Source organism: Gadus chalcogrammus, unplaced genomic scaffold (genome assembly GCF_026213295.1).
Source record: "Gadus chalcogrammus isolate NIFS_2021 unplaced genomic scaffold, NIFS_Gcha_1.0 GACHA128, whole genome shotgun sequence".
Classification (NCBI taxonomy): Eukaryota; Metazoa; Chordata; class Actinopteri; order Gadiformes; family Gadidae; genus Gadus; species Gadus chalcogrammus.
Genome location: NW_026613563.1, coordinates 5842 through 71518, shown reverse-complemented (window position 1 = coordinate 71518; position 65677 = coordinate 5842). Strand labels below are relative to the sequence as shown.

At 44.9% G+C, this 65677-nt stretch overlaps 2 protein-coding genes, 2 long non-coding RNA genes and 2 other non-coding genes across 17 annotated transcripts; 2 read left to right on the top strand and 4 right to left on the bottom strand.

Annotated features, from left to right (window-relative positions):
* The first annotated feature begins 8755 nt into the window (after positions 1–8755).
* On the top strand, positions 8756–28432 carry LOC130378970 (uncharacterized). 3 transcript variants are annotated; one of them, XM_056585558.1, is made up of 12 exons: positions 8756–8940; positions 12223–12261; positions 14979–15253; positions 15346–15465; positions 15587–15733; positions 15856–15903; positions 16027–16080; positions 16197–16247; positions 16341–16531; positions 16782–16941; positions 18473–18576; positions 27804–28432. In XM_056585558.1, exons 1-12 carry the CDS (start codon positions 8882–8884, stop codon positions 27843–27845), a joined length of 1290 nt encoding a protein of 429 aa, XP_056441533.1. In that variant the 5' UTR covers positions 8756–8881; the 3' UTR covers positions 27846–28432. The 3 variants fall into 3 exon arrangements, with proteins under 3 accessions (XP_056441533.1, XP_056441534.1, XP_056441532.1); XM_056585559.1 differs by lacking the exon at positions 27804–28432 and having other exon boundaries at positions 14979–15057; positions 15142–15253; positions 18473–19140; XM_056585557.1 differs by lacking the exon at positions 27804–28432 and having other exon boundaries at positions 18473–19140.
* LOC130378971 (uncharacterized) lies at positions 14153–19820 on the bottom strand. 7 transcript variants are annotated; one of them, XR_008895036.1, is made up of 5 exons: positions 19354–19820; positions 18938–19125; positions 17691–17764; positions 15334–16907; positions 14153–14832 (listed from the first exon to the last, which is right to left on the bottom strand). It is a non-coding gene; the product is annotated as an uncharacterized LOC130378971 (long non-coding RNA). The 7 variants fall into 7 exon arrangements; XR_008895035.1 differs by having other exon boundaries at positions 14153–14807; XR_008895031.1 differs by having other exon boundaries at positions 14153–16910.
* Positions 28433–32430: 3998 nt separating the features above from the next.
* On the bottom strand, positions 32431–50347 carry LOC130378968 (uncharacterized). Of its 4 annotated transcripts, XR_008895028.1 has the most exons (10): positions 49841–50339; positions 47259–47285; positions 46679–46762; positions 46171–46227; positions 36528–36554; positions 35948–36031; positions 35440–35496; positions 34761–34805; positions 34292–34466; positions 32431–33854 (listed from the first exon to the last, which is right to left on the bottom strand). XR_008895028.1 is itself a non-coding variant. In XM_056585555.1 (8 exons), the coding sequence occupies exons 1-8, from the start codon at positions 49891–49893 to the stop codon at positions 34799–34801; spliced, it is 396 nt and encodes a 131-aa protein (XP_056441530.1). In that variant the 5' UTR covers positions 49894–50347; the 3' UTR covers positions 34760–34798. The 4 variants fall into 4 exon arrangements, 3 of the variants coding, with proteins under 3 accessions (XP_056441529.1, XP_056441530.1, XP_056441531.1); XM_056585555.1 differs by lacking the exons at positions 32431–33854; positions 34292–34466 and having other exon boundaries at positions 34760–34805; positions 49841–50347; XM_056585556.1 differs by lacking the exons at positions 32431–33854; positions 34292–34466 and having other exon boundaries at positions 34760–34805; positions 49381–49934.
* Positions 35348–44975, top strand: LOC130378969 (uncharacterized). Its single transcript, XR_008895029.1, has 2 exons — positions 35348–42313; positions 42581–44975. It is a non-coding gene; the product is annotated as an uncharacterized LOC130378969 (long non-coding RNA).
* Positions 39816–39980, bottom strand: LOC130378972 (U1 spliceosomal RNA). The gene has a single exon (XR_008895037.1). It is a non-coding gene; the product is annotated as a U1 spliceosomal RNA (small nuclear RNA).
* LOC130378973 (U2 spliceosomal RNA) lies at positions 40929–41119 on the bottom strand. Its single transcript, XR_008895038.1, has one exon. It is a non-coding gene; the product is annotated as a U2 spliceosomal RNA (small nuclear RNA).
* Positions 50348–65677: the final 15330 nt, after the last annotated feature.

Here is a 65677-nt window from a genome sequence, read left to right as displayed (position 1 = left end):
CCAATCCCTAACTTTATGCCCGTAGGATCGTGTCTGGTCCTTTTGAACATCGTCTTGTTCGGTCGAGGCTTCGGGTCGGTGGTTCCACTCGGCCGTCGGCGCTCGGGAGTGATGGTGAGGGGACTTAACGAGGCCGAATTAAGGACGTGGTGGAGTCTAAGCTGCACAGTGCGCTGTGAAGGGTGTGCTCGTGGACTGGACGGACAGCGGAGGAGACTTGGTGTTATTAGAGGGGGCTTCAGATTGGGATTGCATGATGTAGTCAGGGTCCAGGGCCCCGGACCCCGGGGAGCTTACAGTCCCAGGATGTGTTGTGCTGTGTTTGGTGTCCAGTGTATGTTGTCAGGCTGAGTGGTGAAGGTGTCGTGGGGAGTTTCTAGTAGGGGACTGAGATCAGTGACTATGTAGCTGTTGAGTGGCGTAGGTTGGGAGTGGGAGTGGTTGGATGCAAGTGTCTGGATGGAGTGAGGGGGAACTCTGGAGAGAGGGTGGTGTATGGTGGTGTGTTGGTTGTTGCTCGGTCCTCTGAGACGGAGGTTCATCTGGTGAGAGGATTTCTGACTGACGTGGGCCTAAATAGAGTGATCTAGGGTGTGTGTGGGTGCTGGTTGGGGAGGCAGAGGGAGGGGGGAGGGGGGGGATCTGTGTGGCTGAGTGTGGGCTGTGGAGGTGTCGGTGAGGGGAAGGTCCAGGCTCGAGGTGGGGTGGTATGGGGACTGGTCGGTATGGGGGAGGGGGGGAGTAGGTTGAGGGGGTGTGGGTTGGTAATGAGTGGTGAGTGAGGGGCGGACGGTGTATGGAGTAGTGTGTGTTCTAGTTGATGTAAGGTGGTGGGTAATAGTCTGTGGCCCAATCTCTTGTGTGCCCGGTTGGTAGCGGTCTTAAGTGAGAGTGTGTTGGTGGGCTGGGGTGTTTGTGTGAGTTGGTCTATTGTGTGTGTGTAGTGTTCTTTTAGGATCTACATGTCATTGTGCATCCAGGTGTTGGTGTTGTCATTATTTCTTTGTGATGTGGTGTCTGTGGGTGATGGGTTTGATGAAGTGTGATCATTTGTGGACCTGTCGTAACATCCCCCTGGGGAGTTCCCGGTGGACACCGCTCTGTCCGCTGTGTCCCTGTGGTGCAGGGCCTGGAGTATTTTAAAATATACTTTGTCTTTTCCACGGGTGGGGCCATCTGGTGCAATGTACCGGGTGTGTGTTGGTGGTGGTGGGAGGAGTGGACGGGTGGATGGTGGAGGTGGTCTTTGTGGTCTGACTGGTTGTGTGTGTGGGTGTGTTGGTGTGGGTCTGGTGTGTTCTGTGGTTTGATATGTGTGTGTGGGTCTATTGTGGTGATGGTGGGTGTGTGGGGGTCTATACGGAAGGCTGGGGGGTCTATAACGGGATGTAGGTGTGGGAGGTAGCGTGTGTCTGTTGTGTGTGTGGTAGTGTGGCTGTGTGGTGTTGGTGCGATTGGTGTAGGTAGGCCTCCAGGGTGAATACATTTCAAAAAAGATAGATCTATTTCCAAAGGGTGAAGCTGTGAGGGGGCTCTGACCTGCTGACGGTGGCGGTGGTGGTCCCGTGGTGGGTAGCCGGAGAGGGTGGTGGTCCCGTGGTGGGTAGCCGGAGAGGGTGGTGGTCCCGTGGTGGGTAGCCGGAGAGGGTGGTGGTCCCGTGGTGGGTAGAGGCGACGGCAGGACGGTCCCTGGTAACTGCTGACGGTGACACAGCCAACGGGCCCATAGAAACACACTTCTATTGGAAAGGATGAAAAGTACATCAGAGTAAATAAAAGGGGGGGTCTGAGGACCCCGCCCGCACACACACGCATAGAAATATATACATATATATATATATATATATATATATATATATATATATATATATATATAAACATATGTGTTCTGTTACATGTATGTTTTCTCCTGTGTAATTCAGTCTTCAGTGTAATTCAGTCTATTGATGGTCCTGTGATGCCATCTACTGGCGAACTTTGGTATTTTTCTGGAATACGTTCTGATATGCATGCCTTGCACTCCATTACACTACATTCACTTGATCGGAAAGCATGGTACTCACACTCGTCTTCATAATTGCGTCTCCTCTGGTTTCAAGTTGGCCTTTGTAAGCATCGTTGGTACGTTATCTGTTTTGATATGTTAAGGGGGTTTGATGTATAATGAGATTAAGGAAACTTTGTAAACAAATTAGATGGATGGATATTCTTACGTTAGCAAGCTAACTTAGTAGCTAAGCTAATTTTACAGCATTCTGTTATTCTCATACTGAAATGCTGTACTTCGATTCCTCAGTTTTACCCTACTTCACCTCACCATAAAGAGGGAACTGCAACTTTTTGTCTGCGTGGTTTGATGGAGAGGAGTTTATACTATCTGTCAACCCTGGCAAGGCGTTGGGGGTAGAGGGCAAAACAAGAGACACACACACACACACACACACACACACACACACACACACACACACACACACACACACACACACACACACACACACACGCATCCAGACCCATCCATACACATCCTCTCATTAATAGTGAATCATGCGCATTCATACAAAATATAGGAATAAAAAGGAGCACACTGCAATCTCAGTAGAAGTCATGGGTGAAAAATAAAGGAACCCCAAAATTGCACACACATATGCATATATATATATATATATATATATATATATATATATATATATAAAAAACATGGTAAAAGCATAAAACATGGTAAAATCATGCAAGTATTAAAAACACACAGGGTAAAGATAAGTGCTGGGAGATAAGTGCAAAATAGATTAAATTAATTAATAAATAGGAATATAAATAAAGATAAATAAGACATAGTAAAACCATTCACACATCCATACCATCCTTTCACATAAAAGAAGCCTCCAATGAATAAGAGGGTAAGGGTTAGGGTTATGGTTAGCATAGCCCTAACCCCCGTCCCCGGAGCCCAATGGACGCTGTCCTGGGTCGTCTGGAGTTGAAGGAGAGACCGTTGTTTAAGGTGACCGCGTCGGGGGTCCACCTCCTCTATGCTGTCTCTCACAAAGCTGCTGAAGGCCTCAGTGCAGTGGAGCTGGTGAACGGATAGCTCGATGGAAACAGAGAGGAGAGGAATGACGAAACGGGCCTGAGGGACTTTAGCTCTGGCTGTTCCAACGAGTCGTCGATGTCTTTGATAACGGTGACGGCTTGTTCCCTAAGACTGTTGTTTATGTCTACCGAAAAACCACCGGTCTGATGCCAGGCCTGGGGGAGGGGAATCTAAGCAGGACCTGCAGTGAGGTGTCTGAGGGTCGCTCCCGGGAAACTGTGGGCCTGAACCTCCGACCGTTTAAATGTGGGGATAGGGGCGATGTTAGAATCCCCCATAATGATAAGAGGCTTCCTAATGGCCAGAGCCCACAGGGAGGCTTTCCCGTTAGGATAGGGGGGTACCAATGGTTTGGTGGGGGGGGGGCCTGGGTTGATCTACATTTGATGGTCTAGAACAAAAGGAAGGAGGTGGAGAGGGGGGGGGGGGGAGAGGCTGGGGTCAGTGGGGACCATTGGACTATGTCAGGTGAGCTAGGGATCAATACACGTTGGGTAATGGTTCTGCTGGGGGCGTGGTCGAGGGCAGGAATCCTGATATGGGTGAGTTACTATAAATGGGTTGGTGAGGACTGAGGTCCGCTGTGGTGGGTGGTGTTGGTGGAGGACCAGCAGTGGGTGTAGTCTAGTTGATATCTAGTGGTCTAGTGGACACTATTAACGCATTCATTAACTCGCATGCAACACGTTCCCTACTGATTCTAAAATGTTAAGCTTGCTGGTAGTTCTACCAGGAGGACTCAAATCACGCGCGGCTGGCCGCCAATCACCAATCACCAGCTACCAATCACCTGCCTACACCTGCTCTATAAAGAGTAGTCTAACATATGTCTTTGCTGCTCAGGTCTTCGTTCGACGCATGCTGCTGCTTTACTGTGCTTCTGATTATCTCGCATATCTCGTCGCTTAGTTGCTGCGTCGGTTAATACACACCAAGAGGTCATAACTTCGGATTCGTGCTGGTCGGCCTACTACTTCTGGTCCCGGCAAGCGAGCGCAGAAAGCCGTTCTTTTCGGTCCCCGGTATCCTCAACAACACCACCAACAAGTTCCCAACACGGACATCCGCCTGGTTCTACAAACCCTCGCCGAGTTGGTGCAAAGCATTGGCGCCAGGATGGACGCCGTCGAAACGCCATGCGGAACTCCCGGACGGGTCCAGGCCCCCAACCCGCTGTCGTCGGTCGCCACGGCGCCTTTCTACTTCCAGCAACCATCAGGCTCGGCTTCCTCCGCCTTCACAGGCTACGCACCTGGCACGTGCCCTGCTACCATGGCTACTGCAGTCCCCGCGTTAGCCCCCGCAGCGTATTTTCTCTCACAGCTCTACCAGTCCAGCTTCAGGATGCGGCTCCCTCGGTGCGGTTAGGGGGTTTCTTCCAAGGGCAATGGTTTGCTGAGGGATGGCTTTACCCTATCGTAGCAGCTAGCGTTCTGTGGGGCAAAGCATGGCGGCGTTAACGTATAACCATGTTTTGCGATAACAAAGCAGCGTCAAAACGGCTGGGAAGGTGGTCTTCCACAGCATACGGATTTTACATCGGTTGAATTCGTTGAGTTCGTTGCACACGTCGGTGTGGTACAACACAGAACTCTACGTTCGCAATCAAAGGTTCATAATTATCTTTATACCGTGCACTGTTCGGTTAACTCCTTGTGTCTGAGGTTTTTCCCTTCACTTTAACATGAATGAAGTTGATGGGTTTTAGGCACTGTGGCAACTGATTATTACTAAAAGGTTTCTATTGACGAAGGGCCTTTTAGATTGGTTCAGCTGCTGCTCACTAACTCTCACGTTCCTCTGCTCTCAATGCGATTCACATATCGTTCAATTTATTCAAAAGATCCAAAGACAAAGAACAGGTACATTATGGTATCATTTTATATTATTATTTATAGTCTTATTGTTAATAGCTTCAGTCGCGTTGGTATTTAATTTTTCATTTGCTCGTTTAGCTACGTATGACAGTTAACAATGTTGGTGTAGGCCTATTACAATTATTTACGCGTGTAGGCCACTCCAACTCACTCGATATTTCAAAAAGATTAGTGTGCTCTCTCAGAGCTGGGAGATTTCATCCTTATTTTAACATATTACTCGAGACGGTGTTTTCTCACAGTTCTACGGGTTCATGCGTTCTCGGGTTCATGCGTTCATGCGTACACGTCTCCTACTCAGACTTTTTCCCCTACACGGGGTATTTAATTTTTCATTTGCTTGTTTAGCCATGTATGTCAGTTAACAATTTTGGTGTATTACAATTATTTATGTGTGTTGGCCACTCCAACTCACTCGATAGTGTGCTCTCTCTGGGAGTTTTCATCCTTATTTTAACATATTACTCGAGTCAGTGTTTCTCACAGCGTTCTACGGGTTCATGTGTTCTACGGGTTCATGCGTTCTACGGGTTCATGCGTTCTACGGGTTCATGCGTTCTACGGGTTTATGCGTTTTACGGGTTTATGCGTTTTACGGGTTTATGCGTTCTTGGGTTTATGCGTAAATGCGTACACGTCTCCTACTCAGACTTTTTCCCCTACACGGGGCCTGACTTTCGCTGATGTCACCTTCTCTGCAAGGCATTTTTTCATCTAAAAGCGATAGCCTAGGAGCAGCTGTTACTATTATCATTTCAAGAATCAACAACTCTCTGTCCTTACGCTTCCATGTTCCTTTATCTCAAGCTTCGGCAACGCACGTCCCCGAATCACCTGTTTATTTGCGGCCTGCCAATGACTAAAGGGTGGTTCAGAGTCAATCTCGCGTCGGTGGTAGAAGGGTGCGGCCCACCATCTCCCCTCTACATTGGCCACTCCTTCCGGATTGGAGCGGCGACCACAGCCGCTGAACAAGGGTTGCCGGTCGCGTCTATCAAACGGCTGGGAAGGCGGTCTTCCACAGCTTACGAATCCTACATCCGGTCGAATTCATGGTTCTTCCTTCAAGCGCACACGATGCTCTAACGTCGGTTAAGGCAGGTTTATCACGTTTGCTACTACAGCTGTTTTTGGCGGCCTGTTTCCATTTTAGTTTTAGTCTTTGTGTCAAGGTGTCACTTTTGTTTTTATTAGTTTAGACACGTTCATACTCTTTCTAGTGATATGTGATAAGTATTTTAAGAAGCTGCATTTCCCTCACATAGCCACAAGGGGAGCAAGACCTTATTGAAGGCTGCTCCACCACAGAAGGAGCCGAAGCCTTTACGTCACCCCGGCCACGCCCACTAGGCCACGCCCACTTGACGTCCTCTCTAGCGGGTGGTTTCGAACTCGAGAGGCCAGAGATCAATAGGTAGACGGCAGAGAGCCACCCCGGGCCTAAGCCCGGGGGCTTGAAGTAGATCACGGTATTTTCCTCTCACACGCGTTAGATACAATTCCCTCCGTTAAGCTTCAGTTACCATACCGAAACATGCCGACTTTATAATAAATGAAGTCAGTTAAAAGCATCCCGGGATTGGACAACTTTCTTCAAGAATATGCAACATATTGAAATTCCGTTTAGGTATTATCAAAGATACAAGTGCGTAGATTTGTTAAATAAGGTAAACGGTCGAAAATTTATGTTGTTATGTCTTAAACAGTTGAAGTTCCGTTTGGACAAAACGTTATTACAGTTTATCGCCTAGTTTAGGTCAACGGAAATGAAGACATTTTAGCAGTCTTATTTTGTAAAACACTTTCAGTCTCGTTTGTATTCGCCAACAACATTGCACTACGTATTTAATTATAGTTATTGTCATATGACCAGCATTGTTTTCCTCACGCGATAAAGGTTTGTTGATGACGACATTTAGTCATAACTTTCGGTGTCAAAAGCAACACTATTTGCAACTACTGGTGGTGGTGGTTATCAGGTACTAAACTCATAAAGCAAAATTCGGCTATATAACTCAAGGTTAACCTGCAGCAACCCCGGCAAGTTCGACCACGTCGGTGGATCATCTAGAAAACACTCTTTGAGTTCGGTGTCACGTTGGTGGCATATCATGGAAAAAATAAAACTCAAGGTTCGCAGCGGCGACCCCGGTGAGTGCGTTGACCAAAGCGCAGCGGTAACAACTCGGGCACTCGTGACTATGACCACGTCGGCGGCACGTTATCTATAACTCATGGTTGACTGCAGTAACCCCGGTGAGTGCGTTGACCATGTCAACGCACAACTCGGGCACAACTCAGGCACTAGTCGTGAGTTCGTTGCACATGTCTGTGCGGTACAACACAGAACTCGACGTCCTACATCCGGTCGAATTCAAGGTTCTTTCTTCAAGCGCACACGATGCTCTCTAACGTCGGTTAAGACAGGTTTTACACGTTTGCAACCATAGCTGTTTTTGGTGGCCTCCCAGCTAACACACGACCATACGGCAACGTTGCCTATACGTTGCCATTTGGTCATGGCAACATTACCTCCTGGCAACGTTGTGGCAACATCGCCATGACGTTGCCTACAGGAAGTTGCCATAAAGTAAACAAATAACATTGCCGCGACGTAGTGGCTTGGTAATTTTGCTAACGTTGCCACTTGGTAGCGTGAGTGACGTTGCCACAACGTAGTGGTGTGGTCATTTGCTAACGTTGCCACTTGGTACTGTTAATAACGTTGCCGCGACGTAGTGGTGTGGTCATTTGCTAACGTTGCCACTTGGTAGCGTGAGTGACGTTGCCGCGACGTAGTGGTGTGGTCATTTGCTAACGTTGCCCATTTGTAGCGTGAGTGACGTTGCCACAACATAGTGGTGTGGTCATTTGTTAACGTTGCCGCTTGGTACTGTTAATAACGTTGCCGTGACGTAGTGGTGTGGTCATTTGCTAACGTTGCCACTTGGTAATGCAAGTAATGTCACGGCTACGTAGTGGTGTGGTCATTTACTTACCGTGATATCAAACTTCAGAATTACACTGGCTGTTTGTGTCCAACACAAATATTAGGTTAAATCAGAAAATGTCACCACTTTTATTGTCTATTTACTACTTAGTGATGACTCAATTCCCACAACAAATATTTGTGCTCAACTATGTTGACCATCCAGAACTACATAACAATTCTCATTTCCACAAACTCTGACCCTGTTGAAAAATAGAAATGAAATATATTCAGATACTGAATTGATGAATCATTTATTTCAAATGCATATACAGGGACCAAATCACGACAATTCTTTCTATTAACAAAACATTTGAAGTACAATTCATGCGTTTCACGGATTCAAGTGAACAAACCACATTGAAGGTTTACATTGGTCAACCAGGACTGAGCATAAAGGCCGTGGAGAGGCTGAGGTGGAGAGTATAGCTAAAGCAGTGACTGCTAATCAGAATCCAATCCAAACTAATATTAATGCTGTCTAGTGCAATTTTAAGTTACAAGAAAATAACAGCAGTGCCTGACCCACAGGATAAGACTGAACTGACAATCAACCTGAGTTTAATCTTAGTATTCGGTAACCAAGGCTGAAATAAGGTCATCAATGCAATTTGAAATTGTGCGAGTGAGAGTGGGGTTGGGCAATGATATAATCACGGGTGTTTTGTTGAGGCTGCAAACTCAAGGTTCTGATGTCGAGTGGCCCAGATAGCCACCCCACGATCACGAGTGCTGTGTTGCTTTGATACATTAATTAAACCTCAGACTAATAAACCTTAAACACCAAATCTGGTGTTTTTATCCTATTATTATACGAATTGCACCCCAGTTTTCGATCAAGCTGAAGTTGTCCTTAAGCTGCAGAGAGGCTGGCTCAACTGTCGCTGCCGAGTCAGGGTTGTGAAGATGTCCTGTTGATTCCGGATGTCTCTTAAATGGTGGATCCCAGCGTCTTCAGTTCGGTCCCTGGAAAAAGAAAAAAGGTACTAATTTAATACTTTCTGTTCAAACACACACACACACACACACACACACACACACACACAGCAGTTGAATAACATATCAAGCGAAATGAAAAAGTGTGTGAGGACAGCTATACAAGAACAATGGTGTCTAGTTTACTGAGTTTGACCAAATCGGTCTTGATTTTATGCCTGTAGCTCACAGCTGCACAAGATGTGAGAAGGGACCAAGTAATGGCCATGCTGCCCTCTGCAATACTTGGCAAAGAGGAGACCAAACATTGTTAATGCAAGCTTTCCTTTTCGATGTCTATGCTTACCTAAATCTTATTTTGCTTTAAAATATAAAAAAGAAAAAAGATTTTCGATGGCGCCATTTCCACACTTTCTTTTACAGTTTGTTGTTTTGTTGTAATTCTATTGTTATAATTTATGACACCATGAAATAAGAATCTCAATGTCAACGTTTTATTTTAATAATTGTATTTTTTTTTTTTGCATTTACACAGTACATTGCAATATGATGGTCTATTCTGTGTGGTTGAATTGAACTAAAATGAAATTGAATAACAGAATGCCTTAAAGGCTGATATCTAACATGTCTGAAATTAAAACTTTAATTTCATACTGGATCTTGCTATCAGTTCAAGCTTTTTCGTTCCCTGTTTTACAACCAATTAATCCACAGAAGGGCACACGTTGGTAGGGCTGTGCGATGAGGGATATTTTTTTCCACAATATACCATATATATCTCAATACTTTTAAATCTCATCTGAAGGACCCCATCATTTATTATATAGGCCTACTGTATTATAAACCCAAATAGGCCTACTTGGGTTTGTATATTATATCATCACACAACGTGACGCAAAAGGAACACTGGAACAGAAACAAGGTTGAAACGCTGGCTCAAATCCTCAGGTTCTGTCCCTTCCCGTTTACTCACTGTTGGTTGGTATGCCATAAAAACTAAGTGATGATTTTGTATTGCTGTTAGAACAGCCGTAGATTACACAACAAATTATGAGTTGTGCAAAAAGTACCGCTGGCAAGGGGGCCATACTGCCCCCGCGAATGTGATGGCGTTTATAGAACCAGGCATTAAAGGTCTCGTGCGATAAAGACAGTTAAACCCAGTACTTCCAAAGTTAGAGGTCTCGTGCAATAAAGACGGTTAAATACCCTGTACTTCCAAATTTGTCTTTGTGGGTTTTGAGACAGGAGAGAAAAGAGATAGAATACAGAAGAATACAGAAGAATTTCGAAAATATATTATTACTAGAATTATTAGGTAAGGTAAGTTAATTTGAAGTAGCTATTTATTTCCAATGTTTATATTTTTAATGTTAGTAGTATAGACCATTCTGATAACGATGACATTCGCTAAATCTTAAATTAGCTATAGTACTACCATGACAACGATACCCAGGCGTTAGCTGGGCGGTGCTAATAGCTAATGAACTAGCTAGTTATACACTAATGTTACTCAAATGATATGTGTTTGTAGGCAGAGGCAAATTACACTTAATACTCAAGTGTAGTAATTGTTTAAGTCAACACCACGAAGTATGATGAAGACAGCAAGAATAGTGTAAACTTTAGCAGGCTACTTAGCCAACTTAACAGGCCGATGGGGCTATCGGCATTGCTATAAAATGCCATTGTGAGCCAGCTGTAGCCTCTGTAACTTGATGTCACATTTATCCTGTCATTCAGGGTAAATTATGATTTAACGGGCTTTTAAGTTTTAAGATGGCATTAATTTGGCTTGCCTTTTGGATGTGCAATGACCACAACTTGCTAATATCGACGAAATCGGGCGGGAAACAACAAAGAGGCAGAGGCACTCGCCTATGTCGCGTGCAGTCGTAACGTTGCATTTATTTGTTTTAACTATAGGGCTGTTGCACGAGCTTGCAATGGTAGTGCTAGTACCACAAGGCGCGAAAAAACAGCTTTGTCTAAGCAAATGATATCTACATACCGTAGCTTTCCGTTCCTCGCCATGTCTTCTTTTACTCCGTCAAGCAGGGTGTTCTACCAATTTCTTCTATCATATTGTGCTTCCTGGTCTGTTCTGCGCATGCGCATGATTACGCTATTGATTCCGCGTTGTGGTATTGGTGTAAAATACACATACAGTACCCCTGAAATCTCCAATAAAGACGTTATAATAATACAGTATCAAATTATCATCCCCATATTCTTACAGTATACATGGGGTTAGTGGTGTACAATAACGTGATTCTGTAGTGGGAGCATCGTTTGATAGAGGCAGTTGGTCTACAGATGAAATACGCTAACATACGCTAACTGACACATAAGAATATGGGGAGCATAATTGTATGCTGTATTAAAATGTCTTTATTGGAGATTTCAGGGGTATAGTATGTATTTTACAATGTTACGCATGTCATGCGCATGCGCCGAAGTAGGTAGCGAAATCTAATAGGTAGCAGTTGGCAGAAGGTGTTGTACCAAACTGCAAGAAGTTCATAAGCATTTGGTTAGCTATGTGTCCCTCTCTCTGCAGACTAAATGCCACCAATGGTAATCTTAATTTACCTTATTGAGGATTTCAAGCGAAAACGACCACGTATCAGTAGGTCTGGGTCCCCACCGTGAAGTGTTGGCGGGAATAGGAGGAAATTAGCCTGGCAATCGTAGATTGCGCGTCGGTCTGGGGAGGCTGCCGTCAATTTCTTCAATCAGCACAAGAGGCGCGATCAACTGGCGTAGTTCAAATGGGTTAACCCCTAATCCTTACCATAAACTCCCGCAAACATCTAGGACTAATCGAAACACGATTTAAAGGAGAGCCCTTCTAGCCAATCAGAGGCGAGAATCCGGGACTTATCCTACGAAAAAAATATCATACCCAGTCTAGGAGGAAATATGAACGAGTACTCGATTGACGCTTGTGTGACGTCAAGTTCTAAAAAATGAAATAAAAATCGACCAGAGATCACTTGTTGTCAGTCAATTTTAAAGAAATCCACCAATCACTAATAGGCTAATAATAGTAATCCTGAACTAGAGATGCAATTTGCAATTGCAATACAAAGGTCATGCAAATCCAGAATATGGTGCCATTAAACCACCTGTGTTTAAACCCCAATGTTTTGTAGGACCTTTCAGTTTTGATTTAAGATGAATTTACAAATTCCCATCTTCTTCTTTACCTGCACAAAACCTAGGCCTAGTCCTGTACTGTTTCACACTGTATATGTATCATGAACTGTACTGTTTAAAAGTTTAACACAATTACATTAATTTCCTATGCATTTCTTTTTGCATCATAGATCATTCCCTCCAGTCCCCGTTGACCTCATTCTTGTCAGGTATGTGTATAAAGCCTTGTCAGCCTTGAAAAGCCAATTCAGAACAAAGATTCACAATGCAACGTAACAAAACCGTTGTAGATAGAAGTTGCAGCAGTGTGAATTGAACGTTGCAAGTCGTCATAAGACAGTTGGTTTTAGAACACTTTTACTTCAGTGCTGATGACGTCTTGCCACTCACGTCAGTCAAGGCCAGCAGAGGCTTCACGATATTATTAATAATAATAATAATACATTTAATTTAGAGGCGCCTTTCAAAACACCCAAGGTCACCTTACAGAGCATATAGTCATCATACATATTAAAAAAAAAAAAAAAGACATTGTGGAATAATAATAATAATATTAGGAGTAGGAGAAAATAATTATCCACTTTGCGTAAGGAACGCTACTGTTTGCAAAACATCAGTCGCGTAACAAGTATTCCAAGTATGCTGCAGCTTTATTGGTTAACGTGACCAGCAAGCTAGTTAGTAAAAACAAGTGGTATAGTAAAGGTGTCGTTATGGAAACGGTGGTGATGTTGATAGAAGTTGCATGGGTGTGAACCCTGTTGCATGTATTTTCATCGCTAATCTTTGGTCTGAAGCTCGCATTTGCATCACAAATCTTTGGTCTGAAGCCTGCTATAAGACAGTTTATGGCTAGATTGTATTGAAACCTCAATCACACGTTAAAATGTGAAACATTTTATTTAACAGGATGAGTGAGGAAAAACAGTTACGGGCAAGGCAGTACCTCCGTTCATGGAGATCTGCTAAACAAGTGATGAATAAGATAGCTGAAAGCACTGCCAGTGTTTGTGTCACAGAACACCATGTGGCTGATGCCAGCTTGTCCAGCAGTCCATCCGGTGTTCTTGCGCCTGTTGGTGACATGGACAACTCCTTGGACTTGGATGAGTCATTTGAGGATCGTTCTGCTTTGGAGGATGACCTCCATGACTGGATGGATGTTGATCCCTCTGATGATGAGGAGGAAGAGGTTTTTGGGGATGACCTGGAGGCGTCCGACCAGCGTCCGGCATCGCTCGCATCTGACCTCGCTAGCTGGGCTTGCCAGTTTCAGGTGAAACACAATGCTGTTGATGACCTTTTGAAAGTTTTGAGAGGTCACGGGCACACTGACCTGCCTTCCACCACCAGGACACTCCTGAAGACACCAAGGGAGGTCAGGATCACATCAAAGTCTGGTATGGAGTATGTCCATTTTCCTATCAAGGACAAATTGCAACAGACTCTATTGAGATACCCAGCAGACCAGGTCCCCGACTGTGTTGACCTTTCCTTCAACGTAGATGGGCTACCTCTGTTTAAGAGCTCAGGAAGAACAATGTGGCCCATCCTTTGTGCTGTCCATTTAAAACCAGTGTCAGTCTTCCCTATCACCCTTACTTGTGGAGGTTCGAAACCACAGAATCTGGAATTCCTGGAAGACATGGTGATGGATGTCAACAACCTCCTGTCCAGTGGCCTGCAACATAGGAACAAAACAATACAATTCAACATTCTATGTTTTGTGTGCGATGCTCCTGCAAAGGCCTTTGTGAAGAATGTTAAACTTTGCACAGGCTATTATGGGTGTGACCGGTGTGTGCAGAGGGGTGAGTGGTATGAGAAGGTTACTTACCAAGACACAGAGGTGGTGGCTCGTAGTGACGACTCCTTCCGCCAACAGACACAGGGCGAGCATCATCATGGCAGCACCCCGCTTTTGGATTTACCCATAAACATGATCAGTGCATTTCCCATCGATTACATGCACCAGGCATGCTTGGGTGTCATGAAGAGGCTTCTCTTCATGTGGTGCAGAGGAGTGAAGGGCCTGAAGATGTCAGCAACCCAAATAGAGGAGGTCAGCAGCAGGCTCACCAACCTCCGTCCACACATCCCTTCCAGCTTCGCTCGCAAACCGTGAGATCTTAAAGAGCTTGAGAGATGGAAGGCAACGGAACATAGGCAGTTTATGTTATATACAGGAAAGATTGTGCTGAAGGGGGTCCTTAAAGATGAATTTTTCAGCCACTTCATGACATTCAGTGTGGCAATGAACATACTTGTAAGTCCAGCATTGGTCGAGCAACACTGGAGATATGCTGCTGATCTCCTCCGATTCTTTGTTGAGAGAGGCCGAGAACTTTATGGTAACCAGTTTCTGGTCTACAACGTGCACTCAATGTTGCACATTGTGGAGGATGCCGTGACCTTTGGAGGATTGGACAATTGTAGCGCTTTTAAATTTGAAAATTGTCTCAAGAAAATAAAGAGGATGGTAAGGAGTGGAAGATGCCCCCTGTCACAAGTGGTGAAAAGGCTTGAGGAATGCGCTGGACAGTCAATGGAGCATGGTAGGCAGAGGTCCAATTCTTCTTTTATTTTGAATCGCCGCGAATGCTGCGAGGTCATAGAGGAGAGGGACGGAAGCCAGCTTTGCCGTGTATACCACCACCCAGAACCACTTTTCAGTGTCCCTTGTGACTCCACATTAATCGGAGTACTGAAGTACAAGAACAATGACACCGTTTTGAGATGGATCCAAAATGACAACCTGAAAAGAAAGGCAATCAAGATTCCTGTGGGGGAAAAAATCCTCTTCATGGCCATTCTTCATGACATTGCAGTATGTTGTATTTTGCTCAGTGTATTATCATTGCAATTTCTTGTACAGACACAATTATTCTTTACTGTATTAAATTAACCTCTCTGTTCTTGATTACAGAATGTATAGCATCGTCGAATTTTTGGGGGAAAGGACTGTTGGCATAGTGGCCAGTAATTGGATTATAAAAGAGGGAGATGTAAGTACATGCGAAAAACCTTTATGTCAATCATTTCAAAAATTCTATGCAAGTTCTGCAAAACTATTTTGTTTTCCATTTCAGAAGACATGCAGCTACTGGCCACTCCACAAGCCCACACAGAGGGCAAAGGACAAAGATTTGCCCGATCCTAAAACCTGGCTAAAAAGGCCAATAAAAATATTTTCCTCAACAGGTGTGTTAATGGGCGACAAATAACAAGTGGTGACATGCAACACATTTAAAAGAGTGTAATTTCTAATTGTTTTGGCCCACCTGACTGTTTAGATGATTGGGATCAGGCCGTCAGGAGGAACAAGAGGGCGGAGACAAAGTCCTGTGTGGAGACAGGAAATGAGGACACAGGGAGGCGCATCATAGTCAAACCCCAAAAATTTATTCACACCGGTATATCTGCACATCCTTGTGTACTGTATTAACTTAGTGTTAAAAGTGCAAGCAGCAATTCTAAACAATGTGTAAACATGTAACACTGTTATTTACTTTCGGCTAATATAATTCTGTTCAGGTGAAAAGAAAACAAAGAAACGAAATGGGAAAAAGGCAGGACAAGGTCCCTATTTCAGGACTTCCCTTCCTCCTCCACCCCAGATAGAATCCCCCATTCCACGGCGTAGCGCACTACAAATATCTTCACCCCCTGTGACTGATGACGGTAGAGTTTTGCAAGGGAATGATGGTTAAAAACAAATACAAATAATTGCATAGAAGTCAAGAAGACACTATGTTTCGAAACAAAAACACATAACCTAAATTCTTATCTTGTTCTTTCTGTAGATTACTCCCCTCCTTCACCGGCAAGAGACGTTTTTACAGAAAATGATGGTAAAGTTATGTATGGTAATGATGACGAATGATGATGACATAACAGTAATTCTATGAGCCAAGACAACAAAGAGTTTGAAACCAAAAAAAAAACATTGAATTATTATTTTGTACTTCCTGCAGATGATTCGATTGCGTCTTCATTTGAAACGCCATTGCCTATCTCTACTGGGGACGGTAAAGTGGCGGGTGGAGAGGGTGGTTAAAACCAAACTAGTAACTCTTATCAACAGGTTATGACAGTCATCTGTCTATACTAACCCTACACATTATGCTTTATACACATTACTTAGGTGACCGAAGAGAGAGAGAAACCATACCAATCTGGGCAAAGAATATCAACGGTAATACATGTATTGAACTGTATTGCACTGTATGCAAATGACACCAAATACTACTAAATACACTCCTCTGATCTCAACATATTTTTTTTACAGCGACATTGGAGGTTCTGCTCCGAAGGCTTGAGACTGTTGAGCAGAATCAGAGAGAGGCTCTATTATTGCTACGGGCAAATCGACATGGGGACCCTGGGGAAGCTAGTGTCGAGTTACTGCAGGCGCAAACTCAGGCCGAACTACAGGAACTCGAGGAGCACCTTAAAAATAGAGATTTCACAAAAAAAATGGTAAATGTACGAATAATGGTGAAGTGACTTTAGGCTATATTGTACACATGCCACCAAGTGTGCCACATGGCCCTGCCATTGAGCTTTTTTCATCTTTAGTTCCCTGTTGTTAGCTAAGTAGTTAGAGATGAGCAGTCCATCTTCAAATACCTTAATTTGGTTCGCCCCCCTCAAAAGAAAACACCACCAACACCACATGAAAAATACAATGCAAATACTTGCCTTAACCATGGTTGTTTGATTTCCTTAGATTTCCCATCTGAGCCTAGTTGGGGGGTCCAATCCTGGGGAGTGTGTGAGGAGGGTGTTGCGCTCTGTGGCCTCAAACTTTGTTTGGAGCAGCTACAGCCTTAGGGGAAAGAAGGGGAAGATGCCACTGCTTGGCACAGCAGTGGGCAGTACCATCAAACGTAAGTCTAAATATGTGCAAACAAATCTATTTAGCTGTTTCAGCTATTTTTCTACACCTTTTAGCTGATGTGATCCGTTTCTTCCAAAGACTCCTCATTTAGGGATGGGCATGATTAATCGACGATCGACTAATTGATCATTAAGAATTTCGTCGATGACGTACATTTTTCATCGATAAAACTAATGCTAAAAAATATCTTCACACGGTGTGTCTTTTTACAATTACCATTCGTATTGTTGTTCAGCAGAGAAATACAGACGGACCAATTGCGAACTACTGCAACTGCTGATGCCATCTCTCCAAGTTAAAAAGTAGCCGCACCCACCCCAAACTAATCGGAATAAGTGTATAGATGTCGATTATAGCCGACTACACCACCTATTCTATTCCACATGGAATTCTATTCCGATCAGAGAATTATATTTAGATTAGCCGCGTTTACATGGACACTTCTGATCCGATTCGATTTCTAATCGGAATATATATATTCCTATCATGCAATCCGAGTGTATTGTATATATGGCAGTTACAAAAGTGGTCAGTGTGGTCAATTTAATCGAATGCCCATCCCTATCCTCATTATCACTGACCTTGGTACCGTGACAAGCTGGCTGCTTTTTTGTCTTTGTATTGTAGGATGTGTTGTTAATGGAATGCTTTCAGTGCATCACATCTATTTATTCATATATTGAGTGTACTTTCTTCAACAGAAAGCCCTTTATCATTGGTATATTTTTTATGTATTACCTGCTGTTGTTGCTCAGGAGTTGAAGGGGACCAAAGACTTTCACCCTTGTGCTTTTGCTGAAATGCAACAGTACCTGATGGGGAATTAAAATAGTGCAAGTCATTTTGACATCATACATCTGTACACATCATGCAGTTACAATTGACAGAGGCATGCAGCTGGTACAGATAGAGGCTAAGTGTAAAGACTGTTCAGACATATCTCCTGTTGCATCACAACTATGTTATACAGTCCATGAGCCACAGGGGGTCTTCACTAACACTCGGACATCCCCCCTCTGACATTTTAATACAATTTAAAGTGAATTAGCTGACAGTGGAGTTGTTGTATAAGTCCTCGTGGCTACGGCAGAACAACACCGGTGTTGTTCTATCCATTACCAACCCCACTCTCACTCATGCTATATTGCATAATTGTCTGGATTCAGATGCAAGAAGTGCATAACTAATATACACGTGTATGAATTATACTGTCGTATTTTGGTTTGCATCATTGCAGAAAAAATTATTTAAAAAAAATTATATCTTTATTGTCCTCACAGTTGATCAGTTTTCTTTCTATTATACAGACCAAAATGTATTAGCTGTGTACTTAATCTGAATCCATACAATCCCATTCATTTTTAATGAATGAAATCACAAAGCAACAAGTTCCAACTTACTATCACACAAAAATATCCTCCAGAGATGAATAGATTTCAGGAAAAAACCTTTTTGAGAATGTGCCCCCTGAGTGTTGGTGACATGCCTAACTTTTGATCACAAATTCAATCTAATTACAGAGGCGATCATGAAATGGAAGCCGGGGCTGGAAGAGAAGGAGGTGGAGCTTCTGATGGCAGAGGTCTTGAAACATGCCCCCTCAGCCCACTCCAAAAGTTTGAAGGTGAGTTTAAACGAGAGAGGCATATGCAATCGATATCCCTCCAGATAAATTATTTGAACATGCTGACTATTAGGGAACAATTATCATATTTTTGTACGCCACCACAAAATGATATGCAGATCCATGTCCTACTCTTTAAGCTTGTTTACAAGACGTGGTTACAACTCTTCAAGCGAAACAAGGCTAACCTTTGAGGCGGCTCGACACCAACTCTGGGCGAAACACCTTTCTGCAACAAGCTAGAACTTGTTGCAGAGAAAACACAATAGCACCACCGTTTCCATACCAACACTGCTCGTTTTAACTAGTAGTTAGCCAGTCAACCAATGAAGCTTATAGAGAATATTTTTTGTATACTTACATGCCTCCCGCAGAAGTTGCAGACTGCAGCTTGCTGAGCAGGTTCTCCAATACACAAAACCACGTGAATAGGGGATGGCGGCCGGACACCTTATAGAGCAGATGTGACCTTGGGTACACTGCAGCTCTTCTGCTTCTTAATTGAACCCACGGAGACAGGTTGGGTTGAGCACTGGACTGGTTTATTAGCTGCAACATGGGACAACACACAACCAGTGTTCACACATATATATATATATATATATATATATATATATATATATATATTCAGCCATAGTCCGTTCGAACACAACGTAAGCTTGGTTGCTTCTGAACTTTCAAACACAAACTTCAAATGATCGTATAGTGGTATTTACAACAAAAAACATTAAGTGATCGTATAGTGGTATTTACAAACTAAACATTAAGTGAACATACCTGCAACATGGGACAACACACAACTATAAAAGAGGAGGCCCGCATTAGCGCGCACATGTCACATAAACCTCGTGCTCAAGAACTCCTCAAACATCACACACAAACCAACAAAACGCCTTACAACATGTAACATTAGATTTTACATGTTATGCTATATTTTAAACATCGTTCTTTACATGGTTTGCATTTATAAGTGAACTTTATTTACAAGCGGACAGAACGGCGACTTACCACAACGTAAGCTTGGTTGCTTCTGAACTTTCAAACACAAACTTCCGCCGTGGACCTTCAGAATAAAATATAAAATATTGGTTGGAGTCCCAAGTTTAACAGAATTTAACAAATAAAAGAAAGTAATTATTTACACTGTTACACAGGGATAACACGTTCACTAACAAATCTCCGTTGCAATACAAGGTTCGCTCAACAACTAAATCCCGAACAGATCTACCGGCAACTAAATATTCTAGAGCCTTTTGAGTTTTGACGAACACAACGCATGATGACGCTAATGATCCCCATTCCTGGTGTGGTATTGGTGTAAAATACACTGCAGGATTAATACATTGATCAACTACACGCTAAAAAGTTTAAATTAAATAACATAAGAACTGTTGGGAAAAATAACCTGCTGAGTACATCACATGTACATTATAAATATAGCTAACTCCTACCCCAGCCTGATCAGCACATCACATGGCAGTCACCTTACAATAGTCAACTCTTAAACGCCTGATGAGCACAACACATGGCAGTCACATTCAACTTTTAAACACATAACACACACATGATAACATAGTCAGGTCGAGGCCAGAGCTAAGGCCCCATTTCTCCGCCAGGCAAATGGTAAACACTCAGACAATGCACTGTTTCATCCTCAGAACGGGAGGGCCACAATCAGGAGACTCTTTGAGGCGCTCCCCCATCAGGAAGAACACGAGGAGATACACTAGGGCCTGAGAGCCAAGGTCACGCAAAGACACACAGAACCACATACGTCTCAAACGCACACACCTCACCAAGAGGAAGATACAGCATAAAACTGTATCACACAGACACTTCTTCCCCCTTCTTCTGAAGCAGACCTTCCACGGAGGCGAAGCTCTGGACGAACCATCAGCGCTGATTAGGGACTTAGACATATTCGATTTCTCACGCTTTATGACTCTGTATAACCGTTGCCACTTTACTTAATAAATCCAAGGTCCTCGTGCCGACAGACTTTATTACCTCTCCGTCTCATTTCATCTGGTCCAGTAACTAGACAGACCGTTTTTCCCAACAATTTGGTGACCCTCGACGTGATTTTTTCTGAATTGAACACGCAACTGGGAAACGAGAGACGGAGAGCGGCACGACCTCGGGACCCCGGAGCACCGGACCGATTCCTGCAGTCTCACCTCGCGTACGCCCAACAAAAGGTAGGCAGAACCTGTTGATAAAATCCAAATTCTGCATAGTTATATAGGAACCACATTAGGAGGTGAGACTGTGAGAGCGGTTCGCTACGGGATATCTCGTGGGGACGAATAGAGTTGCATTCCAGCATTGCCCCATAAACCCAATTGACCCTGAACGCGTGACACATCGAATATCGGCTCGTTGCATGGTGAAAGAATACCCTCGAGACCATAGGGCCTATAAGAATCGGTCATAGTGATACAAGACTACCGATGGCCGAATAATGTATGCCTGGGCCAAGAGTGGAGCCCAGAGGGATGCCTGGGCCGCGGGTGGAACCCAGAGGGAATGAGAAGGGCCTATAAGAATCGGTCATAGTGATACAAGACTACCGATGGCCGAATAATGTATGCCTGGGCCAAGAATGGAACCCGGAGGGATGCCTGGGCCGCGGGTGGAACCCAGAGGGAATGAGAAGGGCCTATAAGAATCGGTCATAGTGATACAAGACTACCGATGGCCGAATATTGTATGCCTGGGCCAAGAGTGGAGCCCAGAGGGATGCCTGGGCCGCGGGTGGAACCCAGAGGGAATGAGAAGAAAAAACTAGGGCCTATAAGAATCGGTCATAGTGATACAAGACTACCGATGGCCGAATAATGTATGCCTGGGCCAAGAGTGGAGCCCAGAGGGATGCCTGGGCCGCGGGTGGAACCCAGAGGGAATGAGAAGGGCCTATAAGAATCGGTCATAGTGATACAAGACTACCGATGGCCAGGTAATGAATGTGTATTAAATAATTCTATGTGGTAAGAAGGTTAGAGTCCCTTTGCAGAGGAAACCGTATGCCTGGGGCACGAGTGACACACAGAGAGACAGTGTGTGTATGCGTGAGAGAGGCTGTGTGTGTGTGTGTAAGAGGCCCAGAGAGATTGAGACGGAGAGACTGTGTGTGTGTGTGTGTGTGTGTGAGAGGCCCAGAGAGAGAGAAGAGAACGAGCGTATTTGTGGGCCGGCGAAATATAGAAATAAATCAATCAATGATAACCCGGCTATGTGTGCAACGCTTACCTGCTTTGTTATGCCCAACGCTATTTTGCCGTGTCTGATTAGTGTGGGTGCGGGACACAGAACGAGAGGTCCGTTGATATGTTTCTGTGTGTGCGTCTGCGGGAGACAGAACGAGAGGTCCGTTGATATGTTTCTGTGTGTGCGTTTGGAGGAGACAGAATGAGAAAGGTCTGTTTAGGTGTGTGTGTGAGAGGGAGCGAGAGAGATAGCAAGGAGAGATAGCAAGGAGAGCTAAAGTCGAAGGACGATCGAGAGGGACCATTTTCCCTCTAGACAGTTGGAGGTAGCGATAGAGTGCGTGTTTTTCTAACAATGAACGGTTGTTTCAGGACCACGAGAAGGGGCTCTGTATGGTTTTCAGGCCCAGAGTGTAATCCCCTTTCCCATATGTGTAGTCCTCCCATTTGAGGTCCCCGTCCACCATATTTGAAGTCCTCTACTCCACCTCATGTTGTAGTTCCCCTCCCTAAAATTGTATGGAAGTTAGAACCTGTGAGGGTGTTTTGGTTCGGCCTGACGAGGCCTGTACCAATTTCGGTGGTCAGCTTCTAGTTTTGTGTATATAGAAATTTGGAAAGGGGGAGCAGTATTAAGTTATATATAATAAAGTGAAAAGTTATTTGTGAATGAAGGGACAGAAGGATCTTTTTGTGTGTGAGAGATAGTTATTAGGCCTTGTTCCATGATGGAGAGTTGAGGATGTTGCATTCCAGGCTTATCTGTTAACGGTCCTAGCTGCTGCTTGACCCTGAGGGGAGTGAGGAAGGGTGAGAGAGAGAGAACACATTTCCCCCCCCATTTGTCGAGCTACACCATTCAGGCAGTACAGAGAGACACACTAACACACAGTACAGAGAAAGGAAATAGAGTGTGTTCAACTGAAAGCGTGTGGTGGCCATACGCCATAAAATACCACATATCCAAGGAATGCAGGTAGAGCTCTGTTGAGTTTTCAGGCTTTGATCAATTTGTAGTTCCCTGTCTGCCATGTTTGAAGTTCCTTGTAGTCTCTGTCCATAGGTTTCACCTGAACAACCCCTCTGCTGGCCGAGAAAAGGAACTACCCATGGTTTCTCTCACACCCAGCCCCCAGAGCACACTCGCTTTCAAGGCGTTATGGCCGCACCCAACGTGGGTGGGAGACACAGAGAGAGAGAGAGAAGCCACATTCCACCCTTATCTGTTGTCTTGCACCAAACAGCACCCCGTACTGAGGAGGGAGAGAGAGCGTGTTCTCCCGAAGGAGGGAGAGAGAAGCAGGGAGACACACAGTGGATATTCACATTATGGCTAATTTGTTTTAGTTTTAGTTTTGTTTTTTGTCTTCCTAGGACAACAGTTATCATTCATGATGACGAACATCGAAGTTCATGAGGAGGTTATAAGGACAATAACGTTGATACTTTAATAGGACAACAGTGATGCTAATCTAATGCAATTGGACTAAAGAAGGTGTTTCTATTAACTAAGTGATTCATATTATTTTCACACAGGAAAGAATAATTGAATAAATATGGATATGATAAAGATGAGGATAATAATTAAAAAAAATATATATACATAAAGTAAAAACGTAATCTTGATAAACTGTACAGGTAGGACTACACCTATTAAAATATGGGGTGTATCTCTTTGGTCAAGGATGACAGGTGGATTGATGCCACATCTGCTGGGAAGGGATCCTACATGCTATGTTGTCAATTTGGATTCGGAAGTAGTGGGTTTACCTTTCAAATGCCACTACTGCTGCTGCAACACTTTAATAATTTTAACTCTGATAAATGACTTTTTGTTTTATAGTTTCCCTGAGGAGTATTCATTACGCACACACATTTGGCTGCATAGGGCAGTTGGGGCTGAAGACTCTGTCTCCATCCCTCCACTTTGCGATCTATACCACCATATGGGTGGGGATTGATTGTATCCCAGGTATGGCATCCTGCAGCGAGCCAGTATGGAAGGCTGGTTAGCCAACGACGGGTAAGATCCCACCTTGACACCCGGGACGACCTAAGGCAGGCACAGTCACGATTACTTGGCAGAGTCGCTGTGGGCATTGGCTTACTTGATCATGAAGTCACGAGCTGCAACAATCATAGGAAGTGCCGGGTGGGGTGTAAGGTGGAGGAGGAACAGGGGTCAGATATGTCAGCTCTGGCAGCAGAGGTGGTCTTGGAACGGGGCATGTCGCGTTTTATTTTATTTTATTTTATTTTACCTTTGTGGTATAGAAGCCCACTAACGCATGTACGTTTTTCGGTTTAGTGCATGACTTTGGAACAGCGTGGTTTCAGGCGGCTGATGGTAAACCCACCCATATTGGGCTTTGGTTTTGGACATACTGGTTTCGATTTCCCTTCCCAAAAGATTGGCTTTAATTTGCTGATGGTTAAGGTTAGACGTTTCGACGTTGGTTGCACCAACGGCGTTCTTAGATTTGCTTATCATTTAATGTGCATGGTTTTGACCATTGCGCAAGGGGGGAGGTATTGAGGAGAATTAAAAAAAATAAAAATAATAATAATAATAATAATAATAATAATAATAATAATAATAATAATAATAATAATTAGAAAACAAGGTTTTTCTTCACCATACTTGCAAACAATGATTGACATCCAGCTAAATGAGTGTGAAATACAGTGTTCAACAGATGGGTAGAAGCAGTCCCATCAAAAGACCAAAGTGCGACTACAGTAATCAAGTTTCTGACTGGAGAAGTCAAGGCAAGGTTTGGACTTCCGTCAGAAATAAGCTCAGACAAAACGTTTATTCAGAGAACACTCAAACAAGTGATTCAACATTTGCATGTCAAATAAAGACTAGATTAAGCCCCAATCCTCAACCACAAGGTATGGTGGAAAGAGTGAATGGGACGCTCAAGACAAAAATTAACAACATTTGTGCAGGCACTAAATTGAATTGATGCACTACCACTGACACTAATGAGTTATCGCATGAAAACTAACAGAACGACGCATCTAACCCCGCATGAAATGCTTAAGGGTCGACCCATGCCTTCACTTAACATTCAAGGGTCCCAAAAGGGACTTCCATTAGAATAATTAGAAATAGGATTAAGGAAAATATGTTTGAACATCTAACTGTTGTACATAAGTTTGTAATTCCAGCAAGAGGAACACAAAGTTCCAGGGCCAGAGGAGGAGCCAGATGCAGACACGCCCGGAGCCGACCAACTACCCAAGGATGATGCAATCAGATTTCGGCAGGGTTTGAATCAGTCCTGTTTTGGTGGTCCACTATTAACAAAAATGTTGTTTGGATAAATAGTATATACTATAATCAGCAACGTTTTGTCAATTTTTCCACGGATAAGGTCAAGGGACTATATAGATATAGATATGCTATTGGCAGAGCAAGGAGGGGTGTGTGGGATGATAAAGACGACATGTTGTACTTTTATCCCCAATAACACAGCACCGGATGGGTCGGTGGCCAGGGTGCTGGCAGGGTTACAGTCCCTCAGATTAGATTTGGCAGAGAGAATTCCGGCATTAATGACCCCTTCACAGGATGGATGGAGAGCCCAATGAGCGATGGGCGCTACAGGTGCAGCAGGTGCCATCCAAGCTTACCTGGGGATCGAGAGTTTGGACGAGGGACCACCAGAGGGGCCCGACCTGATCCGGCTGGAGAACATGGAACAGACCCCTGCCCCACTGTCCAAGAGCCCCCACGCAATGCAGCGCACCAATACATGAAGATCATCCGGCCCCGGCGTCCTGTTTCCACCACTGTATGCTGAAACCCCACCACTCCCCCCCGCCTGTGACGTACTAGTAACCTCTCCAGGTGGGCTGCCCCATTCCCGTCCCCGCCAACGGCACCACCCCCCTCCCACCTGATGCACCCACGTCGCCCGGACCAGGGATCTGCGTTCCGGCACCAGGGGCTGCGGCCCGTTCCCTTAAGGCTTGAGGGCGCCCCTGGCTGTATTCGCTTCTGTACGCTTCACTGTTTTTAGCCGCTCCCATATCTATGCCCGCGTCTACGCAACCGACGCCGGGAACGCAAATGTTGTTGTTTATATCGCTGTCCCACTAGATGGAGCTCGGGGATACACACGGGCGAGATTCCAGGGGCCTTGATTGCCCGTTTATCAGATGAGGTCCTGAGCGCAGTTGAATAAAAGGGTCTAATGCTCAGGTGGCGCCTTGCGACCACCTGCCCGTGATGACGCTCAGGACCATTCCGTGGTTTCTTAGTTGTTCCCGTGCCCCGGGCCTACCCTGGATACCCCATGCGTGTGATTGCTTATTGTTACACGACCAGTTAACTCCTCCTCACATCCTTAGTGTGTGGTCATCTAGGGATGGGTTGAGGGGGATTGCCATTCGTTGTGTACCTCATATCTTTCTGATATTATTATTGTTATTTAGGGACACGTTTCATGGTTGCATTTCTTTCCTGTGATCATCAGTGTAGTGTTTGTGTGATTGTTGCATTTTGATATTGTTATTTTTTAATGTTAGTCTTATTGCTGCTTTTTGCTGATATTGTTTGTGTTTGGAGTTTGTTTTATTGTTGCAGTTTGTTGTTGTTATTATGGTTTGGTGTTAGTTTTGTTGTGTGGCCAGCTTTGTTGTTGATTATTGTTTTTTGGTATCGTTTGATATTTGTTTTTTGTATTATGGTTTGCTTGTGGTATGTTTTCGTGTATTATCTGCTGCCAGTATTGTTGGTATTGCTGCTCGCGATGTACGGCCGGGGTGGATGCCACCCCCTAGGTGGGGTGTGTATGGCATACCCATGTCTGAAGCATGGGTGGCGTTTCTCCCACGTGGTTCCCCATACACCCGGTCCAGCGAGTTGTTTTAGTCCCATGCTCATGGTTGTTTGTTTTTATGGTCATTTGCCTTCTTTCTGTTATTTCTAATGGTGTTATGATGGTAGTCCCGTGCTGGAGTCCTATCCCTCGTACCCCAAATGAGTAAAAGTCGTCTTGCGACGACTTGAGGGGGATATGTTGGGAAAAATAACCTGCTGAGTACATCACATGTACATTATAAATATAGCTAACTCCTACCCCAGCCTGATCAGCACATCACATGGCAGTCACCTTACAATAGTCAACTCTTAAACGCCTGATGAGCACAACACATGGCAGTCACATTCAACTTTTAAACACATAACACACACATGATAACATAGTCAGGTCGAGGCCAGAGCTAAGGCCCCATTTCTCCGCCAGGCAAATGGTAAACACTCAGACAATGCACTGTTTCATCCTCAGAACGGGAGGGCCACAATCAGGAGACTCTTTGAGGCGCTCCCCCATCAGGAAGAACACGAGGAGATACACTAGGGCCTGAGAGCCAAGGTCACGCAAAGACACACAGAACCACATACGTCTCAAACGCACACACCTCACCAAGAGGAAGATACAGCATAAAACTGTATCACACAGACACTTCTTCCCCCTTCTTCTGAAGCAGACCTTCCACGGAGGCGAAGCTCTGGACGAACCATCAGCGCTGATTAGGGACTTAGACATATTCGATTTCTCACGCTTTATGACTCTGTATAACCGTTGCCACTTTACTTAATAAATCCAAGGTCCTCGTGCCGACAGACTTTATTACCTCTCCGTCTCATTTCATCTGGTCCAGTAACTAGACAGACCGTTTTTCCCAACAGAACTATAAAATGCATTTCCTGCAGCTGTAGTGCAAAGTGAGTTGGCTTGACTTCGTGTTTCCAGGATGAATATTTACGTTGTTTAGGCGCAACGTCCGCAATGCCAGACCCCGTCTACCGTCTTCTTACTATTAGACATTATCCGGCAATGCTTAGCTTTCATAGCCACTTGGGCTGCTATCTAGAACGTGCTCACGCTCGAGTCTAGCGTAACCTCGGCATAACATATTTAAGTTTTGACTAAATGTACAATGACATTTGACTGAATGTAAAATGAATATAAATGCACTCACGTGTTCTCTTTTATTTGTTCTTCACAGGGTCGGATGGAACGGCAGGCGGAAGAACATCCCCAAAATTGAATTCAAAATTATTTGAAATAAAAATATAATAAATTGATATTTGTTAGTGTACTGTCTTGTCTTTTGAATAGGCTTGGGGTCCACATTAGCAACAGCCACCAGCCAAAATGTAGGTAAAATATTTATGTGGCTTGTAGATTTCAGACTAGATTTTGTGGGTTCTATAAAGGGCAAATGAGGACTGCACCATGCAGATCCGCCCTAACGTCCTTGCAACGTTATGGCAACCTTTTTGAAGAAGGTTGCATAAATGTCGCCAGTATGTATTTTGGTTGCCACGACGTCGCCAGGACGTGGCAGTTACGGACGAGCAACGTCGCCAAGAACGTCCTTGCAACGTTATGGCAACGTTATGGCAACCTTTTTGAAGAAGGTTGCATAAATGTCGCCAGTATGTATTTTGGTTGCCACGACGTCGCCAGGACGTGGCAGTTACGGACGAGCAACGTCGCCAAGATACATTGCGGCAACGTGATCGCGTCTTTCACCCGCACGTCGCGGCAACGTTGAAACTTACGTTGCGGCAACCTATGTTTGGTCATAAAGTTACGTAACCGCGACGTCGCGGCGACGTAACTGCGTTAGCTGGGCTGTTTCCTTTCTAGTGTTGGTCTAGTCTTGTGTCAAGCTGTCATTTTAGTTTTTATTAGTTTTAGTTACATTCATACTCTTTCCAGTGTTATCGTAATTCCATTTAGATATTATCAAAGTTACAAGTGCGTAGTTTTGTTAAATAAGGTAAATGGTTGAAAATTGATGTTATGTCTGGAACAGTTGAAGTTCCAGTTGAACAAAATAACGTTATAAGTCTTTATCGCCTAGTTTAGGTCAACGAAAATGAAGAGACATTTTAGCAGTCTTATTTTCGTAAAACACTTTTTAGTCTTGTTTTATTCGCCAACTATATTGTACTATGCATTTAATCACTGCTATTGTCACATGCCCAGCATCCACGTTGCGTCCAGTCTCGTTTTTCTCACGCGATAAAGGTTTGTTGATGACGACTCTTAGTCATAATTTTCATTGTCAAAAGCAACACTATTTGCAACTACCGGCGGTGGTGGTTATCAGGTACTAAATTCATAAAGCAAAATTCGGTTTCATAACTCAGGTTAACCTGCAGCAACCCCGGCGAGTGTGACCACGTCGGTGGATCATCTAGAAAACACTCTTGAGTTCGCTGTCACGTCAGTGGCGTACATAGGAAAATAAAACTCAAGGTTGCAGCGGCAACCCCGGTGAGTGCGTTGACCACGTCGGTGGTAACAACTCGGGCACTCGTGAGTATGACCACGTCGGTGGCACGTTATCTAATGCTCATGGTTTGACTGCAGTAACCCCGGTGAGTGCGTTGCTCACGTCGGTGGGAAAAACTCAAGCACTCGTGAGTTCGTTGCGCACGTCGGTGCGGTACAACACAGAACTCTACGTTCGTTGCAGCAACCCCGGTGAGTGCGTTGCCCACGTCGGTGGGAATAACTCAAGCACTCGTGAGTTCGTTGCGCACGTCGGTGCGGTACAACACAGAACTCCACGTTTGCTGCAGCAACCCCGGTAGTGCGTTGACCACGTCGGTGGGCACAACTCGGGCACATGCACCTTTAATTACCACGTCGGTGGCATAATATCAAACACTCAAGTGCAGGGCACTCGGAGTTCATTGAACACGTCGGTGTTAACACGGAAGTACACAATTTTTGCTGCAGCAACACCGGTGAGTGCGTGACCACGTCGGTGGCACAGCAAGGGCACTCGTGAGTTCATTGATCACGTCGGTGTTCAACATGGAAGTTCACAATATTTGCTGCAGCAACACCGGTGAGTGCGTGACCACGTCGGTGGCACATCAAGGGCACTCGTGAGTTCGTTGACCACATCGGTGGTTCAACGCGAAAGCACTCGGGTCACGCAGCGACCCCGGAGAGTGAATCGACCACGGCAGTTGGTACAGCACGAAAGCACTCGTGGCTCGCTGCGTAACAGCTGCAGAGTGCTCTAAATATTAATTGATCTCGCTGAGGTATTTTAAGTCAACTGCTTTTACGTGATTCATCGATCTCGCTGACGGTTTTAAGCTTATCGTTTTACGGTATGTATGATTGACTCTTAATATGTCGTATATTGGGTATGCCTTTTATCTTCCAGAAGCAGTATAGATCCTTGTCCACTTCTTCTACGCGGGTATGTATGGTCTCATTACCCCCTTTCGCTATTCTATTTTTGGGGTCGGCTCCGCCCCTGCCAGTCCCGGCAGGACATGCCGAGTTATCACCTATTTCCGGCGTAGGCCTACGTCCTCTCTTTTGGGGAAGGCTCCGCCCCTGCTAGTCCTGGCAGGATACGCCGAGTCCGCACGTCACCCTGGATCAGTGACGGGGCTCATGCCAAAGATTTACCATGCGAAATATTCCCATGTCGTTATTTAAATAAATCCTGTTCATACTTATCAGTGATCGAGTCTTTATGGGAGAAATGTTAAGCTTGCTGGTAGTTCTACCAGGAGGACTCAAATCACGCGCGGCTGGCCACCAATCACCAGCTACCAATCACCTGCCTACACCTGCTCTATAAAGAGTAGTCTAACATATGTCTTTGCTGCTCAGGTCTTCGTTCGACGCACCTCCATCCACCCCACCACCACCAGGTCGGCCTCAGTCTACTTGTCCAGGGGAAGGCTCCGCCCCTGCTAGTCCTGGCAGGATACGCCGAGTCTGCACGTCACCCTGGATCAGTGACGGGGCTCATGCCAAAGATTTACCATGCAAAATATTCCCATGTCGTTATTTAAATAAATCCTGTTCATACTTATCAGTGATCGAGTCTTTATGGGAGAATTGCCAGGACTGCTGTGATTGCAGAGCTGTTCCTCACCTTCCCGGATCGTTTCAAAGAGCTCAATAGAGAGCACGATGATAAGATAGCCGACTTCGCAGAGCGCTGCAGGAATGCTATTACAAAGGATATGGCAGAGGTCATAACTGAAAACAAAAAAAAGGGCAAGCTCCTCCCGATAATGTACAAATATACTTAATGGTTTGGGTTTTAGGTTCAAAGGGGCATGGGTTCTAGGTTCAAAGGGGCATGAGCAACACTGAAAGTTTGTTCAAATCAGTGAATATCTCCTCACAATCCCCTCAACAAAACATCTGGTGTTTATGGTTTTTTATCTATTTTGAGCAGCCGTTTAAAATATTATTTATTTTAATGTAACTGTTTTGTTCCCATACTTGTTCATTTAAGGACGGGAAAGTGCTTTTTTTTTTTAAGTGGTTCTTATTTCATTTTGGCCACAACTGTATACATTTTTTGTTTTGTGTCTTAATGTAAATAAAAGAGACTGTCTTGACTTATATTGCTTTTGTTTAGGTATTTCCTCATGTAATACCCAAATGCTTCATGTTACATTTATGAAGCTCTGACTACTGCACACTGTTGTGTGTAATTAAGTGTAATAACATTTACTGAAAAGTCCAAATTGTTTCACTTTGAGGTAAAGGGAATAATTCATGACAGTATAATAAAGGTCTCATGACAATCAATGTCAAAATTAGCCAGTGTAGTAACTTTTAATGACATATTATTGAAATGTCCAAATTGTTTCACTTTACTTGAGGCCAACAGAATCATTCATGAGCCTGTTGTAAAGGCATTAGACAGTGTAATGACGCTTCATGACATATTATTGAAATGTCCAAATTGTTTCACTTTACTTGAGGCCAACAGAATCATTCATGAGCCTGTTGTAAAGGCATTAGACAGTGTAATAACGCTTCATGACGTGTTATTGAACTGTCCAAATTGTTTCACTACTTGAGGCAAACAGAATCATTCATGACAGTACAATGAAGGTCTCATGACAGTCAATGTCAAAACATTCCGCATATGACAGTTTAATGTAATCTTACATGAATCGAAATAGTTTCTTTACATTTCATTATGAAGCCTACTATGACATGTTTATGACAGGTCATGTTATTGGTTAATGTCAAGTCGACATAACCAAGACATCGACAAGATATTTTGTCTTCGTTAATGTCAGGTTGTCATAACAAAGACATCGACAAGTTATTTTGTCTCAGCTTATGTCAGGTTGTCATAACAAAGACATCGACAAGTTATTTTGTCTCAGCTTATGTCAGGTTGTCATAACAAAGACAATCGACAAGTTATTTTGTCTCAGCTTATGTCAGGTTGTCATAACAAAGACATCTCATACAATGTCAATGTTGCATTAAACGTGACATAATTGACCGAATGACACTTTATGAACAGTCATAACTATTCATAATGTTCATGACAGGTGTCATGTCATGGTTATGACAGTGTAATGACAGTCTTATGACAGTCTTATGTATACACCTTCAAATAAAGTGTTACCAAAGTTTCACCAGACCTGCCTTCGCATGAAAAGGGTCCCAAAACAGTGGGTATGTCCCATCCGCCGAAAAGTGATCAATGCCCAAAGAAGAAAACCTTAGTGAGGAGACTGTGAAATGAGTTGTTTGTAGTAGCTGATACTGTACTGTTATTTATGAATAAACAGTTGTTAAACCAATATTGTTCTCTTCCCCATAATTTGTATTAAATATCTGTAGCAATCAGGGATATGAAACATGGGTGGGTCATTCATATAAAACACACCAGAACAAATATCTGTTTGGGTGGAACTCAAGTTAGAATGGGTGGATGTGCAGCTTGATCTGCAAAGAGAAACGATGTGATCGCATCAGAATAGCGAGTGATTAAAAATAATGTCACGACAAGCAAGCAAGAAGTGTGAGTCACAAAGGTTTATTTGCTGGTTGAGCACATCTGTAGCCAGTCACATCAGTTCAATTTACTGTAAATCCCCATCACTGGAAGGACACCACAGATTCAGACACATTTGTAAGTGCACAACACACGCTCACCATCTTGTCAAGGTAGGCCACATCATTTTCCCTGTCTATGTCCGTGAAACATATGGGGACAGTGCTTTGCAAGACTGTGTACTTTTGACGGAGAACTCCTATCACTCTTTCAATATGTATCCTAAGAGAGGCTAGACGTCTGGTGTTCTCCAAGTCAGCAGGATCTAACTGCTTCTATCCACGAGTAAATGCTGGAATTTTTAATTCAGCTTGGCATCTCTCAATGGACTCTTTAACCAGACAACCTCTGTCCGCTAAAACTACGTCCCCTGGGAGCAAATGAGATAAAAAGTGACTTTGTTCTGTGATAAACGTATCACTTGTGCGACCTCCCCATCCAGCGGAAATGAAACAAATGGAACCTCGAGGGCAAATTGCAATTAAATATTTCATTGTGTGGTGTGATTTGTATGATGAGTAACACTGAGCACTGGCTAGCAATCTACTGGGTTTCTCTAGAAATATTTCAAAACAATCTATAATGCAAACTGTCTTTTCAAAGCTACGGTTTCGAAATGCATATGGAAGAGATTTTCTTAAGTATTCTCTGTCAGGCCACAACACCAGACTTGGCACCAGTCTACAATGCATCACACTAATGCAGTGTTTGAAGAGCTTTGAAACAGTGGTTGAGTCAATGTCAAAATAAAAAGCCAAAAACTCAAAGGACAAGTTCATTCTAAGCTTAATTAAAGTTAACATGTACTGCTGAAAACATGTTAAACTAGATTTAAGTTGGAGAAAAGGAGCCACAATATGAAAAATTGTCATGAGAATGGAGAATGCTGATAAACCAGTGAGAGTATGAACCCTTTTATCATCGTTATGCAAGCTCATCTCATTCAGTGTAGTCCTATTCATTTTTTCCTTCAACAACATATTTTCAGTCCTCAGAGCTTGGCATTCTTGCTCAAGAGATTGGACGCGTTTACCACAGGTTTCAGTGGTGCATGGTGGGGTTGCTGGATCCTCCTCATGGAGAACAGGCTGGACATCGTTTCCAGGTTCTTCATGGGTAGATTCCTTCAAAGGCTCTGTGGTGGGACTTTGCTCTGCAGTAGGATCCTTGTTGCAGTCTTGGGGACAATCTGTTGATGCTCTGGTGAAAACAAAAGTAGTATAAACTGTCACTACTGATGACAGTTTGTCATTCTTTTGTCAGTCACTCTCTGTTTTCTGCAGTATACTAGCTTTCGTTAGTAAGAAAGTAAGTAAATTGTATTTGTATAGCACATTTACATCCAAAAGTGCTTTATAGTCGGTATATGATAAATAAACAATGTAATAAAATAAATGAATAGAAAGACAATGACAGGGATATTGACAATGACAGTGACAATCACATGCATAGTCAGTGGCTGCCAAATGCAAGTCGGTATAGGTGTGTGATGATTTCAGCCCAGTCACAGATGTTATGTTTTTTAGCTCATTGGGTGTTATTAAACCTACAATGAATTGTACAAAAAAAAATTGGTTTATAATTTTCCCAAGTCCATGGAAGTGGGGTTGACCAGGTTAAGGAACTTAAATATTCACCTGGGAGGGATGGCTTTCGCAGATAGCTTTGTCTGCTCCATCTTCTGTAGCTTTGCTCCCTGTCGTCTGTTGAAAACCTCCAGTCTCATTTTTCTTTTCCTCTTCTCTGGAGATGGAACGTAGTTGAAAAGAGATGGAACAAAGTCCGGACTCAAGGGATTATCACTCCTTCTCCCTACAAAATAAATAGAAACATTTCAGCGTCGAACTTGGGTTTGTTTACTACTACGTTAGCACTTGCTAGCTTAGCAGCATAAAAAACAGGACATTGTCAGCCCCACGAATTGCATGCTATAAATCAACTAGCTATGTGTGTGTGTGTGTGTGTGTGTGTGTGTGTGTGTGTGTGTGTGTGTGTGTGTGTGTGTGTGTGTGTGTGTGTGTGTGTGTGTGTGTGTGTGTGTGTGTGTGTGTGTGTGTGTGTGTGTGTGTGTGTGTGTGTGTGTGTGTGTGGTGAGGGGGTACTTACAGGGGGGCCGGGAAGTCCAGGTTGGCCTTTCATTCCCATCATTCCCTGGAGATAGAGGAAAGAAATCAAAGGTCAAACAACAGCAATGTCCAACACCAGTGGCTGTGCATGTTGTGGGCTGTGAGTAAGATATGCCGCTGAGGACAGAATGCTATACAACAGAAAGGGTTTTGTGTTATAAAACCACACTTACAGTAGTCCAGAAATGTGTGGAAGTATTTCTTTGACGATGAGTCCATTGACTGGACTGAAAGCTAAGGTGAGAATGCATGCCATAAAGTGGCATAAATCCCAGAACTCCATGGGAATAATCCATGGATTGGGAATGACAGTGAACACTGTAGCGGAAACCTATTTGACAGGTGTGCTCTGACATGGAAAGGTCTTCAGACTTCGATGGGTTCTTAGTGGTAGTTCTGTGTGGTGATGTGTATGTGTGAATACATAGTGTTATTGTTGGAGAGTTACCACAAAACTGCAGGTGTGTGTGTCTCAGAGTTTGTGCATGTGTGTGTGTGTGTGTGTGTGTGTGTGTGTGTGTGTGTGTGTGTGTGTGTGTGTGTGTGTGTGTGTGTGTGTGTGTGTGTGTGTGTGTGTGTGTGTGTGTGTGTGTGTGTGTGTGTGTGTGTGTGTGTGTGTGTGTGTGTGTGTGTGTGTGTGTGTGTGTGTGTGTGTTCACCATGGGGCCGGGACCAATATCAGCGCCTTTGTTGTGATCATACTGAGCAGCAAAGTTCTGTTGGAGTGAAAAATAAAAACCAGAATAAGAGACAAAATATACATATAAAAATTCATACAATACAATATACTTATTTTCTAAATCATAGGTTATTGTCTGTTCCATTGCTATAATTGTGCCAGAATTTGGGTCAGGTGAGTTTAAGGGCTTGATCGTTTATCAAACAGATGAACAGCAAATCAGCATCTTCCTGTAGCTTCTATACCTTACGGTTACAATAGGATATACCAGCCGGTTAACCTTATTTACTGAGAGGCCTTCATCAACATTCAGTTCCCCCACCTAGGAACACTTTAGAACCAACATCCATCTTCAGTTCCCCCACCCAGCAGCACTTTAGAACCAACATCCACCTTCAGTCCCCCACACAGTCACATTTTAGAACCAACATCCACCTTCAGTCCCCCCACCCAGCAGTTGACCAAGTCGGCCCCTATAGGATACTTACTCTGCCGAGGCCAGGGGGTCCTGGGGGCCCAGCAGGGCCGGGGTTGCCAGGTCTGCCGTCCCTCCCGTCAGGGCCCTGGGGTCCCTGTGGAGGAAGGCCTTGGGTTAGTCTCCGTTGATTACCACTGATTGACACACAGCCACCGTGTCTGCTGGGACGCTGCCAGAGTCCCAGCTCTGTTCGGCTGTGGAGCTCGGTTTGGTCTCAACTTGAATAAAAGCGTCATGTCCTTTTACTAAATTGTTTTATTATTGTTAATAAAGTTTAGAAAAGATAAATATGAATTTGTTCTGGATATGTGAGCCAAAGTCAGAAAAAAATAATATACAACAAATATTTGTAGTTCAGGTTATTTTCAGCCGTCGTGCAGCAGAGATTGGTCCATTATTATTTGTTATATTATCACGGCGGAGGGCTTTAGGCTGTGCCTGATGTAAACAAAGGGGTGTGGCCTATTCAAGTTGAAAGGTCAATCGGCGTCATCATATATCAACCCGATAAACTTCATGAAAGTTTCTATCCAGCAAACATGGCATTGTCATGCATCTTGTCATAATTAATGAGTTTGATAGTGGCTTACCCTTTCACCTCTTGGTCCTTTCGGGCCCTGAGGAATATAAGTAAACAATTGATGAGTCAGAGGCAGACATTATTTAAACAGTGAGGCAAGTTCACGTAAAAAAAGGAAGGTAGACTTAAACTTAACATATCTAAAATCTAAAACCTAAAAGAAGCTCGGCTACAATCGCTGGGGGATGAATAGGTGCATGTGGACAAACTGTGCATGTGAACTGCACAGCCAAAGCACCATTCAGGTGGGAACATATTTCAGTCCTCTTCATTGAACCTGGCCTTTGGCTAGAGCTGATGCCTACAATGTCTGCCCTGAGCTATGCTACGCATTATCACATACACCACACTCAAAGGGCTAAATGACACATCCAACCAGGGTTTGATTGCTCACTTTGAATCTTCCCTGAGTAGAAATAGAAGCTAAATAAATAGTGTTATTTATTTCTTTGTGTCATTTAACTGTGCTGGCTGTATCATGCACTGTTCAGCATTGCTGTTCATCTATCTCATTGCACATCAACCCATTAACATGCAGGGGATTTATGATGCTGTACATGTCCATGCAGAAGCACAGCCTCATAAAGCTGCTCCCAGATCACTGTGCACACTGTAGTATTAAACTGATCCGAAACCACAATCAGGGGCGTATCAAGCTTTCCAAAAGTGGGGGTGTTCTGGAATAGGCGAAGAAATAATCATTCCAAATAGCGATGATCAATTATATGAACTTTTACATACATCTAGGCCTACAAAATGGAAGAAATGCGAGCAGATACACTGTGTGTGTGTGTGTGTGTGTGTGTGTGTATGACTCATTGTGTGTTTGTTTGATACACGCACACACACACACACACACACACACACACACACACACACACACACACACACACACACACACACACACACACACACACACACACACACACACACACACACACACACACACACACACACTGTGTGATAAAGCTGAAAGGAGCTTCAGCAGCCTCTGAAGGCTGAAAACATGGATGCGAAGTACAATGACACAAACATGTCTCAACAGTGTAACCGTGTGTTATGTTCAAAAGCACAAGCTGGATCTGTTGGACAGGAAAATGATTGCAGAACAATTAGTTTGTCATAATGAGCAGAGACAAAACACATTTGTAAAGCCACTTGAGGCTGTTGCATGAATGTTCAATAACTGTAGCTCTAATGACATTTGGCTAGAGCGTTTGTTACTTGTATGTAGTGATGTTATTATGTAGTGACACACAGAGTGCAGGCTGTCAAACCAGTGGTCAAGTTCAACTTCAAATGTTCTCCATTTCATGCTGAGACCTATCTATGATCTATGTATAATGTTGGGCTTATGTGTTTATGGTGTGGTATTACTGATTATACAGTAGCCTAACTGAAAATAAAACGTGTCTGATCGAATGGAACGCACTTGCATGCTTCTAATGTTCTAAGAAAACAAGATGAACCCTTGACACACACTGTTGAGGACATTTCACGTTCAAGTGTGCTGAGAAAGCGAATCGCACAATTCTCCGGATTTTCGTGTATCACAGCATTCATTCACATTCATTAAACCAGTAGGCCTAAGTTGATTGCTGTGACACATACTTTGTGTATATTTTCAGTGATACACCTTGTAGATTGAAGTGCGTTTTCTCAAGGTTTGAAAATGACGAATCGCACGAGGATCTCTACTCTCCGTAAAGGCTACCTGTAGCCCTAGTCAAACCTGTGCATCCCAACCGCGGTAGCACTCGAAACAGATAGCCTATAGCTTGCAACTTGCAAGCACGTCAGTGTCTGCAGAGGGAGAGAAGTCAACTTACTTGTTTTCTCTTGAAAAAGCCGTCTATAGTCCCCTGTCTTTTTCTTTTAGTTTTCGGCATCATTGGCTATATTGCACGAAAAAATAAAACAGTTTTAAAACTAAAGTAGGCTTAGTTCCCGTCGGAAGAATGAATGGGATCTTATGCTAGGAGGTAACTAGCTCTTGAATAGAGAGCCATGAACCTTGCATCTATTAATGACAAATAATTAATCGCTTAATCGCTTTAATCGCTTAATATGCCTGAAAATGTTGCCTTCATTACAGGCAGTGAATGATGCTGATCTAAAACAGTGATTCAATTCTACCTTTTCATTGAAGGCGTCAAGTCAGTATGCAGCACGAACAGTTAGGCACAGCAATCTGTGAGAAACTGCTTGAATGACCGCGGTCACCGCGCTGAGTTCTCAGGCAGTCGGGTCTCGGGAGCACCGCTGCCAGCGCTTTCTGCAGGCTGCGCGAGCTGTTTAGTCTACGTAACGTCAATTGTAGCGCTGGGATTTACAGAGTGATCATTTGATACAGAGGGATGCAATCATAGCAACCATTTTAAATTGCATACAACAGGCGAACGTTTACTGTTTTTTATTAGAAAAGCTGATTTTTGTGAGGATTTGACGAACAAAAGTGGAGGGGATGGAATGGCCTTCCAATAGAAGTGAGGGGGATGCATCGTACTCATCCCCCGCGTCTGATACGCGCCTGACCACAATTATAGCCTATTAAATAATGACGCTAAGCTGCCAAGCTTTGTATTCTGTAACTTACCTGATATGAAGTGATCGCTGCACAAGCGGAATCCAACAGCCGGGGGGTCCCATTTTTCAGTCTTTTTTTGCTTGCTCCTGGCTCTTTTAATGGCGCTGATCCACTTAGCTCGCCTCTCCGCATCTTTAGGAATGCGGTAGAACGACGTACATTTATTTTTGCCTCGTTTATTTGTGCAACCTGGTGCACAACAGTTATCGACCATGTCTGCTCCACCACAAGAGCGCCAGTCTGCCGAATACTGCCAAAATGGTGGTGCCCACGTTTTCCCCGCCCCAACAACGTCAACACCCGGAACTCTATTGCAGCCAATGAGCTCGAGTTGACCCTGCTTAGCCTCCGAGATCAGACGAGATCGCGCGTGCTCAGGGTGGTATGGCCGTAAGCAATTATTGTCTTGTCCATACTAACTTTTATACAGGAGGAACCCATAATGAGTGGGAGCGCTGCTGTGGCCAGAGACGGGACTTGTACAGAAACAATAATTTGATCCATAATGAATGAAAGAAATGAATGAATGAATGAATGACTACGTTATTCCAGACTCAGAGTTCCACATCTGAATGTAATGCATTACACTGCTTGGGCGTGATCGTTTGCGTGATCTTTTGAATAAACGTAGCGTTGCAAAACGTGGGATGGACGGCATTAGTCAGCGCGATGAAGCCATTCATAGCTATTATTTCTTTAGAACAACATGATCAGGGGAGAGCGCGAACGCAGTCCCCCACTACCAGAAATTATGCAATCGAGATTCCCACATTTGGGGAATTCGCACGGGTCAGCAACAGCCTCAGTGCAATGGCTGAGCCTCGCTATGGGTGAACCACCTTCTTGATCGTGGTATCTCCCTTGCCAGGTAAGTATGAGTTGTACACGTTCAGGTGGGCTGAACGATGCCCACGCTTGTTCCCGTGGAGAACGGTTGCAAAGCATTCGGAGATGTCTAGACTTTAATAAACACTGTAGACCACCGGTCACACGATGACAGGCGAATCTGAAATCAGCGTGATGGAAGCATAACGAAAGGAAACCTGGAGATCCGAGTTATCGACCCGCCACAGAAAGAATCCTTTTTTCTTTCTTAAACAACAGAATATCGTTGGAATAATTGTAAACAGTGCGTTTATGAATTGTAAATGACACTTTATTGTCTACAGGCGGACGGGTGTACTCTCAGGTAGTGATGTTATGGTTTGCGTCGAGGCATCGGGGCGTGTGTCGAGTACCTCGGCTCCTCCCCCAGCGAAGCTCCGTATCACATAGGCGAAATGACGTGGCGCGTGACGTTCGAGGCTTCATCTCGGGCTGTTGCGCGATATGGGTTCACAATTGGCACATTTTTACAAAAAGAAGACCCTACCCAGTTCCAAGATCACTTTTATGGCTATGTAATTAATCACACTCATTCTCAGTCATCATGCAGTTCTATTATTACAATTATTAGTAGGCTACTGAGACAATCTATTTTGCCCGGGATGACTTAAAATCTAGGTCAAATGATTTGTTCTCTACCATGAGCTCGGGAGATATTTATGAACGGCAAACTCACACGTATCACTGAAATGACTTTAATTCTTAAACGTTGTGATGTTGTAGGCTACGAAGCAAACATCACATCATCACAGGAAACTCTTTCTTTCATCATAATTTAATTCACCACTAGGTGTCCCTAGCGTACTAATTTGAAGCTTCGAGGTCGAACCACTTTGATGGTTCATCTGGCTGCGAGGCTTTGACGTTTCATGAGGCATCATCTCGGCACCACTACTCTCTGGACTCAGGAGGAGTTTAGTTTTGTTTTTCACAGTGAGAGAGGGGTGCACCGGTCCTGGAGGTACTGCAATACCAGGTCGATGCGTGGAGTGGACGGAGCAAGCCCCTTTTCCATCTCCCAGTTCCAAAAATCAATTTAATATATGGTCCCCGGGTAGGGGACGTATCAGATATTAAACTGATAAGAACAGATACTACACTTGATCTTAGCCAAAAGGCCGAGAAGCGATGCCTCCACAGGCTCAGACCAAGAGGCCAGCTTCCCAGACACGTCGCTCCACTTGGCGGTTTAACAGACAACGACAAAACAAAAAAAAGACCAAGCACCCTGTGTGCGTGTTTGTGTGTATGTGAAAGCTGAAGAAATAAACCGAGGTCGCTACATCTCTTTGCTGCTGCCTGCTGGCAGTCTCACTAGGCCGTCTGCATGTTTCACAAATAGAGTGTGGAGCAGTGGAGGCTTCTATAAGACTACAGGTGAAGCAGTGCTTCACCAAAAAAATGTTAAAAAATAAATAAACCAAAAATCTTACAACAATCCCATTTTCAGTGCTTTGAAACAGAAATACTCACGAAGACGAGCTGTTTTCCTGAAATCAATTATGTGAGTCACAACAGCGCCACTATTCCCATTGACTTCAATGTAAATCGAGTGAACCCCAGGCGGCTCGTGTTTATTTTCCGTTTCAATTGATCCTTATGGCAGATAAGTCCCACCCGTGAACCAGTGACCGATAGGGTAGAATTTTGCACTTCAGTCACTTGACACAACACTCTGGCCAGTCACCGCCTTCATTGGACAGCTATCGTGAACTGACTACGAGTGAAAGCAGAGGGCAGACCAAAACCTACTGTGAAAACCACACAGCTCGTTGGTGCTACGGTAAGGAGCATTTTAAATTGCTCCATGTATGACAAGGTAAACTGGCTAACAGGGAGTTGGCTGAAAAAACGCCTTTACTGTTGGCCCCGTGTCATGTTTAAAGCATGCAATTGTGGTGTAGAACAAAATAAAAAGAAAACAAAGTGCTTGCATGATATCGAGTTCCTGAACCCACGTGACCACCGGTGTTCGGAACGCCATTTTGTCAGTAAAATCAAGCGCCGCCCTTAAAGAGCTTCCTTAAAATGACCCGGCGCCGAAGCTTTCAAGCCATCGGAGTACTCATCTCACTTTAATTCGCATGACATCGAGCTCTATAGGCAAAAATTAAATAGGTTAAATATTACCGACCCATACAATGGCCCCGGGGTGCTTTTCAAAAGCATCTCCGCTGAAGAAGACGTCCCAGATCTGCAGTATCCGGATAGATATAACTACCTTCAGAGCAGCCACAAAGACAGACGTCAGAAAGCCTGCAGTGTCTCTAATAAGACAAATATGCTACCCAAAAGTCCCATAGTTTCACCAGTGAGGCTACCAGGTATTCATGAGCATAGAAGGATTAGGGTAAAACAGGGCATGCAGTGTGTAACTGCTCCTGTGTGTAAAATGGTCATTTCCAGATGGTGTACAATCAAATGAATGTGAAGTAGGTACAATAACAGGGAGGGTAAATCCAGGAAGTACTATTCTTAAAAAGCAGGAGTGTTAAACCAAGTAGGTAGTATCCTTTTGAAAGAGCAGGGCGGTACCAATGTGGGGTGGCATTACTATTGTCCAAAACTAATGTTATTGTTGTTTTCTTCAGTTGGGGATGTCAACACGAGGACTTGGCAAGGAAATACTATGAAATGCGTCATCGCCTCTCACACACGAATGTCATGGTAGGAACAGCTGGATTCAGGATTTCACCCCTGCATTGGGGCCTCACCTGATGGATACGTTTCCTGTAGCTGCTGTGGTTCAGGTGTCATAGAAATTAAGTGCCCATTTTCTGCAAAGGACCTTTCTGTTAATTAGGCAGTAAAGTGTTTTTCTGCACAGAAACCAGCACCAGCAGCAGCAGCATTTGCTGATCATAGTCAACAACAGTGGTGCTACTGCCCTGAGCCAGAAGCAGGGAACATGGTGGTCTGTGCGTCAGGTTTTTGTTCAGTTAAAAAGTTTCACCAGACCTGCCTTCGCATGAAAAGGGTCCCAAAACAGTGGGTATGTCCCATCTGCCGAAAAGTGATCAATGCCCAAAGAAGAAAACCTTAGTGAGGAGACTGTGAAATGAGTTGTTTGTAGTAGCTGATACTGTACTGTTATTTATGAATAAACAGTTGTTAAACCAATATTGTTCTCTTCCCCATAATTTGTATTAGATATCTGTAGCAATCAGGGATATGAAACATGGGTGGGTCATTCATATAAAACACACCAGAACAAATATCTGTTTGGGTGGAACTCAAGTTAGAATGGGTGGATGTGCAGCTTGATCTGCAAAGAGAAACGATGTGATCGCATCAGAATAGCGAGTGATTAAAAATAATGTCACGACAAGCAAGCAAGAAGTGTGAGTCACAAAGGTTTATTTGCTGGTTGAGCACATCTGTAGCCAGTCACATCAGTTCAATTTACTGTAAATCCCCATCACTGGAAGGACACCACAGATTCAGACACATTTGTAAGTGCACAACACACGCTCACCATCTTGTCAAGGTAGGCCACATCATTTTCCCTGTCTATGTCCGTGAAACATATGGGGACAGTGCTTTGCAAGACTGTGTACTTTTGACGGAGAACTCCTATCACTCTTTCAATATGTATCCTAAGAGAGGCTAGACGTCTGGTGTTCTCCAAGTCAGCAGGATCTAACTGCTTCTATCCACGAGTAAATGCTGGAATTTTTAATTCAGCTTGGCATCTCTCAATGGACTCTTTAACCAGACAACCTCTGTCCGCTAAAACTACGTCCCCTGGGAGCAAATGAGATAAAAAGTGACTTTGTTCTGTGATAAACGTATCACTTGTGCGACCTCCCCATCCAGCGGAAATGAAACAAATGGAACCTCGAGGGCAAATTGCAATTAAATATTTCATTGTGTGGTGTGATTTGTATGATGAGTAACACTGAGCACTGGCTAGCAATCTACTGGGTTTCTCTAGAAATATTTCAAAACAATCTATAATGCAAACTGTCTTTTCAAAGCTACGGTTTCGAAATGCATATGGAAGAGATTTTCTTAAGTATTCTCTGTCAGGCCACAACACCAGACTTGGCACCAGTCTACAATGCATCACACTAATGCAGTGTTTGAAGAGCTTTGAAACAGTGGTTGAGTCAATGTCAAAATAAAAAGCCAAAAACTCAAAGGACAAGTTCATTCTAAGCTTAATTAAAGTTAACATGTACTGCTGAAAACATGTTAAACTAGATTTAAGTTGGAGAAAAGGAGCCACAATATGAAAAATTGTCATGAGAATGGAGAATGCTGATAAACCAGTGAGAGTATGAACCCTTTTATCATCGTTATGCAAGCTCATCTCATTCAGTGTAGTCCTATTCATTTTTTCCTTCAACAACATATTTTCAGTCCTCAGAGCTTGGCATTCTTGCTCAAGAGATTGGACGCGTTTACCACAGGTTTCAGTGGTGCATGGTGGGGTTGCTGGATCCTCCTCATGGAGAACAGGCTGGACATCGTTTCCAGGTTCTTCATGGGTAGATTCCTTCAAAGGCTCTGTGGTGGGACTTTGCTCTGCAGTAGGATCCTTGTTGCAGTCTTGGGGACAATCTGTTGATGCTCTGGTGAAAACAAAAGTAGTATAAACTGTCACTACTGATGACAGTTTGTCATTCTTTTGTCAGTCACTCTCTGTTTTCTGCAGTATACTAGCTTTCGTTAGTAAGAAAGTAAGTAAATTGTATTTGTATAGCACATTTACATCCAAAAGTGCTTTATAGTCGGTATATGATAAATAAACAATGTAATAAAATAAATGAATAGAAAGACAATGACAGGGATATTGACAATGACAGTGACAATCACATGCATAGTCAGTGGCTGCCAAATGCAAGTCGGTATAGGTGTGTGATGATTTCAGCCCAGTCACAGATGTTATGTTTTTTAGCTCATTGGGTGTTATTAAACCTACAATGAATTGTACAAAAAAAAATTGGTTTATAATTTTCCCAAGTCCATGGAAGTGGGGTTGACCAGGTTAAGGAACTTAAATATTCACCTGGGAGGGATGGCTTTCGCAGATAGCTTTGTCTGCTCCATCTTCTGTAGCTTTGCTCCCTGTCGTCTGTTGAAAACCTCCAGTCTCATTTTTCTTTTCCTCTTCTCTGGAGATGGAACGTAGTTGAAAAGAGATGGAACAAAGTCCGGACTCAAGGGATTATCACTCCTTCTCCCTACAAAATAAATAGAAACATTTCAGCGTCGAACTTGGGTTTGTTTACTACTACGTTAGCACTTGCTAGCTTAGCAGCATAAAAAACAGGACATTGTCAGCCCCACGAATTGCATGCTATAAATCAACTAGCTATGTGTGTGTGTGTGTGTGTGTGTGTGTGTGTGTGTGTGTGTGTGTGTGTGTGTGTGTGTGTGTGTGTGTGTGTGTGTGTGTGTGTGTGTGTGTGTGTGTGTGTGTGTGTGTGTGTGTGTGTGTGTGTGTGTGTGTGTGTGTGTGTGTGTGTGGTGAGGGGGTACTTACAGGGGGGCCGGGAAGTCCAGGTTGGCCTTTCATTCCCATCATTCCCTGGAGATAGAGGAAAGAAATCAAAGGTCAAACAACAGCAATGTCCAACACCAGTGGCTGTGCATGTTGTGGGCTGTGAGTAAGATATGCCGCTGAGGACAGAATGCTATACAACAGAAAGGGTTTTGTGTTATAAAACCACACTTACAGTAGTCCAGAAATGTGTGGAAGTATTTCTTTGACGATGAGTCCATTGACTGGACTGAAAGCTAAGGTGAGAATGCATGCCATAAAGTGGCATAAATCCCAGAACTCCATGGGAATAATCCATGGATTGGGAATGACAGTGAACACTGTAGCGGAAACCTATTTGACAGGTGTGCTCTGACATGGAAAGGTCTTCAGACTTCGATGGGTTCTTAGTGGTAGTTCTGTGTGGTGATGTGTATGTGTGAATACATAGTGTTATTGTTGGAGAGTTACCACAAAACTGCAGGTGTGTGTGTCTCAGAGTTTGTGCATGTGTGTGTGTGTGTGTGTGTGTGTGTGTGTGTGTGTGTGTGTGTGTGTGTGTGTGTGTGTGTGTGTGTGTGTGTGTGTGTGTGTGTGTGTGTGTGTGTGTGTGTGTGTGTGTGTGTGTGTGTGTGTGTGTGTGTGTGTGTGTGTGTGTGTGTGTGTGTGTGTGTGTGTGTGTGTGTGTGTGTTCACCATGGGGCCGGGACCAATATCAGCGCCTTTGTTGTGATCATACTGAGCAGCAAAGTTCTGTTGGAGTGAAAAATAAAAACCAGAATAAGAGACAAAATATACATATAAAAATTCATACAATACAATATACTTATTTTCTAAATCATAGGTTATTGTCTGTTCCATTGCTATAATTGTGCCAGAATTTGGGTCAGGTGAGTTTAAGGGCTTGATCGTTTATCAAACAGATGAACAGCAAATCAGCATCTTCCTGTAGCTTCTATACCTTACGGTTACAATAGGATATACCAGCCGGTTAACCTTATTTACTGAGAGGCCTTCATCAACATTCAGTTCCCCCACCTAGGAACACTTTAGAACCAACATCCATCTTCAGTTCCCCCACCCAGCAGCACTTTAGAACCAACATCCACCTTCAGTCCCCCACACAGTCACATTTTAGAACCAACATCCACCTTCAGTCCCCCCACCCAGCAGTTGACCAAGTCGGCCCCTATAGGATACTTACTCTGCCGAGGCCAGGGGGTCCTGGGGGCCCAGCAGGGCCGGGGTTGCCAGGTCTGCCGTCCCTCCCGTCAGGGCCCTGGGGTCCCTGTGGAGGAAGGCCTTGGGTTAGTCTCCGTTGATTACCACTGATTGACACACAGCCACCGTGTCTGCTGGGACGCTGCCAGAGTCCCAGCTCTGTTCGGCTGTGGAGCTCGGTTTGGTCTCAACTTGAATAAAAGCGTCATGTCCTTTTACTAAATTGTTTTATTATTGTTAATAAAGTTTAGAAAAGATAAATATGAATTTGTTCTGGATATGTGAGCCAAAGTCAGAAAAAAATAATATACAACAAATATTTGTAGTTCAGGTTATTTTCAGCCGTCGTGCAGCAGAGATTGGTCCATTATTATTTGTTATATTATCACGGCGGAGGGCTTTAGGCTGTGCCTGATGTAAACAAAGGGGTGTGGCCTATTCAAGTTGAAAGGTCAATCGGCGTCATCATATATCAACCCGATAAACTTCATGAAAGTTTCTATCCAGCAAACATGGCATTGTCATGCATCTTGTCATAATTAATGAGTTTGATAGTGGCTTACCCTTTCACCTCTTGGTCCTTTCGGGCCCTGAGGAATATAAGTAAACAATTGATGAGTCAGAGGCAGACATTATTTAAACAGTGAGGCAAGTTCACGTAAAAAAAGGAAGGTAGACTTAAACTTAACATATCTAAAATCTAAAACCTAAAAGAAGCTCGGCTACAATCGCTGGGGGATGAATAGGTGCATGTGGACAAACTGTGCATGTGAACTGCACAGCCAAAGCACCATTCAGGTGGGAACATATTTCAGTCCTCTTCATTGAACCTGGCCTTTGGCTAGAGCTGATGCCTACAATGTCTGCCCTGAGCTATGCTACGCATTATCACATACACCACACTCAAAGGGCTAAATGACACATCCAACCAGGGTTTGATTGCTCACTTTGAATCTTCCCTGAGTAGAAATAGAAGCTAAATAAATAGTGTTATTTATTTCTTTGTGTCATTTAACTGTGCTGGCTGTATCATGCACTGTTCAGCATTGCTGTTCATCTATCTCATTGCACATCAACCCATTAACATGCAGGGGATTTATGATGCTGTACATGTCCATGCAGAAGCACAGCCTCATAAAGCTGCTCCCAGATCACTGTGCACACTGTAGTATTAAACTGATCCGAAACCACAATCAGGGGCGTATCAAGCTTTCCAAAAGTGGGGGTGTTCTGGAATAGGCGAAGAAATAATCATTCCAAATAGCGATGATCAATTATATGAACTTTTACATACATCTAGGCCTACAAAATGGAAGAAATGCGAGCAGATACACTGTGTGTGTGTGTGTGTGTGTGTGTATGACTCATTGTGTGTTTGTTTGATACACGCACACACACACACACACACACACACACACACACACACACACACACACACACACACACACACACACACACACACACACACACACACACACACACACACACACACACACACACACACACTGTGTGATAAAGCTGAAAGGAGCTTCAGCAGCCTCTGAAGGCTGAAAACATGGATGCGAAGTACAATGACACAAACATGTCTCAACAGTGTAACCGTGTGTTATGTTCAAAAGCACAAGCTGGATCTGTTGGACAGGAAAATGATTGCAGAACAATTAGTTTGTCATAATGAGCAGAGACAAAACACATTTGTAAAGCCACTTGAGGCTGTTGCATGAATGTTCAATAACTGTAGCTCTAATGACATTTGGCTAGAGCGTTTGTTACTTGTATGTAGTGATGTTATTATGTAGTGACACACAGAGTGCAGGCTGTCAAACCAGTGGTCAAGTTCAACTTCAAATGTTCTCCATTTCATGCTGAGACCTATCTATGATCTATGTATAATGTTGGGCTTATGTGTTTATGGTGTGGTATTACTGATTATACAGTAGCCTAACTGAAAATAAAACGTGTCTGATCGAATGGAACGCACTTGCATGCTTCTAATGTTCTAAGAAAACAAGATGAACCCTTGACACACACTGTTGAGGACATTTCACGTTCAAGTGTGCTGAGAAAGCGAATCGCACAATTCTCCGGATTTTCGTGTATCACAGCATTCATTCACATTCATTAAACCAGTAGGCCTAAGTTGATTGCTGTGACACATACTTTGTGTATATTTTCAGTGATACACCTTGTAGATTGAAGTGCGTTTTCTCAAGGTTTGAAAATGACGAATCGCACGAGGATCTCTACTCTCCGTAAAGGCTACCTGTAGCCCTAGTCAAACCTGTGCATCCCAACCGCGGTAGCACTCGAAACAGATAGCCTATAGCTTGCAACTTGCAAGCACGTCAGTGTCTGCAGAGGGAGAGAAGTCAACTTACTTGTTTTCTCTTGAAAAAGCCGTCTATAGTCCCCTGTCTTTTTCTTTTAGTTTTCGGCATCATTGGCTATATTGCACGAAAAAATAAAACAGTTTTAAAACTAAAGTAGGCTTAGTTCCCGTCGGAAGAATGAATGGGATCTTATGCTAGGAGGTAACTAGCTCTTGAATAGAGAGCCATGAACCTTGCATCTATTAATGACAAATAATTAATCGCTTAATCGCTTTAATCGCTTAATATGCCTGAAAATGTTGCCTTCATTACAGGCAGTGAATGATGCTGATCTAAAACAGTGATTCAATTCTACCTTTTCATTGAAGGCGTCAAGTCAGTATGCAGCACGAACAGTTAGGCACAGCAATCTGTGAGAAACTGCTTGAATGACCGCGGTCACCGCGCTGAGCTCTCAGGCAGTCGGGTCTCGGGAGCACCGCTGCCAGCGCTTTCTGCAGGCTGCGCGAGCTGTTTAGTCTACGTAACGTCAATTGTAGCGCTGGGATTTACAGAGTGATCATTTGATACAGAGGGATGCAATCATAGCAACCATTTTAAATTGCATACAACAGGCGAACGTTTACTGTTTTTTATTAGAAAAGCTGATTTTTGTGAGGATTTGACGAACAAAAGTGGAGGGGATGGAATGGCCTTCCAATAGAAGTGAGGGGGATGCATCGTACTCATCCCCCGCGTCTGATACGCGCCTGACCACAATTATAGCCTATTAAATAATGACGCTAAGCTGCCAAGCTTTGTATTCTGTAACTTACCTGATATGAAGTGATCGCTGCACAAGCGGAATCCAACAGCCGGGGGGTCCCATTTTTCAGTCTTTTTTTGCTTGCTCCTGGCTCTTTTAATGGCGCTGATCCACTTAGCTCGCCTCTCCGCATCTTTAGGAATGCGGTAGAACGACGTACATTTATTTTTGCCTCGTTTATTTGTGCAACCTGGTGCACAACAGTTATCGACCATGTCTGCTCCACCACAAGAGCGCCAGTCTGCCGAATACTGCCAAAATGGTGGTGCCCACGTTTTCCCCGCCCCAACAACGTCAACACCCGGAACTCTATTGCAGCCAATGAGCTCGAGTTGACCCTGCTTAGCCTCCGAGATCAGACGAGATCGCGCGTGCTCAGGGTGGTATGGCCGTAAGCAATTATTGTCTTGTCCATACTAACTTTTATACAGGAGGAACCCATAATGAGTGGGAGCGCTGCTGTGGCCAGAGACGGGACTTGTACAGAAACAATAATTTGATCCATAATGAATGAAAGAAATGAATGAATGAATGATAACTCCCTCTAATAGCATTCGGTAGACACCAATGGTTTCCTGAAGTGTTTTTCTTGTATGCTTTTTTTACTCCAACTCACCGTGAAAACTCTGATGACTACTACAGTACAACAGAACTCAAGGCATTAGTTACATAAAATCATAAATTACACGGCACACAAAAAGCCAAACAAGCAAAACACAAACAGGGAAACAACAAGAAACCATACCCTGTGGCTGCATGCTATTTACAGGGACTTTGAAATCGATTTCTTTTTCGGCGCTGCGTATACAAGCGGTTCACCTTCTCTCATGCCGCCATCTCAAACTGGAACACCAAATGACCAAAAATCAGCCTAAATTACAACACACACACACACCACCCCACAACACAACGTTGACGGTATTCACAAACTATTTAAATACAATTGAAACCTGAAATAACGACACATACAATTTTGAATCTAATATAAACAAAAACGCTTCTTATGTCTATAATATGAACGTATAATTATAAGACAGAACCCTTTGATGCTGCCGTACAATCCCTACACATCACACAACCCAGTTATGGGGATTTCTCTAATAATTAAATATTTTTGTCAAACTTTAATATACAACTGAAATAGTCTGCGTTTTCCATTTAAACCGCTTTTGTGCCACCATTCCTCATGAAATGTCAAGCAAACATTAACACTCTAGTCTGCCTCAAGCAGTAGTAACAACCTTATGTATTGGTCTCTCAAGAAACACAGTTTTAACTGTGGGTTTCCCCTTTTTGTCCAATGTGGTGTTGCTAACCAACAATCTTAGCTTTCTGACTTTACTGTCTAACCCTGGATAGACTTCTGTGACACGGGCTAACTTCCACTCATTGCGTGGTGCCAGATCATCTTGTAGAAGGACAATGTCGTTGACCTTTGAGTCTCTTCTCTTTTTTTGCCATTTTTGTCTTGGTTGCAAGCTCAATAGGTATTCTTTCTTCCAACGAACCCAAAACTCATTGGCCAAATACTGGACTCGACGCCACCTCTTCTGAAGATAAAGATCTTCTTTGATAAATTGACCGGGTGGGGGTAGAATAACAGTTGGCTTCATGGTAAGGATATGGTTTGGGGTTAAAGGTTCGGGTCCAGATGGGTCATTCAAATGTTCAGTAGTAAGAGGTCTGCTGTTAATGATGGCCATAACCTCATACAGGAAGGTCCTTAGGGAGGCGCTATCAAGCCTTTTTGACGACTGGTCGAGAATAACTGTCAGAACACTTCTTACACTTCTTATTTGCCTCTCCTAGGCGCCACCCATATGACTTGCTGCTGGGGGATTCATAAGAAATTCACACCCTAGATCCTTGACCTTCTGTGTCCATTCCTTTCACGAGTCCTGCAAACTCTCTTCTTGCACCGACAAAATTGGTTCCTTGGTCACATCTTAGCTGGCGAACATTCCCTCTGATGGCAATGAATGCTCTTATGCATTAATGATGCGTCAGTCGTCAGTCATCAATGACCTCTATGTGTATAGCTCTTGAACATAGACAGGTGAGTAAAAGACCATACCTTTTGAGCTCTTTACGTCCTTCCTTAACATAGATCGGTCCAAAACAACGTCAACAACCGGAACTCTATTGCAGCCATTGCAGCCAATGAGCTCGAGTTGAAAAAGAAAATAGCTTACAGCACGTGGTTTCACTCAGGTAAATTGTATCCCCTTCACCGTTTGCTAGTTGATAATTAGACCTTTTTTTAAGGTTTGTATTAAGCTGTTTCGATTTTGTAGAAAGAGAAAAGATTTCGACCGTGTCATAACACGGTCGTTGTGTATAAAGGGAAGACGTAGAGGTTACGTTTTTAGCTGCTGGGTAGACTTCAGTCAACCTATCGCCGTTTTGTCTGCGAGCAACCATATTACTCGTGGGTGGTCTCCTTTTAATCGTGGTAATCTACGCTTTCCAACGGTGTATGGCATGACTATATGTACCCAGGGTTCGTTGAAATAATAAGCTGATTAATGTGTGTTTTGTAACGATAGCTAGGCGCGGCTAACGACACTGTTTACAATAGTAAGGGCTGTCGCATACCTGCAAACTTGTTGCTTTTCGGCGACAATCAACGTTTTCTTGGACAATTTGATGTGGATATGTGTTAATATGGGTAAATGTGACTGTTTAGACAACCGCTGATGCGAGAGTAAGTGTAACATAAAGCAATTTGGCGACCGTGTTAATCTCTTGTTGCATGGGATGCGCTGCATACCTGGAAACAGTAGCTGATTTCTAACAACATAGATAACAATCTGGCGAGCGTGTTGTCCACCTAGGCTAATACACCAACAGCACATTTCTGTATAATAAAGGGCTACATATTGTCAATCTAAATGATCTGCTTGTTGTACTCATTTATTCATGTTTTACTGTACCAGATGGAACATGGAGGAGCCTACACATCAGTGCACCGTGTGCGACAAGACATTCAGTGAAAAGTCCAACCTGGTGAGTCATCTGAAGATCCATGCCATCGCCAGGGAGACCTTTACCTGTGATGTCTGCGGGAAGAGCTTGGCCACTAAACCATCGCTGGTCAGCCATCAACAGCTACACCAGTACCCCAACATCATTTTGTACCGGCAAGGAGAGGCCAGGCTGTACTGTACAGAGGCAGCAAGGTCTGTGGCAGAGGCCCGCAGCAGCACTGTTGTTGACCTAAATGGCTGGATCTCAAGACAGCAGAGGCGGCTGCCAAGAGGTCGGGGGCTGAGCTGTGGAAAGGTCAGCTGGTCCTCACGTTCGGGTAGTACGCCGGTCAGACCTTCAGGTGGCTTGTGGAGAATGATGTCGGCTGGCTGGTGTGGCTGCTGTTCCAGTAATGCCAGCAGGGAGAGCAGAACGAGCTGCTGAATTGGCAGAAGGAGCGACTGCTCCTTCGGCCACAAGGTGACTCCTCACCTGAAAGTGCTGTCGGACGCACCGTTCCCGGAGGCTCCTGCGCTGCCAACATCCCTCCCTCCGCCAGACCGGCCTCAGGTCCAGTACCGGCTCATCCATCACGAGGCTGGAAAGAGACGTGGTGAGAAGCGGAGGTGAAGTTGTCATAAGCACTTTCTTTCACCTGTTGGCTGTGGAAAGCAAATAGCACACACGTCATATCAATACTGATAACATGTGTATTTTATGTTTCCAGATTATTTGTTGATGAGCCCCTGTGACTCCAGCGAACCGGCCCGTTCAGCCCACTGGGTTGTCGTCCTCCACCCGGCTGAAGCCTGCTGCGCTCACCCCCATTCTGCCGAGGCCTCTCTGCGCCCACCCACCTCCAGCCGAGGCCACCCGCTGCGTTGACCTACGGCCCACCCCCTGTGTCGGCAGCACCCATACTGCTGGTCCTCCCGCACAGCCACAGGCCCCCTCCGTCCTGTTTCGTGGGCCATCCTGCAGCCAGAGCCTTGTCCCTCCTGCACCAAGCAGTGAAGAGCATTCATGCCTAACAAGTCCTCAAGGCCATGTGGGGCTTGCCACATGCCAAACTGTGGTGGACAGTGGAAGAGGTACAACCCTTTCAAGGACAAAGTGGCTGGAAGCATGCAGAAAATGTTTTCCTACTGTCCATCCACTAGGAAGTCCACTACCCCTGGCTTTTACAATGTGGTGTATGACAACTTTGAACACTTTAAGAGTGTCGTGGATGCAGAGTTGGAAAGGAGGACTGTGTGTGTGGTGTGTGTGTGTGTGTGTGTGTGTGTGTGTGTGTGTGTGTGTGTGTGTGTGTGTGTGTGTGTGTGTGTGTGTGTGAATAACTTACCTCTGTGATGCCACTGTTGCAGCCATATACAAATATCATCAGCATTTACAGTTTCATTGAACATCCTGACGATTTACGGTTTAATGGAATCGTCATTTAGTCTCTCCACTTCAAATGCTGAGAATGGTCTTTTTACCGTGTCGTAGCGTGTCAAAATTCTTTGAGGGTTGTTGCGGCTGCGAAGCTAACATCGAATCCTTTGTTTAAAGGCAGAGTAAGAATACAATTCAAGTCGTTTCCGGTAACTTCAGGATTCCTTGGATGTGCTTCCCTTGAAAAATCAAGCCGGGACATCTGAATTAAAATTCCATTGATTGACTTAAATTTAAAACGTACACTGTGGTGCCTCCTCATGCCGGAAGGTGGGGTTAACCGACATGATGGAGACACCACACTCTTAAAAATTCAAGATGTTAAAGCAATTAAAACAGTGATGTAAACAAGGTAATACAGGCAACAATAAAATGCACTTTACCGTTTTAAACAAACTGGACAATGGTCTTCTTGGTAAAGTGTATCAGCAACTGGTATTTGACCCCAACTTACCATAAAGATGGATGCAATATCCTCCTAACCTGCTATATAATGCCACTAAATAGGCAATATATAGACAGACAACGGAGGGGATCACTGTCTTAGCCAAAAGGCCGAGAGAAGCGGGTCAATCTTTTTAACCTTAATCAGTTCCAATCTAACACAATCAGTTTACATACCCTTTAGTGGTTGTTCATGTTCAGATAATCTGTGTTTTTGTCATGCATGTTGTTTGTCTGTGTCAGCTTCATGTGTTTGTGATGTTTGTATGTATTTGTCTGCTTCAGTTTTAACAAAAGTTTGCTAAAGAAAAACACAAAAAACACAAAAGGGAGGAACAGCTTGAGCCTTTATTTGTTGATTGGTCACCTGAGTCTTGGATAATCATGTTCATTATTGCACTTTAGCCTGTACAAGCCAATTGTTGAGTTGTATCTTAAGTACAAGTGTGTGTTCTTCAATTGTTGAGATTTTTGCATTATTATTAATGTTATTTATATGTGCCTTTCCTTTTGATGTGTGCATGTCATGTCAGCTCCATGTTTAATGAAAATGTTTGCAAATGGTAGTACATGTTTGTCTCTCGTCTCATGCTCTCGTGTTCTCGCCTGTAGATCTGTACCTTGTTGTGGTGGGCGAGCTTTTAATTAAACAGATCTTGTTTACTTGTGTTTTATATGCATTGCCTTTTCAATTAAACCCATTCGGGTGAAAAATAAAGTTGTAAAAGAAATTGAGTCTCTGTGTGCTTGGCTTTCACAAGGGGTGGGGTAGTGGAAAGAAAAAACACACCAAAGAAATTAGAAGTCCTTGTGTCTTCTCTCCCGCAACCAGAGGTGTGAATACACCCCCACTTTGCTGGCTGCACTCCCTGTGTGGTCAAAATAATGAGTTCTGTGAATGGCTCTGTCATCCAGACAAAGTGAGTGCACTGAATACATTCTTATTATTTTTCTTAATTCAGCCCAAAAATGTAACAATTAAACACTTTTCCACTTGATAATATGAATCTCATCAGCTACATCAACTCAAAGTATGAAAATAAACAAAACATTCAGCAGACTAGCGGATTTTGATAATCTAGGCCTTGCACATAATATTTCTGGAAATAAGGATCCATAATGAATGAATAATAAAATTCAAGTGGAAGCCCATCTTCCCCGGCGACTTTCCCCCCTTAAAACTCGACAAAGATTGTGAAGTTCCAAAAGGTTAAAATCACGGGTTAAAAATGCACTTTCACCTATCTTTAAATCTATGTTGCTTATGATGTTGTTTTTTGCTTCATTTTCTGTTTGTTTTTCGCTGTACAGATCTCTATAAAAACCTTCTATTTCCTCCATTATTCTTTGTTACTATTGGTTTGTTCCCCATTTGTTTTTTTGAGTTTAAAAATACCCTCCCCAATGTTAATGATTTCTTAAAAAGTATCTAGTGCATTTTTCTCCTTCTTCCATGTGTCGTTCTTTGCTTCTGACTTAATTCCTTTGCTTTTTGATTTCCGATAAAATCAACATTTGTTTTTTTAAATAATCTAATTTCTTGGTTTAAAATCAAAACCTTGTTGTGTTAATTTAAAATACCGTTGTAGTCTTTTCTGCAGCCCCACCATGCATCTATTTTCCTTGTTTTTTTGTTTTTCACCTGCCTTTTTAAAAAAAGTCTGTGTCTTTCCCTTCACCATTCCCACCAAAGTGCACGTGTTTCGTACAAGTCTTGGAGGGTCTGCCATTGACTGAATGCTCCCTGTACTGGCTGGCCAAATCCTTATCTTCTAGCAGGGAGCAATTCAGTTTCCACAGACCACTACCTTTAGTCACACCTGAAGAGAGTGAAAGGGTGCAGGATAGCATAGCGTGATCTGAGAAGAAAACAGGGGTTAATCTAGCATCGGTTGGCGGGCAGTCTCTGGTAAAATATAGTCAATGCGAGAGGCTCTGGAACCGTCACTACTGAACCAGGTGAAGCCCTCCTCTCTTGGATGCACGACTTTTAAACAGTCTTTAGTTTAAAATCCCTGCATAATCCCTGCAATAAAACCGACGTCTTGTCCACTTTAAAATCATCCCCTGCCCCTCTCCTATCACTTCTATTTAAAATACAATTAAAATCTCCCCCTAAAACTAATGGCGTTCGGCCTAGCATGTGGGGCTGCAAGTTTTCTAAACAGGTCATGTCTGTCATTTTTGTTGTTAAAACCATAGATGTTTAAGAGATTAAAATCCCTTCCCATAAAAGTCAAGTGTGCTAAAAGTGCCCTTCCGTCTCTCACCACAGTGCTGCCCTTCACCAGAATTGAGGGGTTCTTGATTAAAATGGCCACGCCGTCATTTCTGTTCTCATTTGAACCGCTCCATAGAGATTTGTGTGGCCATTTCTCCTCCATATCCTGTAGTTTTTAAAAAGGGCAATGCACATTCTTGTAGTAAAAACACATCTGACTTAAATTATTTAGAAAGGATAAAATCGTCTAGCTCTAACTCTTGATTTCACACTTCTCACATTGAGTGTAGAAAAGGTGAGGATCATGAGTATGGTATTTAAAAGACAGTTAGCATTAAAATACTAAAAACGGTCTGGGGTTATTTCGTCCCCTTCATTCCCCTCCCAGACCGAGCATGGTTTAGAACAGAGTCCTTTGGGGTTGACTGCAGCGCCATGTGTAAAAAGGAGAGAGTGTTGGGGGGGGGTTCGGGAAGACTGTGCTCCCCGACGATGAACTGTCTGAGGAGCCAGCTCTTCCCCTTTTCTCCGAGGCTCCGTAATTCCAAGGACATCTCGACACTGCTCTCTTCCCAGGCTGGCTCCTGGGAGGGAGGCTTCACTGGACTCCACCCAGACTCTCCGACCGGCCGCTGTTTCGAGGACTCCCGGTTTCGTCAGAGTCTGAAGTGGAGTCCATCTCTGCTCCACCGGCTGCCTGGGCCCCACCACCCTCTTTCACTTCACCAGTAGGTGGGGCAACCTCAGGCCCCTCCCCCTCTCCCCCAATCAGAGTAATTTTTTTGCAGCCTGGTGTCTCAATTGTTGTGCACCCCCGTCTGCCACTTTCCTTGCATTTTGTTTTACTTTGTTAGCAAAAGATTTCGGGCCAATCTGCTGAAGAGATGGTTTGAGTCTCCACAGAGGTTGCACTTCCTGCCCATTGGTACATTCTTCCAAAATGAGTGTTCCAATTTCTCTAACATTTGCCGGCAACACACTTGGGTACCGCTTCCGCCAGGTGCCCTTTGCTCGCCACAACTTGCGGCAGCGCTTGGGCTGTCCCGGTACGGAATGTAGCCACTTTCTCTCCCAAGAGCCACATGGCTGGGAGATGTTTCCAGGGCCCTGGAAGCCATGTGGGTCCCGCCATTGTGTGTATGGGGACCTCCATGAACAGTTCAGACGCCATCCTCATCTCTCACATTGTGGCCTGGGCACTCACAGTGCAGTATCTGCCAGCCATCTACAAATACTCATCAGCATTTACAGTTTCATTTGAAAATCCTGACGATTACGGTTTTAATGGAATCGTCATTTTAGTCCTCTCCACTTCAAATGCTGAGAACGGTCTTTTACCGTGTCGTAGCGTGTCCAAAACTCTTTTGAGGGCTGTTGCCGTCTGCGAAGCTAACATCGAATCCTTTGTTAAAGGGCAGAGCAAGAATACAATTCAAATCGTTTGCGGTAAACTCAGGATTCTTGGATGTGCTTCCTTGAAAAATCAAGCCGGGACATCTGAAACTAAAATTCCATAATCGACTTAAATTTTAAAACGTACACTGTGGTCTTCCCTCATGCCGGAAGGGTTAACGACATGATGGAGACACACACTCTTAAAAATTTAATAGGTTAAAAGCAATAAAACAGTGAGTAAACAAAGTCATATAGGCACAATAAAATCCACTTACCTTATCGCTCTAAACGAACTGGACAATGGTCTTTACTGGTAAAGGGTATCAGCTCAACTTGGTAATTGTACCCCAATTCTTACCAAAAGGATGGTGCACTATCCTTCCTAACATGCTATATAATTGCCACTAAATTGGCAATATATAAACAGATAACGGAGGGGATCACTGTCTTAGCCAAAAGGCCGAGAAGCGATGCACATGTCGCGCAAACCCCTAACTAAGGATTCCCCCAAATACCACAACAGCAGTCGATGGATCAATTATTAACAGAAATGCTTTATTAATACATTTCATAAAACATAGAGCACAAGCAAGTCAAATCTACCTATCACTTAATATGGGAGAAGAAAGCCAGGGGGTAGGCTGGTACTCTGGATAACCGTAACCATACCTTCATGAGCCAACCTCGACACCGCACACGTTGCACACCCTGCCCTCACTGCAAGCCTATAGACACAGCAAACGTTGAACTCTGCACACTGCACACGCTGAACGCTGAACGCTACACACTGCACACTACACACTGCACACTGAACGCTGAACGCTACACACAGCACACGTTGAACACACGTGAGGGGGACCAACCTCAAGAACACAGAAGGAAGGGCTCGCTGAACGATTCAGCCTGGTATCCACCAGGGCCTGCCGTAGCCACCCCCTGGTTTATAGGGATCCCATACAAGGAAGACAGACTTGTTGATAAAATATCCCTATAACAGACAAAACAGTAAAAGAGTATAAAATCGTTCGTTCCAACTCGCGCCAGACCAGTCCCTCAACCGGCGAGTTGGAAAAAACAGAGCAAACCAAATAAACAGTGCTCTAGGATGTAGAGTGGAGATCCGTCCGCCGACGCCGTCCCTCGCTGGTCACGGAGGCCGGAGCGGACCAGAAGACCTGCACCAGATCCTCTAGACAAAACGATGCGTCAGGGTGATCAGACGTTACGGAATCCGACTCACTCACGCTTACGCTAGAGTACGTCCTTTCTGACGGGACTCGCAGGCGTTGTAGGGTCGAAAGGTCCTTCCTGGCTTGCAAAGTCTGGTCGCGTAGTCATCCGGAGGTAGCGGGTAGTGATGAGCGGTCCGGGTTGTCGGCGTCCAGGCATAAATCCTTGTGTCCTCGGGCTGAGGAGCGCCCTGAACTCCATGTTTTCGCCCCTTTTATTTCCTGGTCTCTTCTTCTGTGTACAGGAAACACTGAAACACAACGTACACCCCAACCCAGTGCCCCTAGGGGCAGGGAATATCGGCTCTAGCCAGAGTCTATTGTTCGGGATCTGGGGGGGGAAAAGCAGTCTTTTTAGTTAATATACTGTTCCCCCCTTTAGTCGCCTTCCGCGACACTCCCCCCCTCTTTAACCATGGTCGCCCGACCTGGTGAATCAAGTATAGCGTGTAGGTCGTACCCCAAAGTTGCTTCGCTGGGAGCGACGATTGTGTGCTGGTCCGCTTCCGAATCAGTGGACACGGATACCTCATCATTTACACAACATCCTCATCATCAACCAACAGCGGATCATAATTAACAACATTCCTATCATTAATCAACAACGAATCATTGTTAACAACATTCGTATCATTAATCAACAACGAATCATTGTTAACAACATTCCTATCACTTACTAACCCTGGTCCCCCCCCAGTGGTCCTACCTTGGGTCCCCAACTCAAAGGGTCGGGCAGTAGGGAGTGAGGAGGCATCATGTGTGGGGATGCTTAAGGAAGGCCTTGGAGGACCTATGGGAATGGAGGTGGATTGTATAGGGGAAAAACGACCGGGGGGTAGCGTGGGGTGTACTGCCCTAGGCGAGACACCAGTGACGGCTGGACGGGAGGGGCACGGGGGCACTAGGAAACTGGGAAGATTGAACTGGGGCGGGACATCCACATTGGCCCCAGGTGGGCCTTCCTCTTGTACCTGCGGGCTGCCCAGCACTCCTGCTGGGCATGGGCGGAGGTTGTTCCGATGCAAAGTGCGAGTGGGCCCTTCTTCCCCTTCCGGACGAATGAGGTAGACGGGCTGTTCTGGCCGGGGTCGATCTAGCACAACATAAGGTGTGGGAAGCCACCTTGATGTCAGTTTCCCTTGCGCCCTTCTGCGGAAGTTCTTGATCAGCACTCGCTCGCCAGGTAGCAGAGGAACAGCCAATGCCCTTCTATTGTACCGTTTCTGGTCCCACGCCTGCCGGCGGGAGACGTTTCGCTGCACTCGGGCGTAAGCGTCCATCAAGGTATTATGGTGCTGGTGGACCCATTCTTCGAGGTCACCTCGCCGCTGGGGCGGGGTCACTCCATGGATCATGTCGATCGGTAGTCTGGCATGGCGTCCAACAGAACAAGTGGGGTGTCATCCCTGTGCTTGCATGGACAGAGTTATTATAAACTTGTATCAGGGCTGGAAGTTTGTGATGCCATCGCGGGTGGTCTGTGGGATCCAGCGAGCTCAGCAATCCCAGAATTGTTTGGTTGAACCGCTCACATGCCCCGTTCCCTTGGGGTGATACGGGGTGGTACGACTTTTTGTACAGCCATACAACTCGCAGAGTTGACGCATCAATGCTGACTCGAAGGCGCCCCCTTGGTCGGTCAGAATTCGTTCTGGACACCCAAACGGCTGGATTAGGGCTGTCCATAAAGCTTTTACCGTGGTTGTGGCTGTCTGATCCCGTGTGGGTACGGCCAGAGCGTAGCGGGAAAATAAGTCTGTAATAACTAAGATGTATGGGAAGGCATCAGCCGGTCTCCCCAAGGATAGGTAATCTAGCCCTACTAGTTCAAAGGGGTAGCTACATTTTATTGACTGCAGGGGTGCACGAATCTCAGGGCCGCCTTACTTACAAGGCACGTAGGGCATTCTTGCGTCCACACTCGGACGTCCCTACTCATTCCTGGCCAAAAGAACCGTCGTCTTAGAATGGACAGGACCTTCTCCACTCCACTATGCCCCGCGGCCCGGTGGTACTCCAGCCAAAGTCCAAAACAGCACTTAGGCGGGAGGATTATTTGGAGGCCTGTCACCCCAGTATCAGGTTCTAGCACCTGCCTCATCAGGAGACCCCTGTCCATCTTCAGTCGGTCCCACTCACGCAGTAGTTGGCGCATCTGGAGAGAGAGGGAACGCTTGTCCAGGTCCGGTGGTAGAGTGCCCACTTCTACCCAGAGGCAGATCTGTTGGAGGTCGGGGTCCTGGCGTTGCCACTCCAACCAGGGTCTCTTCTGGGTCTCCCAGGTGGGTCAGGGGTTCAGCAGGGGTGGCCTCCGCTCTGTCCTCTGTCACCTGGACACCTGCACTCAGGGCCCCTGGGAGCCTGGACAACAAGTCTGCATTTTGGTTAGAGGCACCTGGCCGATACTTGATGTCGTAAGAGAAATTGGCCAGTTGGGCGGCCCATCTCTGTTCGGTCGCTCCAAGACGGGCGGTGTCGAGGTGTACTAACGGGTTGTTGTCAGTGAATACGGTAAACGTTGCACCCCAAAGGTAGTCCTTAAACTTTTCGGTTATAGCCCATTTCATACCGAGTAGCTCCAATTTAAAGGAGCTATAGTTCTGGTCGTTGCGTTCGGCCGGAACCAGGCTGCGGCTCGCGTAAGCTATCACTCGTTCCTTGCCATCCTGCACCTGGGCTAGTACTGCACCCAAGCCGTCCAGACTGGCATCAGTGTATAGCTTAAAGGGTAGATTGAAATTAGCAAAGGCCAGAATGGTGCACTGAGCAACTGTTGTTTCAAGAATTCAAAAGCAGTTTGACACTCTGCGGTCCACGTTACTGGTGCCGAGGAACGGCTGGCTGTCCCTTGGAGAAGGCGATTGAGGGGGCAGCTAACTTTGAGAAGGAAGCGATAAATCTCCTATAATACCCTACAAGCCCAGGAAGGAGCGTACCTGTTTGACAGTGGTGGGGACAGGCCAATCTTGGACCGCTCTCGTCTTCTCTGGATCGGTGGCCACTCCTCGGCCACTTACAACATGTCCCAGGTAGAGGACCTGTCGCTGGAAGAACTGGCACTTCTTGGGCTGCAGCTTAAGGCCATGGCTTTGGAGGCGTTCGAAAACCTGTTCCAGGTGTCGCAGGTGGGTCTCAAAGTCAGGGGAGTAAATGATGATGTCGTCCAGGTATATCAGAAGGTGGTCGTGTACCTTGTCCCCTAGGCAACGTTGCATCAGTCGCTGGAATGTGGCGGGGGCATTGCACAAACCAAAAGGCATCCGGGAGAACTCATACAGGCCCAGTGGGGTGACAAACGCAGTTTTCTCCTGGTCAGGGGCCACCCCGACCTGCCAGTACCCACTGGCTAAGTCCAGCGTCGAGTACCATTCCGCCTGGTGGAGGCCCGTCAGGGACTCCTCAATCCTAGGGAGGGGAAACGAATCTTTATGAGTCACTGCATTAAGTCTCCGATAGTCTACGCAGAAGCGCAATGAGCCATCTTTCTTCTTAACAAGGACTACTGCGGCGGCCCAGGGACTCGAACTCTCTTGAATCACACCACTGTCCAGCATACTCTTCAGCAGTCCGCGTAGTTCAGGGTACAATGTGGGTGGAACAGGTCTATACCTTTCCCGGATGGGGGGTGCCGTTCCGGTAGGGATACGATGGTGCACGGCCGTGGTAAAACCAAAGTCCTCCTCGTGGGCAGAAAACACCCCTGGCCACTTTCGTAGCAAGGCTGAGAACTGTTCCGACTGCCCTGGAAGAAGTTCAGTGCTCTCCTCTCCCTGCAGTGGTGTCTCTCTTGCTGGGCCCTGGCACACGGGCCGCACGTCCACCTCCACCACTCCTGGGGTCGAGTCTCGTAGTACCAAATGGTTCCGCCCCTGGACGTCCCCGGGGTCAACTGAAGTAACGGTTGCCAATGCCTGTCGGTGGGGGAGAAACACAGGGAACAGCTGGGGTTACAGATACGTACTGGGACTTTACCCCTCGTGCCCAGCTCAAGGTCCGGGCCACTCGCCAACCGCGCTCCTCTGCTCCGGTATCGTCTGGGAGGTTTTCCACCACGAGATGATCAGGGGAGCCTGCTACTGGGGAAACATCAGTCCAGACAATCATCTCCGTGCGTGGGGGGATGGAGATGGGGCTCTGCTGAGTCAGCCTTGCCCTTACTTGAAGGGGCTCGTCTGGGCCTGGATCCTCTTGCATATGGCAAATGCCTTGTCCCACGCCTTGACCGAGGCTTTGGGTACGGTGGACTTGAACGCCATTTCTCCAGGATGGCCATTTAGGAAAAGCTTCTCCCAACAGTCTTTGATCACGTTCATCCCTAGAAGGCCATACTCTGTGCCCATACAGCTGTCCTCTACAATCACTATCCCTTTGTTCTTGACCTCGATCCCTCCAACGACAAAGTCTAACACTGCATATCCTACGTAGGGATCCGCAGTCCGTTGGCGGCTTTGAGGGTTAGCCAGGGGATCCTTTCCGGGTCTTGTAGCAGTTCTGGAGCCACGCAGCGCTGAAATAAGGAGTAGCTAAACAGAGTGACTTGGGAACCCGTGTCCAAAACGCAGGGAATTTTAACCCCATGATCAATCATCAGCTCTACTTCGGGGCATTGGCCCACCAAGAAGGGCTTGTCTAGGGTCTCGCTGGGGCTACCCTCTTCGGTCACCTGCCCTACAGTGGCCGAGGAGCAGGAAAACCCGACCGATTGGAACGTCGTCGTGGGCAGTAACGTTGAACGTGGCCAGCGACTCCACACTCAGCACATAGGGGGCGCCCTTGGTCATCCCACTGGAATGATTGGGTCTCTCGTCCCGTCGGTTGTCCTCCCCGGGTAGGCTGGTAGTTACTTCGAGGGGCCAGGCTGGTTCCTGCTGTAACTGACTGCGTATGTCCTCTACAATGGTCTTGCCCAGGAGGGACACCTGGCTTTGTATCTCCTGTTTCAGCTCCGCGTGGAGAGCTTCCTTCAGCCGGTCCCACTCCGATGGAGGGATGGGTCCCTGGTGTGAGGCTGTGGTGGTGGGGCCACATAGGCCCTACAAGCCAGCGTTTCCCTCCTGGTTGTCTCCTTCTCCACTGCCTCGGCCTCGACGCAGAGAGCTCCAAAGGTCACCGTAGGGTTACGTCTGCCATGTCGCTCCAGCTCGATCTTCAGTGGGCCCTCCCTTAGGCCCTTAACGAAGTGGTCCTTCAGGACCTCGTCTCGAGGGCCTGTGGTGTCGGGGGAGCTCCTCTGCCATCTGGAGAAACACTCACAAAGACGCAACGTGAAAGTTTCCACTCCCTCCCCCTGTTCTTGTCTACAGGCAAAAAAGTCTGCACGGATGCTGGATGATGTCCCAGTGTCTCCATATAATTTGGTCAACTCCGCCAGAATAGTTTCCTCTGACTGTCTCCGTTCGGGGGGAAGCAACATGACTTGTCGGTGAGCTTTCCCTTCTAGCGCATCTAGCACAAAGTCTACTGTCTGACTAGCGTCTAATCCCTGTGCTCTGAGGTAGGACCTTACTTTAGGTTGCCATTTGCTAAATCGAGGCCCGTCGTCCTCGCCTGTGAACTTAGGGACCCAAGAAGAGCTCATAAACCATGGCATCATCACTGTGTTCATTAGTGGTCTAACAGACGCCTGTTCTTGGCTACCCCCTGGATGCTCTTCGGACTCAGCATGACCGTCTACAGACATGTTGTTGTGATGAATTGGGGGATCCTGCCGACAACGCCAAAAGAGGTGTCGCGCAAACCCCTAACTAAGGATTCCCCCAATACCACAACAGCATCGATGGATCAATTATTAACAGAAATGCTTTATTAATACAATTTCATAAAACATAGAGCACAAGCAAGTCAAATCTACCTATCTTAGGAGAGAGAAAGCCAGGGGTAGGCTGGTACTCTGGATAACCGTAACCATACCTTCATGAGCCAACCTCGACACCGCACACGTTGCACACCCTGCCCTCACTGCAAGCCTATAGACACAGCAAACGTTGAACTCTGCACACTGCACACGCTGAACGCTGAACGCTACACTGCACACTACACACTGCACACTGAACGCTGAACGCTACACACACACGTTGAACACACGTGAGGGGACCAACCTCAAGAACACAGAAGGAAGGGCTCGCTGAACGATTCAGCCTGGTATCCACCAGGG

Bases quoted from the DNA above. Each gene is read 5' to 3' on its own strand.
- LOC130378970 (XM_056585557.1), top strand. From the start codon at position 8,882: ATGTCTCTTAAATGGTGGATCCCAGCGTCTTCAGTTCGGTCCCTGGAA. The intron at 12,262-14,978 runs GTATGTGTATAA...TCTTGATTACAG, and splicing joins GTTGACCTCATTCTTGTCAG to AATGTATAGCATCGTCGAAT. The intron at 16,532-16,781 runs GTAAATGTACGA...TGATTTCCTTAG, and splicing joins GAGATTTCACAAAAAAAATG to ATTTCCCATCTGAGCCTAGT.
- LOC130378968 (XM_056585554.1), bottom strand. From the start codon at position 34,380: ATGAGACTGGAGGTTTTCAACAGACGACAGGGAGCAAAGCTACAGAAG. The intron at 33,855-34,291 runs GTGAATATTTAA...TGTTTTCACCAG, and splicing joins GCGAAAGCCATCCCTCCCAG to AGCATCAACAGATTGTCCCC.